We start from the raw sequence: 72,089 nt of genomic DNA on the forward strand, positions 1-72,089 counted from the left end.
TCAAACTTCACATCCCATCTGACAACAACTCTCCTCTGTGCAGGAATGTAAATCCGAAAGGCCTTTGAGGTCTCACTGTAGCCCACAAAGATACCGTTCTCTGCGGTGGGCTCTAGTTTGGTCCTCTTCTCCTTGGGTATATAGGAGTATGATATGCATGCAAAGATATGAAGATGACCAATATCAGGCTTCTTCCCAGAGAAAGCCTCCTTCGGAGTCATGTGCCCCAAGGCACGATGCGGACTCCTGTTCTGCAAGTAAACAGTTGTGTTGCAGGCCTCTGCCCACAAGAACAATGACAACCCCTGATCATGTAACATGGCTTTGGCAGCCCCTATGATGGATCTGTTCTTCCTCTCTGCAACCCCGTTCTGCTGGGGGTTGTAAGGAACAGTGAACTCCCTCCTAATGCCTGCCTCCACACAATAGTCAACAAACTCTCCAAGGGTGTACTCTCTTCCATTGTCCGACCTCAAGGACTTGATCTTTCGACCTGTCTGAGTCTCCACAAGAGCTCTGAACTCCTGAAACCGCTTGAAGACCTCACTCTTGGTCTTCAAAAAATAAATCCAGGTCCTCCTGGAGTGATCATCAATGAATAACACATAGTACTCATATCCACTCAAGGAAACATGAGACATCCGACCGCTCACATCGGAATGAATCAAATCAAGTATCCCCGTCGCTCTGCTGTCACTGCTGGGAAAAGGGGATTTGGCAAACTTGCCCATCGCACAACCTCTGCAAGTATCAAAGTGATCAGTACTGAAATCTGGCACACCTGTAGTGATCTCCCGCAATGTCCTCAAGGCTCCATGATACATATTTCCCATCCTGCGGTGCCAAATCTCACACAGCTCAGAACTGCTAGCTCTGCTGTCGATACTACTGCTCAATGCCAAAAGGGGTTGGAATGCAAACTTGTACACCTTTGCATGGCGTACACCTATCACTCTAGTTGAATCAGTTGGAGTGCCCCTGGGATACATCAACACCTGTCCTCCCCTGAACAGTACCTCATATCCTCTGTCCTCCAAAGCTGAGATAGATATGAGGTTCTTCCTCATCCCTGGCACATAAAGAACCTCTGACACCTTCAAGGGAGGTTTGGACTCCCTCTGAAATGTCACTGTCCCCACCCCGACTGCTCTAACAACTCTGTCATCACTGAGTACTACCTCAATATCAGTGCCACTCTCTGAAAGCTCTGAGAAGTACTCACAGACTCCTATCATATGACGTGAAGCCCCACTGTCCACATACCAGATACCTGAAGATGCTCCACTAATTGAGGGAAAAGCATGCTCCCTCTGAACCTCTGTGGCAGGTGATCCTGCACTAGAGGACTCACACGTAGTGAACGCAAACTCCCGGTCAAAACGACCTGCAAAGTCCTCAATCTCTGCTGAAGCTGCCACGTCCTGGTTCTTCCCCTTCTTCTTCTTCTTCTCTGGACACACAACTGCATAGTATCCCATCTTTTGACAATTCCAACACTTCACCTTGGAATAGTCCTTCTGTGTGTTCCCCTGTTTACCTTTACCTTTGCCTTTGCCCCCACCACTGCTTGTGGAAGCTTGATTCTTCCCTTTGCCTTTCTTGCCTCCTGCCACCAGTGCTACGTCCTCATCCTGATCAACTGGCTTAGCTGCCCCAAGCTGTCCTTTCGTGATCTCTGTCTGAATACAATCATCCCAAAACCTCTCCCATGTGGGAAGGGTCTCACGTGCACAAAGCCCATCAGCAAAGTTCAACCATGAACGGGGGAGGCCATTCACTGCAATACGCACCAACTCAGTGGATGGAATGGCCTCTCCAATCACTGCCAACTTATCTCTCACATTGGTAATCTTTGTGAGATATCCAGCTTCACTATCATTTCCCATCTTAATGTTCTTCAGCTTCTCCCTCAGGACCATCTTCCGGTTCTCATTAGTACTCTGGTAGAGATTGGACAATGTTGTCCACATCTCATGGGCATTGCTCCTTCCTCTCACATGAGGAATGCAATGGTCTTTGATTCCGTCTAGAATCAGCCTCTTACCCCTATTGTTCTTCTTCTTATACTCAGCCAACTGAGTAACATCAGTGGGCACAACAACAAGGTTCTGTGCGGTATGCACCATGATATCCCAGACTTCTGCCTCCTCAAAGATACTCTGCATTCTCTCCTTCCAAACACTGTAATTTATATGCCCATCCAGCCTATCCTCCACCCTCAATCCCAATGACATCATGCTATCCTAAAACTGAAAAATAGCACTGCTGTAGTAAAGATAAAACTGCTGTTTATGAAAAAAACAACAACTGTAATTTTCCCTTTTGCTGTCCCAAACTTCCCTTCAGCACTCAAGCTCTGATACCATGTAGAAATTTCTATTTTCCCACCCCGGTTTTCAATTTCTCCTTATTTCTCCCATGTAGTTAAATGCTCATTCCCATAACCATACATTTAATAGACTTAAAAAAATAAATATTGTTGAAAACACAAATTCTGGAAATTTTTCAAAATGCTGGAAATTGCAGAATTAAAAATCAGCAATCAAAAACAGCTATTAAAACACATTAAAACATTGATATTTTTGGTCAACTTGACCCTGGAAAACCCCCTACAACTCTTGGGGAAAACTAGTTTGAGAGCTCTTCTTTATTTCTGAAAATTGCCTTTTTACAGTGAGAATTATTCAGCAAAAAATCAGCAAGCAAATTTACAACCTATCTCCTTTCCCGTGTCTCACAGCAATCTGGAAATTACAGCAAACAGGACAGCAATAAATCCTGTACGGCCTCCATTTTGTGTGCAGAAAAATCAGCAAACTGCTCCTCGATTTTTGTACAAAAATCTGCCTTTCACTATGTGCTGAATCAGCTGTACAAATCTGCTCAACTGCTGCCTTGGAATGTGTGCCAAGCTGTTGTCTCCTTCTCCTCCCTGCTCAGAAATCTCTCTTGCTCTCTTGCTCTCCTTCTCCCAATCTGCTTATGAAAGAATGAATGACCTTTTCCTCCTTTTCCTCCTTTAATATAACTCCAAGTGACTTTTGGGTGATCCAAGTGACTTTTGGGTGATCTCTAAATCCAATGGCTGAAATAGATTTAAATCAATGGCTGAGATTAAATGCTCATTTAAATCTCACTTTCTATTTTTTAATTCACCCCACTTTAATAAAGACCCACTTAGTCATTTATTTCCAAAGTCACTTTTCCTTTCTAATTTTTCATTTACTTTATAAAAGTTACTTTAAAATTAGACTTAGTATCTTTATCACTTAAAGTCACTTTTAAATTAGATTTAACTTTATAAGATTATAAAGTCACTTTAGGAGAAAAAATTAAATTCTTTTGGACACTTTTCTCTAGGCCAAAGATCAAAGCCTAAGGGAACCACCTGTCCTCCGGTACCAAATTTCAACATCGGCTGTCCACATAAGTTGATTACAGATAATGCAGCAGCGTTTAAATCAAAGAAGATGGTTGATTTTTTCTACAAATATAATATCAGCTTGGGGCATTCGACCGCCTATCACCCGCAAGGAAATGGGCTGGCTGAATCTTCGAATAAATCTTTGGTAAACATCATAAAGAAATTGCTGGAAATCAATAAGAAGAGCCGGCACAAAAAGTTAGTAAATGCATTATGGGCTGATCGTGTCAGTCATAAAAAGTCAATTGGTATGTCACCTTTTGAATTGGTTTACGGGACAGATGCAGTGTTTCCTACTTCACTTAGTATTCCGGTAGCAAAGTTGCTTCAAGAAGCTAGTGGTGAGGAGGATCCTATGCAAAGGCGGATTAGTCAAATGATTCATTTACAGCAGACACGGGAGGAGGTTCTTCACAATACTCTCAAGTTGCAGGAGCGCATAAAGAAAATCTATGACAGGAAAGCAAAACCGGATGATTTCCAAATCGATGATGTTGTTTTGAGGTGGGATGCCCGCAATGAAGACAAAGGGAAAGATGGAAAGTTTGACAACTTGTGGAAAGGTCCTTACAAAATTACAGCATATCGTGGTCCAAATGCCTTTCTTCTCAAAGAAATAAACGGTGATGATTGTCTCGGAGGGTCGGTCAATGGTCGACTGCTCAAAAGGTACCATGTCTGAGCATTTTCTGCTCTAGTCATTATCATTGTAATTACCATTTTACTTTTATTCCACTGCAAGTGTGAACTGATCTTTCATCTTTAGTCTGGGGCCCGCGGTGAAGGCTATAATTCTAAAGATGAAGATTAGTTGGTGTGAGTTTGTCATGTTTTTTTTATCAGTCCATTTTCTGTCCAAAGTTGAGGTCAGTTTGAGTCAAAATTGGTCCAATTTTCAGTCACTTGTCAAGTCAATAAAGCTGTCCCAATTTGGGTCAAATATGTAAATAATGACTCCATTGCCCAATGGTTGAAAGGCACTGGTCTCCTCTCCCAGAGGTCTAAGGTTCTTGGCACCTCCAAGGAGCTACCATCCCCATTGGAGCCAATGTTAGAGTCGGTCTAGAAGCCCTCCATCAGCGATCAAAGCTCTTTGCATTTGCTTAAGTAGGTGTCTCATCAGTGTCATCTTATTGCATTCCATTAGGCATGCCATAACCCTGATGAAGGAGCTTGTGTCTTTTATTCCCCTCTTGGCACTGCTGGATTAAGTTTTTTTCAGTCAATAAATTCTTTACAGGGTCATTGGTCTTGTCTTGAAGTCAAAATACTAGGTCTAGGGTTTAGTCCAATTTTGTCTTTTAAGGTCATGTCTTTTAAGGTCAAAAAGTGCCAAACAGGCCAGAGGGATGTCCATCAAAGCATCACTTCAGATGATTTCATATTGTATAGCTAATTTTTACCTTGAGTTCAAAAACCCTGTTTTTGAAGGCAAGGTCATTTTCTCATTTGTGTAAAAATTTGTAAAAAATTCAAATTCTCCAGAAGTCGGCATGCGGCCTTGGTCTCCTTTGCCAAGACTCCTCAGAAGCTATCCCTGCAAAAATTTTCAAGAAAAAACATCATTTCAACCAATTTCATGAAAAAAAGGAAACCACAAGCCAACAGCAATTAGTTTTAAAAAGTGTCATTTTATAAACATTATAAAGTGGGTTTGAAGGGAAATTAATTTAAATCAAGCTTATAAAAGCCCCTCTCTCCTCATTTTGCAATTCATTTGCCTCCAAGACTCCAAGAGCAAGTGTGAAAGGCGACTTAGTGTGAAACTGGGCGAATTGAGTGACAGCACCTGCGTGCTACGCATCAGGGCCCGCGCGCTACGCGTTGGGCGCGCGCTACGCGTCAGGGCAGAAGTTCTAGTGTTAAAAAGCACGGGCGCTACGCGTAGAGCAGGCGCTACGCATCAGAACCCGCGCGCTACGCATCAGAAAATGAGCATGGAAAATGTGTCAAATACCAGCAAGTGTGAAGCATGATGAAATTTATATATATTATGTTTAAAAATTTCAAATTGCAAGTGAAGCTAGGGCTTTGAGTTTGCTTCCCAAGGTCATCTTTTTCACTCCCTCATTTCCTCACATTCCCATTATCACCTCCATTTTCATCTTCACCTAATTTCCCTAACAAAAAATCAAAAGCCCTAAAACCCTACCTATCCCTAAAATTCAATAAAATCTCCCTAAACCCTACGTCCTATCAAACCCCTGCAAACTGTGATTATGTGATGGTGTATGTGTCATAATTCCTTCCCTAAATTCCCTTTTATATATATTTTCCCTAAGTGCCCTTAAAAGTCCCCCTCCCTAACATCTCCCTTGTGTTTTTTTTCGCCTTGGAGCAGCATTCAAACAGTCAAAAAAACAGGTCATTTGAGCAGAAGCAGCAGTACATTTCAACCATTTTGCTCTTGAAATCATGTCAGAAACCAAAACAGACTATGAGCAAAGTGATGACCGTGAGTCAACACCGGAGGTTGAGGTGCCAAGGAGGCCTCACAGGGGTGGTAAGGGTGGTCAGCATGTGAGAGAGGAGCCCACCTCTTTGGCCTATTTGCAAGCTTGTCCACTTGCAGTCACATGTTTCCGTCATCAAGCATGCTATGAATATTGCGAAAGAATTTCTCAAATTCAGCACCACAGGGAATTGGTTTGCTTGTTTGTATTACATTTGCACAATGGGCATGTGAATCTTGCAGGGGTGGATTTTACATTATCACCTGAGATTGTTACTCAAGCAACAGGGCTACCCAATGTTGGAGAAGAGTGGAACAAGCGCCAGCTGTTGGACAGATTTCAGTATGAGCCCTACATTAAACTTGTATATATGAGGCACATGACTGGTGTATTTCCTTTCAGATTCTTGAGGGATGAGTATGCACCCTTGATGAGGGTCATCATTTGCTATTTCACATGTGAGGTCAAATTTTCACGTTTGTATTCGTACCATATCCGCTTGTTGATGCATTTCACATGGGTACGGATGATGAACATTCCTTTCTTCATGTGCCAGATTATTGAGAGGATGGTGCCCTTGGTGCAGAGAAAGAGCCCAACACAGCAACACAGGAGCATCTACCATTATGCTTTAATCAAGATTGTGGTCATGCATCAGTTGGCACAGCAGGGTATTCCGTGGGAGGATTTCATCTCTCGAGATTTCTTCACAGTGCCACAGCCACCCCCTGAGGTTGTTCATGAGGAAGGAGGACCTTCACAGCAGTATGACATTCCTGAACCCAGACATGTCAGCTCCCCTCCATTGGTCACATATCAGAGAGGCCACAGGGCCTTATTTGCATCAGCTCGGCGAGTATTTTCTCCACATCAGGTGGAAGGGGTCTCGCCTTCTTCATCAGCACCGCGAGTGTTATCTCCACACCAGGTGGAAGGGGCCTCGTTTCTGACAGTAGCACAGGTACAAGAGAGAGGCAAGCAGCCCAAGATTGATGAGGGGCCATCAGGTGATCCAGGCATAGATGTTGTTGATCTTGATATCATTTCTCCTAGCCTAGAGTCAAAGGAGATCATCCCGCAGCTGAGGGCTGAAAATGACTCGTTGCAGCAAAGGTTAGAAATGGCAAATTGGACAATCACCTACTTAGAATAGCGCAACAAGCAACTAGAAGATAAACACACTCTTGATGAGTTGCGGAGGATCCATGAAGACCGCAACTTGGCTCGTAAGAGACCCGGTGATTTGGTACCCATTGAGCGAGAGGCTATGCTTCTCCAGGTCAATGCTCATTTGGAGAGGTTGCTAGCTAAGGCTAAAAAAGATAAGGACATGCTCCGGAACATGAAAAATCATTATTGGGCTCGAATGCACGTATGTAAGGCAAAAATGAAGGTGCTCAAAGGACGGTTGGTCAAGGCACTAAAACGAAGAAAAAGTCCTGATCCCCTCCACATCCTGGCTGAGGCTTCCTTGAAGGTGCATGGTGCTAAATGAATTACCTACAGCACAAATTTCAAAAAAAATTGAGCGTTTTTGGTCATTTGTGAATTTTTGGGCAAAAAACAGGTTTTCCTCCCCAACGCGTAGCGCGCCGCGCGCTACCCTGAAGATGGGAAACTCCTTTTCATGAAAACTTAGCATTTTTGGATTTTTCATGCAAAAATACACTTGCTCAGCAATTTCCAAGAGATTCCATCAAGTTTTGAGCCTCCAGAAGGTCAAAAAACATGCAAAAAATGACTTTCTACCACTTTTTTGACACACAGGAAGCAGTCTTGGGAGATTGCAATTTTGGAGGGGAAAATTGTCACCAAATTCATAAATTCCACTTGGGTTGGAAATTAGACATCCAGACCTTTCCAGCAAGCCCACTTTTGCCTCATTTGGACACCGGGAAGTGCCTCAAACGTAGGCCCAAATGCGTGCTATGCGTTGAGATTTAGGGCGCTACGCATCAGGCTATTTTCACAGAAATGCACCTACAGCTCAGCAAAACGCAGTTTTGACTAGGTTTGACTTTTTGGAGTGGATTTTCATCCTCCTTGATGTAAATGATGTAATTTTATGATACTTTGACACTTATTTATCTCTTCTAGAATATTCATTCATGAAATAGGAAAAAATTTAATGAATGAATTGGTTTCCTAGCTTATAGAGGCAAGTTGTTTTGACTGCCTAGATTGTAGTGCTTAGTTTAGAATTGGTTGAAACAGCTCCTAGGATGATGAGCTCGACCCCTAGAGGCAAGGAAGTGTGTTAGCTTGCCTATATTATTTATTTTCTTAGTCATTTTCATGGTTGGACTCTTGAGGGAGAAAGCTTCTATTGTATTACTCATTGTATCTCTGCAATTTTGGCAAAGGAAGAAAGACCAAGGTTTTGCAGTCCTTTTTGGGATTCCTATGGTTACATGTATTGATGGTGTGTTTCTCTTTGTACTTGTAAGTTTTTTATGTGAATCATCTTCTTACTTTTCTTTCTGCAAATTAGGCAAATGAAGTGTTAAAGTAGAATTCATGATTGCCATGCTCTGCTTTCAAGTTTGCTTAATATCAATGTTTTCATCTGTTTAAGGAGAACTCAAGGTGTTTACTTACTCTCCTTAGCTCCTCACCAGTCATTCTTGCCCATCTGACTCTTTCAATGGCATCAATATAGTCTCCTACCTTGCCCCAAAGAACCCCATGCAAAAACTGTGTCCAATCCCCGCACCCAAAATTGTCTTTCCCCGATTTTCCACCAAAATCCCAAAAATATCAAAACAAACCTTTTATCAGTTTACTAGCCTAAAATCAGTGTTCTTTATTGGTTATCTCCGCCCTTTGAAGATCTTTGCTGAGATATATCGGAGAGAGCCCTCTCCCGCCCCGTAGGGCTAGCTACGAGGCTAAGTGGTTTGATGTTGCCTTGGAGTTTGCCTTTCTCAGCCTGAGGTGAAATTTCAAGCGCTAATAGATTACACTGTTACTCTTGTATTTGATTTGAATTAATAGTTTTTCAAGTGTCGAAAGCAAGTTTTCAATTCCAAATCACAAAGTGTCGTCATTGCCTTCGTTTTGTCTTGAAAAGAAACTTGTTGGTAATGTCGCTTTGAAAAATAATTCAGATTTGCGCTTAGCTTTCTTTTTATCATTCACACAGTAAGAAGGCTGAAAAAAAATACATGCATGTGCATTTGCATTTAGACTGTTTTTTGGTTTGATTTAGGACAGTGCATATAGTGTGTGCTCTCCGCTCTATGTTGAAAAAATATCATCTCTCTTTCCTTAGTAGCTAGGATTTTCATTGCAAAAAGAAGATTAAACGATTGTTTATCATCTTAGATTGCATTTTAGGAATTGTATATCTACATCACGCAGTGAACCTGAAGGGAAAATTTCTTAAGCAAGATCAACTGTAAAATAAATTTAATGAATCTAAAAACGCTTTGGAACCTAACTCACAACATTTAGAAGTCTAGGCTAGAGATGTATTCTGGCGTTGTAAAGCCTGGTAACTATTGTTTTCATTGCTGGTTGGGTGATTCCTCCACTTTGAGACGATAAGTGCCAGTACGGACTTGTGCTCCCACGTACCGTCGAGTATATATTGGGAGACCACAATAGGCTTTATCCTTTATCCATAAGAAGCTGTGTCTGATGCCCTATCGATTGCAATGCACTGAACACAGCATTCAGGAAGATTGACTGCCGTACCGTAAAAAGTATTCTGCAGTTTTGCGATTGGTTTGGTAATCCCTCTGTCTAGATTTCCATAGTAGTCTCTTTCGTTCCTTTTAAGACTCCTTAAAGGAAAAGGTCCATCTGAGCACTTGTCACTTCAAGCTCATTAAAAATCGAAGGCAACTAGAGTCATATTTTGTTTTTTCTTGACTCTTAAAAATTGAAAAAACAAGTTGTGTCAAAGCATCTAAAATTCATTTAATTCGGAAACATATTTCCCCTTGATTTTTAGTTGATCGAGTAATCTACAATAATGGAAGAAAGTCAATCGAAATAGCTAGAAAATCTTTTGGATAGACTAGATATGTTTGAACAACCGTCGACATCCAGGACTGTGTCATCCGACGTAGCAGTGGTAGAGCCTCCTGCTGCTACTCCAACGATGTTCGCCGGTATACCATCTATCCCGGAAAGTTATCAACAACAAGCCGGAGTCCAATCAGGGACTGTTTCGACGACATGGTTAGTTCCTATTTCTTCATCTGGATTATCATCTGGTATTTCTTATGTTGAAACTCAACAAATTCATCCAATGTGTCTTCAAAGGCCAATCTACCCTTTAAGTACTAGATTGCAACCATATGGAGGGCAGTATGCCTTTTCATTGTTCCCTCCCAGAGAACAACCATATGGGAGTTTACAACAAAGTTCAGGTCAAACTGGAATTACATCCAGTGGTTGGGTACCAATACTGCCTCAGCAACCAAGGGTTGTATATTCAATGCAACCAGTCCACCCTGTGTCGAATATTCTCACTATACCTGCTCTAGTGACTGCGTCGCAAGTACAAGTGCTACCTATTGTATGTCAACCCCAAGTTTCTCAGGTTGCAATACAACAGCCTCTTGTCTCAATGACTCAATCACAACCTCAGGTTAGTGCCTCCTTATCTGGAGTGACTCAGGCTCAAACAAGTACTATGACTCCTCATCTTGGTCAATCATCCAGTATTGGGCAACAAAAAATGGTCCAACAACCATGGCTAGTTCAATCTCAACAACCGCCATTCCAGCAATCATATCAAGGACCTGAGCAACAATTCTTTGTAAGTAATGGGCAACCGCATTTCCAAAGTGGTTATCAACAACCATATTATAATGGTTATGCCCATCAACCTTATCAAAGTTACCAGCATCAAATACATTATGCTGGTATGAAAAGACCCACTGATCAAGTGATTCCATCTTATCCTCGGTATGCTTCGCCTAACCTGAATCAACAGTTGCCCTTTGTAGCAACTCTAGTATTACCAGATCTAAACCAGCTGACGAATGATCCAATTGCTTATTCCCCTTGGTTGCCGGCGATTCCGCATAAACTTCCGTCAGATATTCCTAAATTTAATGGAAATTCGAGTGAAGACCCGTCGAAACATGTAATGACCTTTCATCTGTGGTGTTCATCTAACACTCTAAACGATGATTCGATTAGGCTTCACCTTTTTCAGCGAACGTTAACTCGTCTGACAGCAGAATGGTATATCGAATTGCCTAAAGCTTCATTCGATAACTTCAGCACCCTAGCCACAACCTTTTTAACCCATTTTCAGCTACCAATAAGGTACGAAACACGAAAAGAGCTTCTTACCAATTTAAAACAGACAACGACCACTCACATATCTGATCATATTCATGAGTGGCGACGTTGTCACAGAATGGTAAAAACATATGTTCCTGATCAGCTACTAGCTGAATGGTTTATTAAGTCATTATTACCTTCTATCACAGAAGATGTGGAAAAGGGAGGAGTCGTCACTGAAGATCAAGTTATTGCTCGTGCAAAATATCTAGACTTGATCTATACTCAGTCTGGCACGCTCTATGATAAAATACCTGATGCTCCTAGACCGGAATTTTCCGTTCCTCCTCCTCCTAAATCAAACAAAGACTCTCATGTCGGCAATGGCGTGATAGGTACGACAAACACGGAATCGACAAATGCTACATCTAAGAAAGCCCGTAAGATTTCTGATCAAAATGCAAATGAAGAACTTATCGCCTCAGAGGTAAATGCTATGTCGACCGACAAGGGAAAACAACTGAAGAAACCAGGGGGCAAGAAGAAAAAGAAAGGGAGAAAAAATAAGTAGGATGAGTCATCTCCTGAAAAACCTTTTGCAAACCCTTTTGGGCAAAGGAAACCCCCTGCGGGGTGTCAGATATGCAATGAGGATCATCGGACGAGAGATTGTCCACATAAAGCTGAAGTTAAGAAACTCTTTAAGAGTTCAAAAACCTCAGCAGTATTGACTGATCCATTTCCAAACTCGGGAACCAAACTGGTTGCTAATCTAAATGCTTCCCGATCCCAAGTGCTTATGTTGTCTATCTCAAAGCAACAAAATGATGCTTTGACAAGGAATAAAGATTACGGGAATCCACAGCTGTCGAATAACAAGGCTAATGAACAACCTAGTAGTTCGACAACAACTTTGATCGAAGTTGTGCCACCCATCATTCCTGAACCAATGATAAAGCCGCCAAAGGGAGTAGTACAAAATTCGACATTTAATCCTCGTGCCAAAGTAGCACAAAATTATAATATAGTAGAGGACCTGGCCCAATCGCCTTCCGCTATGTCGACACTTGAGGTACCACAAAATTGCCTCTCCCAAAAGCAGGATCTATTATCAGTAATAGGTGCGATTGACCCAACGGATTCCAATCTTGTATCCTTTAATCACAAAGGATATGACCCTCAGTTACCAGCTCAACTAGCTTTCCTTATTCAAGTGAAAGCCCTCAACAAAACTGTTCATCGAATAATTATTGATGAGGGGGCATCTATATGTATTATGTCGATGAGTTGCTAGAAAAATTTAGGCTCACTGCCCTTGTCGCAATCGTCAACAATGTTAAAAGCATTTGATGGATGATCATACACTCCATACGGGATTTTAAGTAACTTGCAAGTTGAACTAGGGGGAAAAACAGTAGAAATTGATGTTGAAATAATCGACGGAAACCTCGATTAGAACATCCTACTGGGAAGGCCCTGGATATATGCCATGGTTGTAGTTGTGTCAATCTACTTCAGGAAGATTGCATATCCCTTTCAAGGAGGAATTACAATCGTTGACCAACAAAAATTTCTCCCCAACAGTTCACAAGTTACGGGAAACATTCCAATGATCGATGGAAGCAATCATTCGCTTCAAAATATCGGAGTAGGTCTCCTAAAATACCCTGCCTTAATCGGTACTTTTTCCCTACAGCCTCCAAGTAATCTGGCGAAAGTGGCCACAGTGGAAACCTGCAATTTGAAATCTTCTATATCTAATGGATTCGGAAGATTCCTAAACATTTTGTCAGCATGGGTAATCGCCATTTTAGAAATATTGTATCAATCAATTTTCTTTGCCTGGGGGGCAAACCCAAATCAATGCTCATCGAGTGTTTGGATAGATAGGTCAAAGGAATATGGTACCTCTTCAGATCCTTGGTCGCATGTACATTCTACAGACAAAGGAATCATTTAGTCAATGATGTTAGGAGAGGCACCATGGGAAGATTACCACCATCGTTCCCATCTCCGGGATTACAACGAAGATTATTCCAATGACCTTAATCATCCTTCAGTTTTTTATTTTCTATCAAATACTGTAAATACGATGGATTTCGAGGATGGTTCTTATCTCGTGTCAACCTCGTTAAAAAATGAAACAAGGAGTCATGAGGACAGTTCTTTTACTATGTCAACCTCATTAGAAAATGAAACGACTCCCTTTCCAAATCGAGTCTTTGATTATGATCTCGTAAAATCAAAGTCGAGTATTTCGAAGATCTCGAAGGAAAACCTTCATTCCAACCACTGAGATGAATGCAATGAAGCTTGGGGGGCATGCACCTCGATTTTCATTATTATGCTAGAAGCATGCAAACTTATCACGAGCTGTGTTACCGCAGGGTTAAAGCGCGTTAAAAAATAAACCCGCCTCGAGCACTTTTAACGCGGAATTCAAGATCATTAAAAAATAAACATAAGCAATGAGAAAATGTTCCCCCAGAGTTTAAGCTCATTAAAAAATGAACCAATTTCTGGTAAATAACCATCATGAATGTATTATCATCAGCCTTTGAAGCCTTGGTCATGTTCTCATCATCACCTCCACTCTGTATTGGCCGATCATTCACCTCCATTTGATTGTTTACCTTTTTTGAGGAACAACTGTGAAGAGTGATCTTGTTAGCCATCCTTGTGACACTGTTGTGATTGGAAAATTCCAAACCTTACCTGGAATTAGTTGCTACCCGAATTTATCACTCGTTCCTCAAAAAACGAGTCTCCTTTAAGCTCTTTTCATCTGACTCGTAAAATATGAAAATATTGCCGAGAAATTGGCCTCTCCAGCTTGTTAAAGTGACCGGAAGTGCTATCCCTCCTTTAGATTTTAATCTTTTTGGACTTGAGGGATTATTACACAAAATGATCGAGCGCTTGTTTTGTTCGACTCGTTAAAACTACTGAAAATTCATCCCTTTTGTATTATTTTATACTTTTTCAGACTTAAGGGATTATATGACGAAAAAGGACTGTTGGAGTTTTCTTTACGTCTCTTTCAGACTCTCTAAAATTGAAAAGGACCGAGTTATCTTTGTCGTTAAACTCATTAAAACCGAATAGCGACAAACTTGTCCATACAGAGAAGAACGAGTTTCACTATCGCTAGGCTCGTTAAAACATAGCGATGGGTTTGCCCGAAGGGCAAATTATAGAATAAGCATATGTTATCCTCCTCAAGCTTGACAAAAATAAATAGGTACTGATCAACAATGACTGGGGAAAAATTGGGAAGAAAACTTGAAGAAACTTTATTGGTAGCAAGTCGCTCTTAAACATGACACTTTCACTCCGCATCTGAGTCGGGTTGGGTTGTTCCGTTCAGTAGTCATATCACCATTGGTCCATCACACCATCCACATTTGGGGTTAATGCTACCAATCCATCATATTAGTGTCGTTGATATGTTCAAGAGAAGTCCCTCAGAGAATTCATATGTGTCTCATCCACTGCAATACATTTACGCTCCATTCTTTCATGACTGCCACCCTGAACCTTATATCATCAGATCGTTTTCACCTCCATTAAAATCATTTTCTTCGTTCCGTGTCGTAGATGTGGGATTCATTAAGGCCCTCCTATGACGGATTACTTATTGTCGACATCAGCTCATTATCCAGGAAGTCGATCTAGGAACAACCCTTTCAGTGCTTTGAAGCTTGCATGCCTCAATGGCAAGTTTCTCACTTCCAGCGACAGGTTTACATCAATGGCCTTCGACCGAAAGATTTTGCATGGTGTTCGACACCAAGTCCCTTTTTCACACCATGAGAATTGTACTGTCATACCTTGAGGGTCATCATCATTATCGGTGATTCCTCTTGTGCCTGTTAACAGCTTACATCACTGGTTGGTAATCAAGCGATGTCTTTCCATGTTCGAGTCTAGAACATCTCTCACATGGATCAACTTGTACTTTGAGTAACGATCAAATGAGATTGAAGACCTCGGATCTAGTTTCATCCATCCGGGCTGCGATATATATTCAGGAAAATAAGGACATCTGCTGTACAGATAATCATCCAATCTAAGGGATGATGGCTCTACCGGAATCATTAGTCTGCACTCAGACGATTGTCTGTGTTATGTACATGAAAATGAATTTATAGAGCTGAGCATGGGAATGCCCGCCTCAGCTAGATCATGAAAATATTATGAAGATAATGTATTGTATTGCATCTTATTACAGGTTGCCTTCCAGCTCGAAAAAACTTCGGATCTTCATGATAAAGCATTTCATGTGACATCAAAAGATTAACAACCTCATGCTTTAGGGGGCAACTGTTATAGACATTTTTGGGCACTGCAATCCCAATCAAATATGTCCATAAACCAAGGGCTCCTAAGTCCCTAAAAGTGTTGTTCCAACCCTTAAAAGAACAAGGTCAACTGATTACATCATCTCCCAGAAGTTCTCCACGAAAAACTACTCAGAAATGGTCAAACCTGGACCATAATGATTGCTCAGTGCTCAGGGTGCGATGCATCCCACCTAAATGCACACAGGAGGTGTGATGCATACTGAAAATCCCCTCTATAGGGTGCGATGGACGAGAATAGACAAGTGGCAGAGACAGTTTGTGAGGTGGAATCTTCCAGAAACTTCTCCTGTGACACTTGCCTCTCAAAATCGCCCAAGGATGAGTAAGAGATGAATGAGATCTCCAAGTGGAAACAAGAACTATCAGAGAGAAGACACTAATAAAAAACCAAGAGTTGACTCACACCTCTGCAAATATCTATATATAGATCTCTCATCCCAGAGATCCAGGGGTGGGAGGCTGGAATTTTGTATCTTGTAAGGAAGTGCTGCTGGTTTCTTGGTGCAATATCATAGTGTTGGGTGATCTAAGCTTTTCATGAGGTGAAAAAGGGCTTTCTTGCTGAGAGGATGATGTTGGGTCAGAACAATTGGTTGTAATCCTCTTTGCTTCTCTTGATTATTAATAAAGCTATTCAAGTTTTCCTCGACATTCTTGTATGATTGATGATATATGCATTTGTGTGGTCAATATATATGTGGTCCTATATTGTTTATGATAATAGATCTATGTTCTTGGATAGTGCTATGCTGCTTTGATTCTATAGGTGCTCTTTGAAGCTGGGTAGATGAAGAAGCGAGTGGCAAAGATCTATCAGAAGGGAGAGGAATCAAGCAAGGAACCAAGCGCAAGATAGAGGTTGGTCTCCTTTATTCCCCTCTTATCTATTTCTCATAAAGGAAAAGAAAAGTAGTTTTAGTTTGTTTGTTTCTAAGGAAGCTACCAGCCTGAGTGGGACTAGCAGCTCTGCATAGACACTAGATTTCCCGATAACACCATCACTGATGAATGGACATCAATCCAGACTATTCATGACCAGATTGAGTTAATAGGGATAGCTCAATTTGAGACTCAAAAGGCTAGAGCATTATTGGCAAACAAGCCCGAAGAGGCCAACAAAATGATCCATTTTTTGAATAATCATACTAGAGAATAGTTAGCAGCTCTTGATATCAGGAACAGAATAGACACAATTTTGTTATTAGAAAAGGTGCTGACCATGAGGAATTTTGTGCAGACTTTGGAAAGAAAGTGCCAAGAGATGCAAGTAGAAATAAATACCTTCAAACAAAAGTTTGCAGTGTTACAGAGCAAGGGGTTACCTAGCTTACTGACCAGCAGTGGAAGACTGTTAACACATGAACAGTATGCTCGTAGGGTAAATACCTATATTACAAATCAAATCAAAGCATCATCAAGCAGCACAGAAGAGACAGTACCTCCCTCCGGACAGAGTTTATATGACAAATTGAAAAATTTGTTCTATATTGAACATGAAATAAATCATCTTTTTGAAATCCAACCAAATTACTACACATACACTGAAGCTGAAGAAACATTAATTAAACTACAGAGACACCAGCTGCCAACAGATCAATGGTGAGAGGGAATGCTTAAGGTTTTGCCAAGGTAATTTTATTTCTCTTTTTGGTCAGCTACACGTTAGCAAATTCAAATACAATAGCCACCTATCAGAAAATCAAATTGATAAGGAGAGAGTTCGCGCTAAAAAGCATTAAGGCAAAATCAGGCACAGGTGTCAAGTGACAGGACATCAAGAATGCAAATGAGAGAAGCAGCTATCAACTGACTAGTTGAGCCGAAAAGTCAACAATAGCGGAACACCAAAGGCAGCCAATAAAGCGTAGTTACTTCTGCATTCATTTCTACGTGGTTTTCCATATCAATTATTGCCTTTTCCAAAGTAGATGGATGAATTTATTACTTGATATTTTTCTTACGAGATATTTTGTAAACTCTTTTATAAATACTTCCCCAAGATATGTATTATTGTTGGCTGGTGAATATCATTATGGACCTGCGCTGTATGTTTTTGAGAACTCTTCTGAAAGAAAGATTGCTGGAATGTTTTCCTGGTGAATTTGCTTCTTATGGAATCAATGACAAAAGCATAAATTGCAGAATTCTCGTGTTAATACATGGATCAATAAGTCTTCTTTACTCTTGTGTTACTGTGTCTGTGTTCTATTTACCATCTAAATATCATGCTCTAAGTTACAAGAAAGAAGGATAACACAGAATTTACTTTGCTGTACTCTGTGTTCAATTCCTGTAATTTCTTATTTTTTCTACAGGACTAGCATAGGCAAGAACTCTTGAATGCTCTTGTCTCCCTGGTTCTTTCACTTTAAATATCATCAAGGAATTCTTAACTACTCCCTGATAATGTTTACACCATTTCCCTCTGTTAGCATAATGGAAGATTCTTAATTTGCTTTTATTCGCCGACTTCATTTCATCTTATTCCAGCTTGAAAATTGTCTCGTGTTTAATTATCTTGCTCTGTAGTTCTCCTATTACGAAAGACACCATACCCAGAGCTTTATTTCCATTAGACTCCATCAACCCAATGGTATGAACTTCTCTCGCATTACAGCCCTGCTCTACTGAATGTCATCTTCCAAACATCAAACAAAACTTATGCTTCATAACTAGCCTAACATATAACAAAACAAATCTAAATTATAAGGAGAGAGCCCTCTCTAGTTGTAGATTGGCTAGAATCTGCAGCTAAAAGACTGGTTAGTGGTTACCTCGGTCGTATTCCCTTCTAGAGGCAGGGAACAACTTGAGTGATAACACAACACTTACAAGAGAGAAATTCATTTTTTTGAAATGTGCTCTAACAATATACTCAATTCCAGCTTTAAACAAATGATATTTGTTCTCATGGCTATAAAATATGGCTTTCTGGTCATATAATTATGGGCTTCCCAAAACAATCCCGCATATGTCATGTGGTACTAAATCAAGTTCTACCTCATCAATAAATTTTGTAGTGATGGTGAATTTAAGTTAGCATTTTCTTGTCACTTGCAATTTGACATTGTCACACACCCAACCCAAACGATAAGGTTTAGGATGAGGAATGGTTTCCATTTTTTTTTTCTTGAAAATTGCTTCTAAAATAAGGTTGCCTTGGGATCCACTATCAAATAGAGTATCTACTATGTTATATTTTGTTATGAACCTAATATGGAAAATCTTAATTATTTCTTTTTCATTTTGAGTTCTAATGGACTTGCTATAAGAACTTGTACTTGCAATAGAATCCTTACCTTTCAATCCCATGGCTATGATATTGGTCTTATCACCTAAATCGGATCCTAGATATTTTTGAGTTTTTGTAGCAGTGTTTTGTTTCCCCTTTTTGTTAATTTTCTTTTGTCTCAACTCTGGATGAAGTTTCCAGTAGTGGTCTTCATCATGGCCTTCTTTTAAACAATGTTTACATGTTATTTTTATCCCTCTTTCATGACTGTAGCATTATTTTTACCCTTACCTTTGAACTTCCCCTTTCCTTTGTCTCCATATTTGAATGGGATTTTGGTAGTCTCTTTAGGAATATTTTTCCGTCTTGCTTCTAAATGAGTTTCCTGTACACAAACTTCATCTAGCTTTGTAGGGTAAAACATCACAATTGTTTGCCTCAAGTAACTATGTAAACCACCTATGGATTTAAGGAGAGTGTCTTGAGAGGATAAGTATACACCTAAAATGAGAGCTCTTATTCTAAACTCTTGGGTATCAATTTGAACATTCATACCTTTTCCTTGTCTAGATTTTAGTCAATCATTATTTCTTTCTGCATATAAGCTAATGGATATAATTGTCTCCTTAATGCAACTATGAAATCATTCCAAGAAGAAATCATCTTACCACCTTTCTTGAAGTCCTCTTGGGTTTTTTCCTCCCATCATATGAGAGCTGTACTTTCTAGATGAAGAGAATCAAGTTGGATTTTACTGAAATCATCATCAATTTGTTGAATTTTTCAATAGACTTCATGTTGATGAACCTAATTATCCAATTTATCAACATTTACTTCCTCATTATACATAGGAAATTCAATTTTGACATCAAGCTTTAACAAAGGTGTTTTAACATGTTCTTTGGAGTTCTTGGAGGAGTATGTGAAGGGGTTGAAGTGGAGGAGGATGAAGGTGAAGATGGAGATGGAGGAGGAGAAGATGGAGGTGGAGGTGGAGGATTACTCCCATCTCCTTCATTACCTTGTGGTATATTTGAGCTCTCTCCTTACAACATTGTGTTCCTTTATTTAAACAAAACTTTCACCATTTTAGACATTTCAAAGATTTCTTTTTTGAATGTTCTCTCATCCTCAGACATCATTTATTTTTCTTATTCATGTTCCATCCCTAGTGAAGCTTGAGGTTTGTGTGCCTTACTTGAACCCACTTCAATATTTGGCTATTCAAGAGCTCCTTCTCCTCCTTTCTGCTTCGACCTCATCAACATCAAAAAACACTTGCAAACAAAATCAAACCTTCAAAATAAACCTTAGCTCTAATACCAAACTGATCTATGCTACAAAGTTGAAGGTTTATGGAAAATTTGCAAGTAAAATTTTATGCCATTTAGGAAATAGATCGAGTTCCAAAAGCACATACATTAGTATTTTAAACTCAGTTTTTAGCAAATAAACAAAGACAAATAAACCATACATAGCAGTACAAGATATCGAATTGTTAAATAATTTCACCCCTCCTCAGCTACATCTCCTCGTCTAGCTTCCAAAGTTTGACCTCTTCAATTAAGTGCTCTAAGATATGCGTACATGGTTTTGTAGTACTAAAAAGGCAACAATAATGTCTCCAATGGCTCTAGAAGTCCCAAAAACCCCTCGATGGGCTCTTGTTGGGCTCAAAAAGGCCAAAAACATTTCAAGTTATGGCTCAAACTCGTAGAATTGGCTAATTGTCATAATTGTTTTTCCCTTTAGCTTCCCACTGAGCGACAATTTCACCTAGCCCCAATGTGATTCATGCCAATAATGATGGAATTTGTTGATGCATTAGTCTAACCAATAACTTTTTGCACCGGGATTCTCAGGCCCACCTTCGGTCACATTGTCCCATGTGGTTGGGGTCTGGGCTAACATCCCGCCCCACCACTCTGCACCTACTATCATTGGTTACAGTCACATTTCCACCATAAGGTAGGGGGTTAGGGCTAATAGCCCACCCCCATCACTATAACCCTTAACATTCTTGTCGATTATTGTAGGGATGTCAAATTATCGAGGCCCCGTCCTTTATTCTTCTCCCTCCACCTATTTCTCACCACTCTCTCATGCTACATGATATGACTTAGCCTAGGGTGTTAGGTTCCACCCCCCTCCGTCAGCTCGCAAAAACCTTGGAACTTGGTCTGATGTGCATGCATGTGGCTGTAGGTCGGGGCTAGGCCCTAGCCCTTCCGTCGTTTCTCCTGTTGAGGTCATGTGGGGTGCCAATGACCAAGGTACAGGGCTTAGTACCAACCCCTATCCCCTAACGCACATTTTCATAAACTTAAACATAAAATCATAGGAATATATGTTAAGAAACATGGAAACAGTGAGCCCTTCCATCATGGCTCCTACCGAGGTCATGTGGGGTGCTTATGACCAAGGGCCAAGGCTTAGTCCTATCCCCTCTCCCCTAATGCACATTTGTGTAAGCTTTAACATAAATGCATAGGCATATATGTTAAGAAATATGTGAACGGTATAGTGGTAGTTCTTAGTGGTGTTATTTGGCAGGTTAAAGGTTTGATCATGCCTAGCCTCTTGGTTGACCCCATAAAATTTTACATAACCCTGAGGTGCCATGTGCAGACCTCTGGTTGGGCCACTTGGCATCCTCTCACTGATCCACATAAAACCCCATCAACCAATGAAAATAAACCATCTAAATGAACCATGATGTGACACTTGGCAACACTTATTTTGCCAGATGGTACGCATAGTCAACCTGCTGACTTAGCTGTATGGACTACCCAGTTAGTAGTCCACTCAGCAACCTCCAAATTTTTTAGTTTTTAGAAAAATGATCAAAATGTGATATCTCGAGCATACGATGTCTTTTTTGAGTGATTCAAGTTACGTTGGATTTAGAATTGAGAGAGCTAAGTTATGGAACTAGTCTTGAGCACTTTTACCACTTCTATTTTTGAGCATTTTATTGATCCCCTGGATCAACTTTGCAAAGGGATAATGAAAAAGTTTTCAGCAATGTTGATTGATCTAGTTTTCAGACTTTTTTAGCATATGCAACGAAATGACTTATAATAGTGCTAATGGCTAGGCCAACCTATAAACCTTGGTTAGGCATGTGCCAACTTTTACTTTGGTTGGGACAAACATAAAAATATATTCTCCTCCTAACCTAGTTCAACATCCATATCAATCTCCCCCACCTTTGGGTTTTTAATCCTTTGAGTCAGGCCAACATAAGTCTCCCCTTCACTAAGTTCCATTATTCTTCTAATTCATGTTCACATCCATATTTGTCTCCCCTAACCTTGACATGTATCCATCGTGGTGTCCTAACATTGTCGTCAATGACAACCCAATATTCAACATGGATTCAAACAACTTATTTGTGATAATTAGCTCCATTACTCTTTATTTGCAAAATGATCTATAAAATGGTCAAATGTTTTATAAACAAGAATTAACTTCATTAATCATGAAATTGTTACATATGATTGAAGGGAAAGGGAAATAAAAAAATGTATATCACAAGGAAGAACCAAACAATTAAAATCCTACTCGAAAGAAAGAATTAAAACACTTTGTGAATTAACTGCCAAGTGTGATAATACCAAAACGAGGAAAAATGACTTGTTGTTGATATTAATTGAGGTAACAAAAGAATTTGTGGGGCTCAATATTATCATGGATGCAGTCCTATTAAATATGGAGAAAATGCAAAAACTTCTTGATTTACTAAGAGTCCCCTAGGGAAATGATTTTAACGAGCTTTTTTATTTCCCAAAGGAACAAATTGAGAGAGGGTTAATTCATTTCATTAGTAGGAATGGAGATGAATCTAACATAGTACACAAAATCATTTTTTATTGCAAGGATATTGATAATGAGTTTTTGAAAGTGCAAGAGAAACAAGAAGTTATTATGGCACCCTTGTGAGACATCGTTCAGCAATATCCCAAAGATACTTCGAAGTCTCTAATTATTTCAAGATAACTAATTGAAAGTTTTGATGATTTCTTTTCTAGCATAAATCCAATATTTAAAATGAGATTCAATACATAAGTAGTCCTATTTTTTAGCACTATAATTAAATTTTCTAGTTTTGGTTTTCCATCCTTCTTTTCATTCAAAAAAGATACAATTTTTTAACTATGGAATCTTCCAAGAATTAAGGTCAATTTTGGATTGTTGATCCTTTTCTCTTAAAAGTATTTACATTTTTAATATGGATGAGAGGGTTCCAATACCTTTCCTAAAATGGATGAATTCCTTTATATTTCTTAAATATTATAAACTTCTTTAAAAAAATTGTATATTCTTTTATGTTTCTTAGAGAACAATTAAATATATCATCTCTAGCATGATGTTTGGACTTTAGGTTGATGCTTAAGATTGCAAGGGTGTAGCTCTTTTCATCCGAATGAGTTTGAATGAAAATATTGTTTAAAATTCTCTAAAAATGTTTCCCATGATTTCTTTATTCATGCAAATTTAATGCTCAATTCTTTACTTACAATTGTGTTGGAAAATTTAAGAAACTATATGAGTCCTAAGTTTTATTCAATGTTGATGTTCATATTTTTAATTCTATGAATATTTGAGCTTGGTATTGTCTTAAACTTTTTTCCGTTTCCCTATTTTTTAAATGTATTATTATTTGTTAAAGAGGAGTACCACCTCTTTAAAAAAGAGGGGGGATATTGTTCCCTCAATGTTTCCATGATATTTGGCCAATCCTAAGAATCAACAAAAGTCAAAACATAAAAATTGAAACTAAAATTTCTTGATCCAAATAACATTGGCATGCAAATAGATATTTCAACCAAGATACTGCAGTAGCATTTGACCTCCATGGAGAAGAATGAGAGTGAGGAGCTTATACCTTTAATAACATTGATGCAGTTAGAAGTTGGGTTCTCTATTAGTAATGAGAATTAGCCCTTTAAATATAGAAACTACATTTCTATGAATGATATCTTATTTCTAAAATTCATGGCTCAAATTTAACTCTAAAGTGAATATTAAATTCAATTACGTTATTACTATAAAATAATTATTGACAAGTAAGAGAAAACACACTTTCTAGACGAGCTGGAAACAAAGGGTTATGAATGAAAATATAAATAAAATTCCTATTTCCAATAATGTTTGGATAGAATACGATCACATATCTGAATCCTCGCCAAGTAATACCTATTACCTATTTTTATATTAAAATTATAGTGAGTGCACCACCACAAAATTTATTCAACATTTGAAAGCTAGAAAAAAGTCACTCAAAGACTACTTAAAAGGGGGATTATTTTGGAAATAACTATATTGTGTCTTGAATAGTGAGACCGATTAGGCCATATCGTAACTTTCTCTATTAGAGAACAATCCATGGATTCATATCCATTTTTCAAGACCCTTGTTATTCTTTCGTTTTACGATTTTAAGCTTCTCACTTGTAATCCATATTATTCTCCATAAATTAATGTAATTAATGTAGCTTTTAGGTCGTGCCCTTACATGTTCAAATATTTGTAGAAATTATTTTTGTTGCAATTTTTTTATGTCATCCTTTGGATTGTATGAAGTATTTATACAATAAACAAAGCATTATTAAAAAAATTACATTTGCCCTTACTATTTCTGTTTCCTTTGAATATATATATTCAATACGATCGTTAATATCATCAAAGAATTATGTACCAATTGGATTCATGTTTAAATTCCCATCATATTCGTTTTCATCACAGGCCAGTGAAGGCTTACTTACTCATTATTGTGCTCGAGCTTTATGTATTCACTTTTATTCCACCTTCCATTATTAGCTATTACATTTTTTTATTTGATACTCCATTCCCAATGGGTAGGCATATACTATCTAAGGGGTTTTAATTATTTTATCCTAGTTTACTGCCTTTTATCCCAAACCTTATTTATCAACTCTTTAACTCTTCCAACCACCCAAAGTATTACATTGTGAGCTTAAAGTTATAAGTTGTTTCTTAGTGACATTAATAAATAAATTGGGTTGAATCACTAAGGCTTACACCCTCTAGCTAAATAGCTAGAATGAGGCATCACTGGGTTGCAGATGCCTTGGCATAGTTCGCAAGAAGCCACGAACATATTAAGGAACAACATCTAATCAACATTATTTATATGGATTAAAGTTGAAAGAAATATTTAGCTAAGAAATTTCATAGATTGGTTATAGAAGTAGAATGAGAGTTAGTTCAAGATGTTTAAATTTTCAAAGAATATTTCTCAAATAGGGTTTCACGTGGTAACTTCACAATATTTCAAGACTCCATTTGGAAGTGATTGTAGATTAATCAATATAATATAATCCTTATCCATTTAAACACTATAAATAATAAATCTCATAAATTGAACATATAACACAAGATATACATGGAAACTCTATTGAGAGAAAACCATAAAACTTATTTAAATAATAATTATTTTTAGGCACAAACCTACATGAAACACCATTCCTCTTTTGGTATATATTATACAAACTACTTTTGTAATGGTAAACCCTATAGTTTTTCCTATCTCTTATCTTCTCTATCACATGAGACATGGGCTTCCTTCAAACCACATATTCAAAACTACACTTCAAAAGTCTTTCATAATATTTTCATGTGCTTCCTTTAATCCAAATTCCTAAACATGTGTTCCTTCATAAAAGTGAAATATAGAATGGTGGTTCCTTCAACCCATCTTTCAAGACTTGGATTTTATGAGGCCGTGTAATTTTATGCCAACTATAATATTATTATGCTCTCAATGCTTCCAAATATACCTTTTAGTTTTTTTCGTGCATTTACAAAACTAGAACAAAAACTTTACAAATTTATTAAATTTTGGTTCTTATAAGCATTATTCTATTATAACCCATATTCCCTTCAATCTAGCCACATACAACCAAGCGACGTGCAAGTGTTTTGTATTCTTTGGAACCTCAAATCTCCCTTCAATCTGACCTTTCACATAGTAGTGCTACAGTTACACCATATGCTAATATAACACATGTAGGATCTTTTTTATCAAGATATTGAGAGAAAGCCCAAAATAATTTTAACTTTAAAACCACTCACATCTAAGATTTTCAGCTATGAACGATCAATAAATTCTATGTTAAGTGATGGCAAACTCTCTTTCAATTAATGAAACTAAGAACTCGGATATTTCAATATTTAAGGTTTCAACACTCATAACAGTTGAAAATCATCTTGTTTTTTTGATATACTCAGGGCTCTAAGCCATAGGTGCTACTTAGCACTTTATTAGGGGCGTTACTGGGAAAAAATATTACTAGAATATTGATATATCGTCAAATATTTTGATTTTTTATACGCTAAGCCTTAAGCACCAGAACACTAGGGGTATGACAAGGAGCTATCTGTATTAGAATATCGAAAGTTCCTGTGGACTTGAGAATTTTTAAATATGCCAATATGGTGATGTGTCGAGCCCTCAAGTGTTATACCTCAAGAACTTTATGAATAGGAGAAATTCTTAGGGGACAATATATCAAATTATCAATGATTTCATGGGAAATATGCCTTTTGGTAAAATGGTGATATGTCAATGTGATGAGGGGGCTTAATACTGGAGCACGAAATCTTAAGCCCCTCATGGCTAGGGCCTCTGATTTACAATCTGTATACGAGTATATAAATGTTTCTACAAGCGTATTCATTTGATAAAATCACTAATATGTTAAGGGTCTAGTAGCCATATCATCTATTGATAATAATTCTTTTAGATTTCATGTTTTTGTGATTATTATCTTTGTACAAATCTCTTTCTAGATCACATCTCTCTATATCATGAAGATTAACCGTAGTTGGGGTTTTGAAAAGTCTATCATCTAATATAACAAATGTGAAGGATAGAAAGAGAATAGTTATTTTGTTTGTTAATTAACAAAGGGTAATCAAAATAAATTGATTTGTAGGTAGGTCAACATTATAATAAAATTTGGTGTTTTCTCCAAAAAATTACTTACTATTTATTCATGCCTTTATCTACCTATTCAAACTTTCTCCTCTGCTCCTTTTCTCTAATATGGCTCTATCACAAAATAGCTTACACTTCTTCTTTTCTTTCTCACTTCACACTTCCATGCATCTTCCTCAAAATTCATTTCAATCCTTTGCTCTTCAAATCACCTAACCACACTAACTTCTCATCAACTTTATGATGCCCTATACACTATAGAACTCATCCATATTAGATATTTATAGGGATGCCAGAATTTTTCATTAATGAAGTCACATGGTTTTAGTGCTTTCTTTAAGGAGTTGAGTTGAATGTTCATCCTCCTTGAATGATATTCCTCTTAACTTGGGCCAAACCTAACTTGGGTCCAATTGTTCCTTTGATTGAAGTCCATTATACCTTGAGTACCACCTTTCTTTAGGTCTTCTCCTAACTTTAACATATATAAAAAGGGTCTCATGTACCGATCTTTGGCTCCCTATATATTTGACCTCAATGAAAACACATTATTCAAGAATACCCCCTATGTTATTGTTAGAAACACTTGCAACCAAATATGAATCCATATATCTTATTAATTTAAAGACTTTTCTTCTTGGGTACCATAATCCAAAGTCCATAAACCGCTTTAAATTCCTGAAAATGTAACATACCCAATGCCTTAATGCTTAATTAAGGATATGGGTGATAAAAAAAAATCTTCTTCGCAAGCTTAACAATCAACTATGATATGAATTTGTAAGACACAAAACCCCCTAACCCTTCATTATTGTTGCGGGACATCAAATTTTCTCTAAATAATTTTATCAAAAATTTCCCACACATTCTCTAATACCACCCCGAAGACCACATTTCATTGGTGCATTTCATTAAATAGTTTGTGTGCACTATATCTTTTTCTCAAATCCCAATCTTTGAGAGACTATATCTCATAAGTTATAGAGTAAAAAAATTTAAAATTTCTACCACAACTACCTTGATATATTTTCTCTATCTCCAATTTTCATAGTAAGGAACCTCTAAGAAATACAGTTATGGTAAAAATGCCAATCTGACCAAATTTGATGTCTTCTTTCAAGAGAATTCAAGAGACTATACATTTAATGTCTTCTTTCAAGAGAATTAAAGAGACTCGACTTCCTTAAGGAATATATCCTAAAATATTGTCAGAAAAGATCTAAAATATCTACCAAAATTTTCTTCATATTTCCCCTAAGTATTGTCCAAGTTTCAGCCTCTAAAGACACCAAGAAGAAAATTAATGAAAATACCAAGCTGACCTCACTTCGGGAGCATTCAAGGTGCTAGACTTTCATATATAATAACTCTAAAAATATAGCAATTCAAGATATAAAGTAAATACAAGAATTTCCTCGGGATTCACCCTAAGCATGGTCCAAGTTTTAGCCTCTAAAACCATAGATAAGAAAAGTTATAGAAAAAATGTCAAATATAACTTATTTCGGGAGCATCTAAGAAGCTTGAATTTCTTATATCATAACTTTGCAAATATAGTGAAAGAAGAATATTGAAATAGATGATGATTGGGAGTTACCCTTATTATGGTCTAAGTTTCATCGTATGGAACCACCTAGAATATAATTTATAGCAAAAAATCGAGGATGACATGTTTGAAGAAGCATTTAGGAAGCCAAACTTACGTAGACAATATATTTAATATATAGTGAACCAAGATTTGAGAGTTAAGCTAGATGAAAAACAAGATTTCCCCTCACAATGATCCAAGTTTCAATCTCTAGAACCTCACATAAAATTGAAAGGTGACTTGTTTATCCTATAAATCACGTTTTGGGCTTCCATAATTAAAATCAATGAAATCAATTATATCTTGTAGAGGAAATGCAAGAAAAATTCAGTGTCCAGTTAATAGGAAAAGCATGCAATTAATAGGGAATGCATGCAACTACACAAATTCATCATTTCCCATGCATCCCAATTCATTTAAATTTCACATCCAACTAAATTCAAACCCAATACTCTAGACTTTACTAATGTAACCAACACAATGTTCATAAATAAAATAATACAACAACAACAATAATTCTTGCATATGAATAAATCATTAATTCAAGATATATCAATAAGGCATACATAAACATATGTCTGTTGTAACCAAAAAATACTAAAACTGAAGTAGGGTGAGCCATATTCCACCCCACCTTAGGCTTGTTGAGAAATGTGTAACTAGGTTCAGTCTTCATAAGTATGAAATGTATTCTTGTCAATATGAAATGAAAATAAGTTATTACTATTATCAGAGCATGGGTTTCATTCTCAAGTTCTTTTATTTTATAGGTCAAGCACCCATTGGGTGCTTCTAGGGTTTGTCCTAGGCATAAAATTCATTTTCATATATTGAAGACCGTATTGGTACGTTGCAAATTGCAAAGAAAAAATTATTTTGTAAGTAAAGTGTCAAAATACCTTCAAGATCAGGTTGTCCTAATGAGTTGTAAAGTTAGTCTACATGAAGATACACGTCCACCATTGAATAAGACTATATCTGAAGGAACTCGTCCTCCATTTGGATCACTCACTCACTCATATCTTATGTGAAGAAGAAGAAGAATAATAAGTCAAAGAAGGAAGTGTCAACAAAAGGAAGTTGAAGAAGTCAAAGTGTTTCTCGGCCTTATCTATCTCTCGTGGGAAGATTGAAGTTAGGGTTTTTACGTTGGGATCTTCTGTGGTTCGATGTTGGAAGTTGAAGAAAGGGGAAAGCAAGCGAAGCTCTCTTAGTACATTTTATTATCCCTAAGACTCAAGACAAGGCAAGTGAAGTGAAGAGGAAGGCTATTAGAGGGAGATCGAAGTCTATAAGAGAAGTAGCAGCAGTTGTAGCAGTTGATGGGGAGAAAAATTTCGGATCATATTATGAGTCTCTAGGTCATGGTATTCGTCAATTGAAACATCTATAAAAGGAGAATATATTTACGGGTTTTCCCCTCAAGAGGGTGTGTTTTGTCCCTGGTTTGTAACCTATATGTTGTCTCACTATTCTTATTGTTTTGATCGTTGTTTGATGTATTTCACATTGGAATAATAACAAACAAAGCTAATAAGTAAAAAGTAACAAAATAGTTATCAAGTTAAGATGATTAACATAATCATTACCTTATTGAATTCTCAACATGGTTTCAAATCTCTAGTTATCTAAGGGAATCATGAATATCTCCTCTATAACGAAGAAGGTCATCAATAAAATTGCAAGCCAACTCAAAAAAGGTATCAAGGAAGAATGGGGTTTCTTATTCCATTCAAATAAGGCACGAATCAATGAAAGTGATGAATGTATCTTCTTAACTCTCTCTAGTACATTCTGGGATGAAGACATTTGGGTAATTGATAGTGATGCATCAAGGCACATGACTGGCCACTCCAACTGACTGAAGACCTTATCAAAAGGAAAATGCACTTACTATGTGGACCTTTGAGATAACAAGAGCTATCCTGTGAAGGGAATTGGATCAACTTCCATAAAGCATGAATATGGTAGCAACATCCACCTCAACAACATTTTATTTGTTTCAGGTTGCACAAAAATTTACTTTCTATTTCAAGTTTAGAAGACAAAGGAGGTAGAGTAGCCTTCATTGATAGAAAATTAGTTGTTTGGGGAAAAGGCCCAAACATATATCAAGTTAAATTTATTGGTATCCAAGAAGAACGGTTCTACAGATTAATATCTCATGTAAACCAAACCCTAGTTCACACTGAAATTAGTCCATGTGAACTTTGGCATTGAAGGTTTGGTCATCTACATTTCAAAATAATTCCAACTTTATGTTCCATATTAGATGGAATCACAAATCCGAATAAAGATCATGAAGGTGTTTGCAAGGGATGTGCATTCGGCGAGAATACCAAGAGACCATTTGGAAGAAGTGCTTCACAGTCAAAATAAATCATGGATCTCATTCACTCTGATGTGTGTGGCCCTATGACTCCAAAATCATTTTGAGGCCATCTATTCTATGTCCATTCATAGATGATGATTTAACAATGACCAGGGCTTACTTAATGAAAGCCAAGGATGAAATATTTACAAAATTTCAAGAATTGAAGGTTGAAGTGGAGAACCTTACAAAAAGAAGAATAAAGATACTAAGATATGATAATGGAGGAGAATTTACATCCAAAGAGATTATAAAATTCTGTAAGGAATCTGGGATTAAGAGGGAGCTAATAGTCCCATACAATCCCGAACAAAATGGAGCCATAGAAAGAAAAAATAGATATATTGAAGAAAGTGTAAAAGAGATGTTACACGATGAAGATCTACCCAAGTTTCTATTTGGAGAGGAAACAATGACAACAGTCTACATTCATAATCGATGTCCTCATAGATGCCTAGATAACAATACTCTAGAGGAATTCTTCAGTGGAGAGAGGCTATCTCTAGATCATCTCTCGATATTTGGGTGTCTTATGTATATTCATAAAATGAAGGACAAAAGAAATAAGTTGGATCCTTCTCGTATGAAACGTATATTTGTTGGGTATAGTAACTCGTAAAAAACTTATAGAATCTATATGAAAGATGGACATGACATTGAAGTTAGTTGCAATGTCATAGTTGATGAGAGTATAGAATTCAAGAAGTCAAAATAGTTTTGTATAGATTCTGACGATGAAGAAATTTCTATATTTGAGGAGGAACTTGACAAGGAAGGAGAATAATCACACCATCAAGAGGAAGGTTCTAGTGAATCTATTCAACCCATGGTTATTCCATAAACAAATAAAATACCTAATTGGTTAAAATCCACAGTACTTGATGCAGAAGGTCATGGGACAGTGCAAGGATCATTTAGAGGAAGTAAGAGACATAAGAAATATTTTGGGCATGCTGAATACATGACAAAATTAATAGAAGTAGAACCATCCACCTTTCAAGAGGTTGTAGAACATTGAGAATGGAAGGATGCCATGAAGGAAGAGTATCAATCTATAATGAACAATGGAGTTTGGGAGATCGTACCTATGCCTGAAGACAAATTTGTGGTTACATCCAAGTGGATGTATAAGATCGAGCATGCAGCTAATGGAAGTATAGATAAGAAAAAAGTAATATTTGTGGCCATAGGTTTATCTAAACTCCAAGACATCAACTATGAAGAGACATTTTCTCCAACAACAAGATATACAATGATTTGATCATTAGTCTCCCTGGTAGCATCGATGGGATGGAACATCCACCAAATGGATGTTAAGTTTGTGTTTATGAATGGCACCATAGATGAAGAATTCTATATAGAAAAACCCTTCGGACTTGAAGTCAAATATAGGATGGCATATCTTTGCAGATCCAAGAAGGCATTATATGGCCTCAAGGAAGCACCAAGGGAATGATATGTTAGAATGATGCATACATACAGAGAATGGGATTCACAAAAGTTATGCTGACTCAAACCTTATAGTAAGGTTGTAAATAATGAACCTATAATTATTCTCCTGTATGTAGATGATGTTTTCTTAATAGGTGTAGAAGGTCAAATTGAAGAACGTAAGAAGAAACTGGCAGCAGAATTTGACATGAAGGATGTTGGGTTGATGCGTTAGTATTTGGGACTAGAAGTCTAGAAAGGATCGAATAAAATCTATTTGGGTCAAGGAAAGTAAGTGATTGAGTTTCTAAATAAGTTTGACATGATGGAATGTAAACGTATGACCCCTTCGATGATTAAAAACTTGAAGAGACTAAGGAGTTTTGAATCAAGCCTTGTGGATCCTTCCAGATATAGGAAACTCATTGGCTCATTAATGTACTTGGTGAATACTTGACCATACATAAGTTTTACAGTAAATGTAATCAGTCAATTCCAGGTAGAGCTAAAGCATGATCATTGGATAGAAGCAAAGAATATTCTGAGATATCTATAAGGAACCATAAACTACTGTGTGAAATATGATAGAATGAATGATTTCCAATTGATTGGATATATAGATTCCAATTGGAGAGATGTTGGGCAATTTAGTTGCTTAAATTGCTTTCATTAAATTATCAACCAGGGAAACTCGTAAGCTTGTGATGGTGCCAGCAATATATATGCAGGAGTAGGCAACTAACTCTATGTCTAGCTAAATTATTTATGATTCAATATAATATGCAAGGGAAGAGGCTCCTAATTAAGGAGGTCCTAGTTGTCCTTCCCTATAGTATCATAGAGAAATCATTGATTACATAAAACCAGAAGCTTGAAATGAAGACAAGAGAATGAACTTTAATTGTTGTTCAGATTCAAAGAGAGAGAAAGACTAACTTAGTCTCTTGATTGTCCCCTCATACACTAATCCAAACTAAACTAAGATTCATTCATAAGCATAAGAAATGAAATGACTTGAAACATAAAAGCAAAAGAATGAATTTCAATTATCATATAAACCAAATGGAGAGAGAGCCTAACTTAGACCCTTGGTTATCCCCTCATATGATACTTGAAACATAAAAGCAAAAGAATGAATTTCAATTATCATGCAAATCAAATAGAGGAAGAGCCTAACTTAGACCCTTGGTTGTCCTCTCATATGCTGATAAGATTCTAATTTAAAACTCATTCATCAATCATAAACAAATCCTCAAACATCTAAGCAATTAAATGAAATAAGATCTAATATGAAATAAAATGTTTCTCTCATCCTTTTAGAGTGAGCTCAATTCTCTTAAGAACAAGTGACAAATTATTCCATATACTACATTAAGGCAACTTATATCTAAAACTATAAAATGGAAATTTATGTAAAATAAAGCTTTATTCTATTCCATCATAAGATGGATACATGCTCTAAGAGTCCTCTCTTTGGAATGGAGGAGGTACTCCTATTTATATAATGGGATGAGATAACAAACTCATAATGATGATCCACTAATCTCTCCTTTGACCCACATATTTCTCAACCATATAGACACATAACCCTATCCTCCATGATCTCCTCCATGAGGTCCATGATCTTCTCCATGAGATCATGATCTTTTCCATGAGGCTTATCTTATCAAATTCGAATTTGATCATTCAAGGCCACATAAAGATGCCCTGGAAGCTTCCTTTGTACCTACACATGTCAACAAACTCATTCTAATTGTTAGGTATAAGTATAAGCATATTATTTTCTAAAGTTTAGCCATAAATCCACTTAAAAATGTTAAGAATTAATAAACTTTGGAAAAGCATAGTTATAACCCAATAATGAGGTAAATGTAATGATGTGGAGGTGGAATGGAGGTGACATGAAGGTAAAATGTGAAGATATTGGTGAATAATGGAGTGAAAATAGGGACTATTTTGATGCCCATCATAGCCCCAAACTGAAGTTATTGCATGTCCTCATGCAATCTATTACATTACTTTTCGGTACTTGAGCTTTGGCTTAAACTCTGCATGATATCAGTTACATAACTTTTGCAAAGCGTTATGTTGATGAACTACAACTTGGTTGGTTCTTGTGTTTCAACCATATTTGGTTTGTTGCATTCAATGTATGATCTTTGCATATTGATAATGTGATTTTTATTGCAGAGTGTTTTTGTTGGAATGCATCATGGTTGGTTCTTGTGTAAAAACCATGATTGTGTTGGCATCCAATTAACTTTTAAATACTTTTGACAAGGCATTTGTATGCTCATGTAAGAGTGAATATATTTTGAAGGTAAGTGGGTTTTAGAATGTGATATATGAATGTGGATGTCATATGAATGTGACAAAGTATATATGTAAATGTATCCTTTCCCTTAAACGGATGGTTTGGGCAGTTATGTGAAATGGGGAAAGGAAGTGAAGTTTTTCCAAAAATTATTATTCTAACTTTTCAAGGAATTTAATGGTTAAAAGTTAGAAAATATCATACCTTAACTTACCCTTCCAAAAATAGATGAGAGCTCTGCATGTGTGGCTGCAAAAATTGTTGTTCATAGTCTTCTTTACTTGGTTGTGAAAATGGTGGATGAAAGATGGATCTGTATTGTTGGATCGGCTGCTGGATGCTCTGCTACTAGATGATGAATCTGCTAAATATGGCTGAAAATCTATAAGGCTTGGAAGGTATACAAAATATATAAGTTGCATTTTCCTCCCCCCAACCTTATTTATTGACTTGTCCTCAAGTGATGACAAACTGAAAAACAATGAAAGGAAATTGGCTTCATATGCTACAAAATATGGGTCTTCAAGTCTTCAACGCTCGTTGGCACAAATCTTACTATGTGATTAAATGTGTCGATGTCGAACATAGCAAGATGTATTTGACTTAGTGGCCATTAATGAATGCCCCTAGCCAACACAAGAGCTCCCACCATTGATTCCAATGGGAGTCAGGATGCCTAACACATCTTTGTAGGTACGAATAAATTTGTCGTGGTCGAGTCACCTACAAGATCCAACGAACAAGGGATATTAATGTACTCCCATTGTTCATTGGCAAGAGTACTTGCCATTAAGGCATGCAAGCCTCTAGGTGTTTGTTCAATGATACTTAGACTCTAGGACTTTGACTCAAGCAGGGTTTTATTGGCGGAAATGAAGGGGAATCGTGATGACAAGGAAAATGGCAATATGCTTGTAAAGAATGGATGTAAGGAAATGCATGGTGTATGAATAAGAACTCTTGCCGTGAAAAATGGATATGGAAATGTCATGCTTACAATTGGTAGAATTCAAAATCTTTTTCAGAAAGGGAGGTGGAAGGTAGTGGTTGTGGAGATGGATTTGTCTTCAGAATTTTTCATGAATTTAGTCTTTGGAAGACTAATTGTCGTCACAATGCAATCTCCTTAATGATCACTTTGTTATCCTGTAACCTGTAAAAAAAACTTGGCAGAAAGAAAACATAAGTTTGTTCAAGAAGAATTGTGCATTTCCTTCATGATTCTTACGCAAAAATTTCATACCAAATAAAACAGATTTAAGAAAAATCAAAGCGTTGAATGTAACTCAATTCATGATATCAATTTCAATCCATTCCTAAACACAACCATGAAAAATAATACTCCCTGTTTGTGTTAGATAACTCATGAAATGTGCTTGGCAATTCTGTTCTACATATTAGTGCATCATAAAGCATAGAACAGAAAGATGTGATGAGTTAATGCCAACTTGAAGCTATCGAAACAAGAATCCTCCAATGTTTAATAAATTGATGTGTGAAATTTGTTTCCAAGTATTCCATTTTTTTATTTTTTAAAAATCTATGTGAATTTTGTGAAAATTGTTTTGTTTACTTTCTTTGATTTTTTTTTTTTTGGTTTTGTTGTGTTTTTTTTTTTTTTTTTTTATTGTTATTGAAAATAAGAAAATCATGAGAAAATTGTTTTTTTCTTTTTTTTTTCTTTTTTTTTAAACAAAAAATTATAAAAGAAAATATCAAATGTAATAAATAAATGGAAAAAAACAATTTTTTTATTATTTTTTTTAGGTTGATTTTATTTATTTATTTAGATTTTTTTTTTTAAACAACAAATTAAAAAACAAATTTTTTTTTTTTAATTTTTATTTAAGTTGAGATTTTTTATTTAAATCAACAAAATTTTATTTAGTAAAAACTAAAAAGAAGAAAAAAAAAAAGATCTAAAAATAAACTAACACTAAATGAGGTTTTTTTTTTTTTTTTTTTTATGGCTTTTCTTCCAAGCTCATCAACGTTTTAGTTTGTAAAATAAAACAGTCAACGCCCAAAGAGAATAATTACCATGTCAGAGAGAGTTTGCGGTTGTAAAAAAAAATGAGTCAACTGCAACAAAATTGGATCAGAAATAACTCAGCAACTCGATTGGAAAAAAAAATGTGTGGATAGCTCTGACAAATTGCATCGTCGGAGCTAGCAGCTGCTGTGTTGAAAGATGTGGCAGATCTGAAGGCTGATGCAAACACTTTCACCCGAGCTTGAAGGAAAACAAATGAGATGCTAAAAAGTACAACAGATTTCAGCACCAATGTCTCAAATGGTGATACCAATTCCATGCAAAGCAAATGTTGGTCAATATATGTCAGGAATTCTTATGAGCCAACCTTTTGGTAAGACGAGGAATGTAGTATCACAATGAATTGAGCTACGATTCATACACAAGGGGATTTCACCGTATAACTTTACATGATAATGCAATTCGACCTAGAATTGTCCTGAAAAAGTTCGGAGAGCGCTCGAACTCCTTCACTTCCTAGATTAAGGCCAGGAGCAAGCTCTTGCACAATATCACTCGGAGGTTGACCACAGTCTTGCATTTTTTGCATAAGTTCAACTATTTTATCAAAATTGTGTGCCTCTGCCTCGTATACTTTGCAAAGTTGCTTGATAAGTTCATAACGAAATCTTCTAAAACCAAATCATTGCCTGAATACATCAAATCTTCTGCACAAGGTGGTAGTTTAAGGTAATCTTCAGAAAGTGTTTCAAAATCCAGAGTCCAGGGATTACTCCCCATTAACTTGGCCCAGTTACCCGTTGATGCAGGCACGAGAAACTTTCGCGACCGTCGTTCCCTGATTAGATACCCATCTTCAACAACCAGGGGAATATTCTTGCAAAGGCTGACAAGCTGTTTGTACGAGATTTTGTTATTTGTATAGGAATAGTGCAAAAAATGTGCAGTGGTGATAGCAAGCTGACTGTCTTTCGATTTTGATACAGCATCCAGTAGCTGCTCAGCAAACTTTAAGGTAGAAAGTTCTGTAATTTCAGGATGCTGTTTCAACCACTCACACAGTTTCTTACTTTCCTTGGGATCCAGATTTGTAATTGCTTTCTGAGTAGATTCGGGCATTAAGTAATATTCGACGGCACTTGCAAGTTCTCCAGACCATTTTGTAAGCCATGATATGTGCGATTCCTTCGACGAGAGATAAATTCTGGTTTGGCCTGCAGCATCTAATACACTAGCCAAATCTGTGGTTTTGGAGGAACTTATATACTTCAACAAAGGAGCGTCTTGCAGGTGACTTGAAAGTCCCTCCCAATTTTCAGCAATAAAACAAAGAAGTTCAACATACAAATCTTCGGGAAGGCCTTCTAATTCTTGAACGTGTTGCAAAACTAAAACGAGCTGAAATTTATGATTTCCTACGATTTCTCTAGGAACTCGGCTAGAATCAGAAGATTTGTTGAGCGGATCATCATCGCATCAGAGAAAAATCCTCGAAATTTATGATTTCCTATGATCTCTCCAGGATCTCAGTTAGAATCGGAAGATTTGCTGGGAGGATCATCATCGCCAGGATTTGATGTACTTTTGAATGATGGCGTTCTATATTTGTCTGCATTCACCCACGTGGATGTGTATGCTGGGTGTACATTTGTTGTTTTGTTATTCATTATACCAGAATCGCTTGCCCTTGTGCACCAGGTCAAGAGTTTCGGATCCTGACGGCATCTTGGTCTCCAGATTCGCTTGAGCGTGATGGCAATTTCTAGACATTGTCCACAAACTTGTTCTCCACGTATGGATTTGATGTTTGAGGACTTCCAGACGTGTTGTCCTTGCATAAAACATAGACCATTAAAGAGCACTACCCTTCCTTTCACCAAACTCCTGCAGTTGGACGCAATGGGTAGCCAGGGACTTAAGGCCAGAGGTAATATCGACGGAATAATTAGGCTCCAATGCTAATTTCAGAAGCCTCGGACAACTCTCTCCTATTTTCAACAAACCAGGCGAAGTGAATCAGAAAATACCCTTTAAAGTCAATTCTTGGATATTCTTGCAATATTTTAAGTTTTCCAGGGATTTGTGTGAAACGCGGTTTCCCTTGCCTTACCTGGCAGGCGCTACACCACGACAAGGTTTGGGCAATCTCACTTTCTTCAAATAATGATGCCTCGAAACTATCAATTTCCATTGACAGAAGAACACCACATGCAAGTCCAAGTCCAAATCGCACCTCTCACTTCATGGCATGAGTTAGTCCATTGAATAATTGCCATACGATTACTCCAAACACCTCAACTTGGTGTCATTTTGATCCATCTATATGCAATGGGGTGATGGTATTTCAACACTCAGGAAGCTCACCGCCATCTGAAGGACAAATTCCCACAATTCTCAATACTAAGGGACATCAGCTGCTCGCAAACCCTAGTCATGGCTTCAATGCTATAATCCAACAAATTGGACATGGAAGACAAGACAACCTGCTCAAGCAGAGTACAATTTTTACAACCCCTACAAACCCTAAATTCGAAATGCAGCCAAGATTGTAAATTCAGTTGAGTTTGGTTTTTTTTTTTTTTTTAGATATTTAAAAATCCAAATCATTAAATAAAAACAAAAAAAACAAAATAATTAAACCTCATTATTTACTTTGTTGAGATCAATCATATGCTCATCATTTTGTAGTAGTTTTTATTGTGGGAAGACTATGTGGGTTAAGATGTAACTTATATATTTTGTATACCTTCCAAGCCTTATAGATTTTCAGCCATATTCAACAGACTCATCATATTCATCATCTAGTAGTAGAGGATCCAGTAGCCGATCCAACAATACAGATCCATCTTTCATCCACCATTTTCACAACCAAGTAAAGAAGACTATGAACAACAATTTTTGCAGCCACACATGCACAACTCTCATCCATTTTTGGAAGGGTAAGTTAAGGTATGATATTTTCTAACTTTTAACATTAAATGCTTTGAAAAGTTAGAATAATAATTTATACTAATCCAAACTAAACTAAGATTCATTCATAAGCATAAGAAATGAAATGACTTGAAACATAAAAGCAAAATAATGAATTTCAATTATCGTATAAATTAAATGGAGAGAGAGCCTAACTTAGACCCTTGGTTATCCCCTCATATGATACTTGAAACATAAAAGCAAAAGAATGAATTTCAATTATCATGCAAAACAAATAGAGGAAGAGCCTAACTTAGACCCTTGGTTGTCCTCTCATATGCTGATAAGATTCTAATTTAAAACTCATTCATCAATCACAAACAAATCCTCAAACATCTAAGCAATTAAACGAAATAAGATCTAATATGAAATAAAATGTTTCTCTCATCCTCTTAGAGTGAGCTCAATTCTCTTAAGAACAAGTGACAAATTATTCCATATACTACATTAAGGCAACTTATATCTAAAACTATAAAATGGAAATTTATGTAAAATAAAGCTTTATTCTATTCCATCATAAGTTGGATACATGCTCTAAGAGTCCTCTCTTTGGAATGGAGGAGGTACTCCTATTTATACAATGGGATGAGATAACAAACTCATAATGATGATCCACTAATCTCTCCTTTGACCCACATATTTCTCAACCATCTAGACACATAACCCTATCCTCCATGATCTCCTCCATGAGGTCCATGATCTTCTCCATGAGATCATGATCTTTTCCATGAGGCTTGTCTTATCAAATTCGAATTTGATCATTCAAGGCCACATAAAGATGCCCTGGAAGCTTCCTTTGTACCTACACATGTCAACAAACTCATTCTAATTGTTAGGTATAAGTATAAGCATATTATTTTCTAAAGTTTAGCCATAAATCCACTTAAAAATGTTAAGAATTAATAAACTTTGGAAAAGCATAGTTATAACCCAATAATGAGGTAAATGTAATGATGTGGAGGTGAAATGGAGGTGACATGAAGGTAAAATGTGAAGATATTGATGAATAATGGAGTGAAAATAGGGACTATTTTGAGGCCCAACAGGAGATAGTGAACATGATGGTAGAAGCACTATGAGAGGATGTTTTAGCTTAGCATCCTCCATGGTCTCATGGATGAGAAGAAAGAAAGACATTGTTTCATTGAGTAGTGTTGACGATAAATATGTTGCACGATGTGACTTAATCAGAGAAGTAGTATGGTTAAGGAAGCCTCTATCCGACTTGTTTGAAGGAGCGATGAACAATACAATTATACTTTGTGATAATAGCAGTTGTACTCATTTATATGAGGATCGAGTGTTTCATGGAAAGACAAAGCACATTAAGAACAAGTATCACTATATTCAAGAGCTACTACAAGATGGTGTGTTGCAGCTATGGTATATCTCCTTTGATGAACAAGTAACTAACATATTGATGAAATCACTTCCGAACAAGAAGCTTATATAAGCAACAATATTGGTTTGGTTGATTTTTCCTCCCTAAATGAGAGGGAGAGATAAATAGTAGATTCTTTTCTTTAGTTTGGAAGAAAGAATGGAGGATTGGGTACACCATCTGGCATTCGATACTCTTTGAGAATGTGTTAGGGAATTCAACATAAGAGTAGTCACGGACTGCTATTCTTTGAGGATTAGCTACCCAAGATAAGAATATTCCAAGGGAAGGTCATACTCTGTGAACACCGAGGTGGAGTATGTACCTTGGGAGACAATGTTGATGGTGCCTATACATCATTGGTATCACCGGCATTGTGATATGATCTTGTGGAAAGATAGAATTGTAATTCAAGGCCTTTCTATGCAACAATGTTGGTTAATATGATGTTATACAAATGGGTTACCAATCCGACTCTTCTTATAAGATCTCGTAAGATTGATAATGATCATGTACCTCTTATGAATACGTTCCTATTTAAGAGGGAGTGTTCAAAAGTGTGTAACTAGGTTTGATCATCATAAGTATGAAATGTCTTCGTGTAAATATAATATGAAAAGAAGTTATTATTGTTACTGGAGCATGGGTTTCATGCTCAAGTTCTATTATTTTATGGGACAAGAACCCATTGAGTGCTTCTAGGGTTTGTCTGAGGTATAAAAGTCATTTTCATATATCTAAGACCTTATGGGCACATTTCAAATTTTAATGAAAAAAAATATTTTATCTTCAAAGTGTTAAAATACCTCCAAGATCAAGTCAGCCTAATGAGTTTTTAAGTTATCCTACATGAAGAGCCACATCCACCTTTGAAGAAGCCTTTATATAAAAGAAATCATCCTCCATTTAGATCAGTCACTCGCTCATATCTTATGTGGATAAGTAGAAGAAGAAGAAGTCAAAGAAGGAAGTGCGAAGAAGTCAATGTGTTTCTAGGTCTTATCTATCCCTCTTTGGAATATCAAAGCTAGGGTTTCTACGCTAGGATCTCCTTTGGTTCAATATTGGAAGCAGAAGAAAGGGGAAGGAAGGAAAAAGTCTCTTAGGGCATATTATTAGCCCTAAGAGTCAATACAAGGAAAGCAAAGTCAAGAGGAAGTCTATTAGAGGGAGGTCAAAGTCTCGAAGAGAAGTAGCAGTAGTTGTAGTAGTTGTTGGGGAGCAAAGTTTCAGATCTCGTGGGAGGTTGAAGATATTGCAACAAAAGGTTGTGGTAGACTTGATCTTTGAGGGTATTTGTCCTAGTCTCTAGGCCATGGTATTCGCCAATTGAAAGATATATAAGAAGAGAAGAGATTTACGAGTTTTCCCCTCAAGACGAGCGGTTTTCACCCTAGATTGCAGCGTGTATATTGTGTCACTGTTATTTTTTTTTATAGTTGTTTGATGTATTTCAAATTGTAATAATAAATAACAAAGCTAATAAGTAAAAAGCAACAAAAATAGTTATCAAGTTAAGAGAATTAACATATTCATTACCCTATTAAATTCTCAACAAGGCTCAATTGTGTTGAAATTTTTCTCATAGTTTTTCAACCTGATGTTAGATATTAATGCCTTGAGAGAAAACTAAAATTAGGGATTTAAGACCATATTTAACAAAAATGGTGAAGGCTACTCTCTTTCACGCATAGAAAAATTGAATCTCTATCACATAGGTTGTTACTTACAACTCTTTGCCAATCACAAGACCTTAACCACTCTAGATTTTTCCACCATTTCTCTTTCCAAATTGAACTTCTGAGTAAGGCAGTATGAGAGAAAAAATAAGGAGAAAATAAGAACCCAGAACCCTTTGATGGTTTCTCATTGATATTTTTATAATGACACCATGACCCCTCATCTTACTACTCTTTTGCTAGAAGCTTCTTTGGAATACCAAACATCACATCCAGGGAAAATAATATTTATTCAATAAATTCTAGGATTTATCCAAACCCTCCTTGCATGTTTTCCTCCCTAGTCAATTTTTCCTGCTCCCAAGGCAACATGATATATTGGTTGCTCCCTTCCTACAAATTTAGAATTTTTATTAATAATTTAGAATAGTACATCACATTATAAATTGTAGCACATATTAATATAAATGCTGGTAACCTAATTATATTACAAGTGTTTAATTACATCACAAATTTTCAGGGAAATGAAAAAGGGATGTAACAAAAATCCTTTTCACTAATTTTACATGAGTCTCCCTTGGTGTAGATTGAAAAATTTGAAACCAAACCCTACATTTTGCATGGTATTGTGTGTTGATGCCATCAAATGTAAAATGTTTCCAATCATTTATCATTGAAATCTTATTTTCATCATTTGATTAATTATCTTTTCTTAATCTACATTCGATGACCATGGGAGTGATAGGTGAAAATTTTCCCATTCCAAACATCTTCAATTTCCTTAAGATATTTAGCTTTAGGATGAATATTCATTTATTTTATTAAACAAGTTATAATCCTAGGAATAATGATAATTCTCCCAAGATGGAAATTTCAAAATCCTTCTACATTTCTGCTACAAACCTTTGGCTCGTTGTGTCAACATCACGTCCAAATATGATATCATCCACATAGACAACAATGATTAATAGGTTTTAGTTATCTATTTGATGTATAGGTTACTATATATTTCTCCCTTTTTGAATCATTTCAACTCTAAGTAATTATCAGATCTTGAGTACCAAGATATGTGAGCTTTCTTAAGACCATAAAGAGATTTACTCAACCTTCACACATAGTCTTTATTTTTAATAGTTGAAATCCCTCTAGTTTTTCAACACGAACTTCCTCTTCCAAGTTTCTATTGAGGATAACAAACTTGACATCCATTTGATAAGCCTTGGAATTTTAAAAACAATAAAATGCAAAGAACATTCTAATGCCTTCCAATCTCAAATCTAGGGAAAACTGTTAGGTCCCTATAATACTAGTGATTCCCACATTACTATTGTCATTGTATCCCTTATTGTTATTGTTGTGCCCCTATTGTCCCCATATTTTTATTATTGTGCCCCATAGAAGCCCACTATTGTTACTTTTGTGCCGTTATATTATTATTGTTATGCCAACTTTGATTATATTGTGATCCCTTAGACAACTATATATAGAAAGGAGGTTTTTCATTTGTATCATTTGGGAATTGTTCATTTTTATAATGTAAAGGAGGTTTCCCCCTCAAATATGCTGATTTCTAAGTCGTTGATCCAACTTTTCTATCTTTTTGTGAGCTCGTTTCATAACATTTAGTACTAGAGGTTTGGATTCTAGGGTTTCACTGCTCAAAAAATTGTCACTGTGGAATTTTCGCTATACCCTTTTTTTTGGGACGTATCAGAAGCTAAAAAAGGAACCCATTTGCATTTAAATTACAATGATCCTCAGGTCCAAATTTCATATCTTTTCTCCCTATATTTTGGGAGATATGATCCAAGGAATTTAGGGTTTTTGCACGCTCCTGAATTACGCCCCAAACAGGTGACCGTGGAAAAATCATCATAACTTTCTCTCTGAGTATCAGATTCAAATTTCGTATGAATTTAAAAAAATAGAATGGACTTTAGCATTCTGTGCATGATTTTTAGTTCCAAAGGTTGAACCAGTGAGACGTGGAACTCAACACAAGTTCGCTCTATGGAAAAAAGTGTATAATTAGGTCATCTTGGGAGATTGGGCATAATGCTTTCTTGGAGAATCCAATTTCAATCATACTTGTGGCATTAGAAAGAGGAATCAGAGAGCTACCATGTTTCACAATTTTAGACCTTGGAGATCTAAAATTTCAGTGATACGTCAAATACAATATCGAACTCCTACAAAGTGAAAAAATGTGTGTAGTCTTTTAAAAAAATTTCATAAGTTTGGTTTCAAAAATTAGTTTTAATGAATTCAAAGGGCATAGTGAAGAATAATTATCATTAATTGATGCCCCGAAGAAAGAAAATGAAAACACCTAGTAAGCAACCTGAAATATTTAGTATGGCTCATGAAGAAGAGGAAGAAATGCAACATGATATATCAAAATTATGAGACCAAGTGTAACAAAATTCACTCTCACAAAAAGTAATAGAAGCTAAGATGGATGGTTTAAAGAAACACATGGAAGCTAAGATGGATGGCATGGAAGCTAAGTTGTATGGTCTAAATAAAGGAGTGGAAGCTAATATGGATGGTTTACAAGAAAATCTTAAAGGAAACATGGAAGATTTGAAGACAAATTTGACAAAGTTTCTACAAGAAATGCTTACTAATGGTGAAAGTGTAGTAAAGGAAACTCATGATGAGAAAAAAATAAATGTTAATCATGATTTCATAGAATCTAAATTTGGATGAAAGACCCACCATGTTCCAAAGATCGATATGAGGAATTTTGATGGCAATGATCTCGTAACATGGATGCTACAGATGGAGCAATATTTCGATCTCCATAATGTGGAAAACACACAAAAGGTATGCATGGAAACTTTATATCTAGAACCCAATCAGTTTTTATGGTATCAATGGCCTTCCTCTCATAAACAAATTTTCACTTGGGCAATTTTTACTGATGAAATGATAACACATTATGAGGATACAAAAAGCAACACTTTTTTAGCCAATTCATAAATCTCAAAGAAAAGGGTTCAATGATGGAGCACATTGAGGAATTCTAAAAATTAAATATAAGGGTAAAAGATATTCCATAAAAGCATAGGATTGATGTGTTCATAGGGACTTTAAAGGATAACATCGAACATGAGGTTCACCTTTCGAAACCTCATTCATTGGACACAGCATTTAGGTTGGCAAGAAAAATGGAAAGCAAAATTATGTCAACAATGAAGCTTACCACTCACAATTATAAAGATGGAAGTGTTTTTGCCCCTAGCCTTCCACAACCTACAAGGTTGGCATCACAATAATTGGAAGAAAAAATAGCAAAAGCGATTTGTTACAGTTGTGATAGCAAATACACTAAAGGTCATAAGTGTGTTGAGAATAAATTATTTTACATAGATTGTGAAGAGGAGGAAGAAAAAGAACAAGAAACGTAGAAAGAAGAGGATATACACCGGGAATGAACCCTATCTTATAATTCATTGGCTAGAATTACGACCACTCCTCAAACTATCAAGATAGAAGGACATATCAAGAAGAAAAAGGTAATAGTGTTGATTGATTCGGGCAATACCCATAATTTTATTCATTGCAAGAGAGCCAAGGAATTGAATTTATTCCTATATCTAGTAGCAGAGTTTCAAGTGATAGTTGCAAGTGGAGGAACCATAAATTGCTCTCGAAAGTGCCATAATATCAAGCTATCCGTGGGAGAATATGTATTGAATAGCCCAATGCTTTCCATTCCAATGGGTGGTGTTGATGGTGTACTAGTGGTCCAATGGATACAATCCTTGGGTACAATAGATTTCAATTTTCAAGAACTTTTCATCAAATTTTCTCTAGAAGGAAAGGAAGTTCAATTAAAGGGTATTGTAGTGAAACTGGGAAAGATAATCAGCTATAACGGTATGAAAAATCTTCTAAAGAAAGAAAAACAAGGCATAATTCAACAATTATGTTCGCTAGAGATTCCCACATTGCAATCATCTATTTCTCTATTTCTCCATATCTCCAAAAGGTCTTGGACAATCTTTCAAAGGTATTTGAGACACCTAAAGGCCTCCCACCTATTCATGATCATGATGATGTTATTCATTTGATTCGAGGAAGTCTTCCTCCAAACATCATGCCTTATAGATATCCCTATGACCAAAAGAGTGAAATTGAACATATGGTTGTAGAAGTGCTAGAGGTTGGTATAATTCAACCTAGTCAAAGTTATTTCTCTACTACAGTAGTATTGGCTCACAAGAAGGACAGATCATGGCGCATGTGTCCTGATTATAGGGATCTCAACAAGCTCACTATTAAAGATAAATTTCCCATTCCTGTCATTGATGAATTATTGGATGAATTGCATGGATCAATTTACTTCACCAAGCTGGATCTTTGTTTAGGATATCATCAAATCAGAATGAAGATTGAATACATTCCGAAAATAGCATTTAGAACTCATGAGGGTCATTATGGATTTTTGGTCATGACTTTTGGCCTTACCAATTCACCTTCTACATTTCAAGGTTTGATGAATTCCATTTTCAAACCATTCCTTAGAAAATTTGTGTTAGTATTTTTTTATGATATACTAATCTAGATTAAGTCTTGGAAGGATCATGTTCAACATATTGACAAGGTGCTCAAACTATTGGAGGAGAAACAATTATATGCAGAAAGCTCCAAATTTTTCTTTAGAGTACAAGAGGTTGATAATATGGGTCATATTGTATCTCATGAAGGTGTTAAGGTAGACCTTAGGAAAATTAAAACCATTAAGGAATGCAAAATCACCACATCCATAAAGCATTTGCGAGGATTTCTTCAGTTGACAAGATATTATCACAAATTTGTTAGGAAATACGAGAGAATAACAGCACCTCTAATAACATTATTGAAGAAAGATGCATTTTCATGGGCTCTAGAAGAAACAAAGACCTTTTAACATCTTAAAGAGGCAATGTGCCAATCACTAGTCTTAGCTACATCAGACTTCAAAAAAACCTTTATTGTGGAATGTGATGCCTCAACAAATGGAATTGGTGTTGCTTTGAAGCAAGAAGAAAGACCCATTTCTTTCAATATTCATCCAGTCAAAGGTAATTATTTACACAAAGATATTTATGAGAAGGAAATGTTGGAAATACTACATGCACTTACGAAATGGCGACCCTACCTAATGGGAAGACACTTCAAGGTAAAAATGGATCATGATAGTCTTAAATACTTTTTAGAACAAATATTATCTTGACAAGAGTAGCAAAAATGGGTCACAAAGATGTTGGGTTATGACTTTGAAATCATCTACAAAAAAAGGAAGCACAATGTTGTGGCAGATGCATTGTCAAGAAAGGATGAGGATGTGGAAGCAATTCTTTGTGCCATTTCTATTATCCAACCAGATTGGATAAATGAAGCACATAATGAATGGAAGAATGATAAAGAAGTGTGGGCACTAATTCAAAAGTTACAACAAGATGCCAATACATTTGACACATTTAACTGGAAAAATGATCCGTTATGGTACAAAGATCACTTATACCTATGTAGGAATTCCCAACTCAAACAAAATATTATTATGGAATTGCACACCTCTTCCTTAGGATGGCACTCAGGATTTCTAAAAATTACCACAGGGTTAAGAAGAATTTTTTTTTGGGATGGCCTTAAATCAGATATTCAAAAGTTTGTGGCAGAATGTTTGGTGTGCTAGCAAAATAAATTTGAAACAATTAAGACCCTATTAAAACCTTTATCCATTCCAATCCAACGTTGGGAGGAGATTTAGATGGATTTTATCACATGTTTACCCAAGTGTGAAGGAAAGAGTGTTATCATGGTGGTAGTTGACAAACTTACCAAGTATGCACACTTTTGTGCATTATCTCATCCATTTAAAGTGAGTACAATTTCTACTGCATTTATGGAAACAATTCAAAAGCTACATGGAAACCCAAAGATTATTCTATGCATCAGAGATCCCATTTTCACTGGAATTTTTTGGACAAAATTATTTTCTTGTATTGGTACTCAGTTAGCTCATACCTCATCTTATCATCCTCAATTTGATGGGGAAGCTGAGATAGTAAACAATTTTTCTTAAGGATATATTCGTTGCTTTGTGTCTGAACAAACACAATGGGTCAAATGGTTGCCCCTGCTAAATGGTGGTATAACACTTCCTTCCATAATACAGAAAAAATGACCCCATTTATGGCACTTTATGGATATCACCACTGTCAATCACATCATACTTAAGAGAAAATTCTAAGGTTCAAGTAGTGGAAGATCACATCGACCATCAACAACAAATTCTCCAACTCTTAAAGGATAACCTCACTCTCGCGCAGAATAGAATGAAACAACACGCAAATCAACATCGCAACGAAAGAATTTTTTGATGTAGATGATTGGGTATTCCTATGGCTACAACCATATAAACAAATGTCTCTCAAACAAGATAAGAAGGATAATAAATTATCACCAAAGTATAATGGTCTGTACAAGGCGTTACAAAAGATAGGTACTATGGCAACAAATTGGATCTTCGTGCAGCTTCCCGAATGCACCTAGTTTTCTATGTTTCATTCTTAAAGAAGGTTATAGGTGACAAGCTCCCAGTTCAAACAATATTGCTAGAACTTGATGAGGAAGGAAAAATCATATTGGAACTTGAAGAAATCACATAAGAAAGAACTCGACAGCTACGAAATCGATCAATTTCATAGTATCTCATAAAGTGGAAGAACTTACCTGATGAAGATTCCACATGTGAGGATGAGAATTTTATACAGAAGCATCCAGAACTACTCAAGCACTGAGGACAACACTTTCTTTTGAAGGAGAGGGGCATGTTAGGTCCCTATAATAGTAGTGATTCCCCCATTACTATTTTCATTGTAACCCTTATTGTTATTGATGTGCCCCATAGAAGCCCATTATTGTTATTTTTGTGTCCTTATATTATTATTGTTACATTGGCTTTGATTATATTGTGACCCCTTAGACTCCTATATATAGGAAGGAGGTTTTGTTATTTTTATCATCGAGGAACTATTCATTTTTGTAATGTAAAGGAGGTTGTCCCCTCGAAGAGGATGATTTCTAAGTCATTGATCTATCTTTTCTATCTTTTTGTGTGCTCATTTCATAGCAAAAACGTTTCTTCAAAGTCAACATCTTCCACTTTTGCATAACTTGTGGAAACCAATGTAGCCTTATTTCTCATTACCTATCCACCCTTATTAAGTTTGTTCTTGAAGACCAGCTTAATGCCAATTACACTTTTATCCTTTCTTATAGGCACAATTTCACATGTTTCTCTTAATCTAGTTTAGCCCTTCCTTCATAGAATGACCCAATGCTCATATTTACTAGCTTGTGAAAAAATATTAGGTTCTATTTTTGATAACAAGGCAAACTTTGCATGTTGTGGTGAGATGATTTGTATCCTAGTCTAAAATTCTAAACCTTTGTCACCAAAGGTTTAATTTTTTGTATTCTTTTTATGAAATTACGTAGAGGGAGTTTTTGGATGTTGAAGTTTATCCACTCCTCCTCTTCTTCTTATTATTTTTTCTCATCATATTCCTCTCCTTCTTCTTCCTCACACTTTTGGTTGAATATGTGCTTTGGATCTCCATTTTCTTGTGGAATTTCCTTTTGAGGTATTCTTCATCTATTTTTCACCAATGCTATCTATTATCTTGCATTTTATTTTTTTGTAATATTTGTATCCCTTGGTCCTAGATGAATAACCAAGGAAGATTTTTTCATTTACTTCAGAATCAAATTTTAGTAAATTTTCTTCATTTATCTTGATGAAGAATTTGTTGGCAAATTATTTGAAATGTTTTAATGAAGCAGGTCTATATTTACATTAGTCATAGTGAATTTTATTGTTTTTTTACTTTGATTTGATCTCTATATAAGATGTAAATTGTTGTATTAAATTCTCTTCCAAAATGTTTTTGGAAGATTTGATTCATTAAGAATATTTCTTTCCATCTCCTTCATAGTCCTATTTTTTCTTTCAACAACACCATTCTATTATATTACGGAGTTATTCCATTGAAAAATGCCTTCTAATCTGATGTTTTCCATACAATTCAATGAATTCATTGGAAGTATGTTTTCCATACAATTCAATGAATTCATTGGAAGTAAATTGTCATCCTCTATATGTACTTTAGCTCATTTTCATTCTCACACATGGATTTGAAATCTTTGAACTTCTTAAAAGCTCCATATTTATCCTTAGAGAGTGTCACCCATGCTATTCTTCTATAGTCATAAATTAGGGGCGTAGAGTATCTCTCACCTCTTCATTGTTTTGTTCTAGACCATACAAAATTTTGTGAAAAATTTATAATGGCTGGATTAAAGAGTATTCCTTATGACTTACCTTGACTTTTCATTGCTTCCCACAATAACATGGCTTGAAAATGGTATTTCTAGGGTTTAATATTTTTGGCATTTCTTTTACTACTTGATCTTTTCTGATTTTTACTATATGCAAAATACTTATATTATCCGTTCTTCTATATAATAACAAACTTTCATATAATTTCCCATACAACATTTTCTTTAACTTCATCTAGGATATTTACATTACTTGAGGTCCTAGCTACATTTTCCACCAACCTTCTTGATCCTACTTTCCTTAATTCACATTTCTTAGCACAAAATGTGAGAGCATATCCTCGATCACATATTTGGATAACACTCAAAATATTGTATTTTAAAGCATCAACCTATAGAAATTGTGAGTTTTAGCCCTTTCATTATTAAGAATGGCTATTCCTTTTCCCAGTTTTTTGGTTGTTGCATTATCTCCAAAGGTAGAACTTCTCCCTTTTTTTTCCTTTACAGAGAAAAAAGTTATCTTATCTACTGTCATGCGCTTTGAAAAACCCTACTAGCCACCCACCTTTATTTTGATCATATAGAGAAAATCCACATTCTTCTTAATTTTTTTTCTTTCTCTTCCATACCCTTATAAATTATTTTTGCTTGTTTTGTTTATGATCCCTTATTATGATTATTTTACAATCACATTCCTTTTTCCCATAGTTATTTCACTTATAGCATTCAATATGATCCAATAATCGGGGAAATGAATAGTAATTTTTATCAACATTCTGATTGAAACTTATAGGATTGTTAATCACATAATCATTTCTCGAAGCCTTGAAGGGTCCTTCATATATATTTTTCATATGATCGTACCTTACATAGGCTTTAAAATTCATTTCCTCATAACCAAAATTATTATAAGGAATTAAAAAGCAAAAAAATAATTCTTCATACATAGAGGTGAAAGGCCTTCTTGAGGGAACTTTTTTCTAAGTCCATTCTTGTTAGATTTGTGATAAAAAACAACTACTAATTGTATTGATTATAGGGCCTTTGGAAACATTATGTTTTTGTTGGTCCTCAACTTCTTTATTGTTCAAATTAATTTTTATCACATCAGAATAGCTTTTAGGTTCTTTTCATTCCCCTTCTAATGGCTTTGAGCTTGGTTCTCCCTTGGAAATCTCATGATTTTCTTTGTAGCCAAGACCTACTTTGATCAAAGGAGACATATAGAAGACGAGAATGCATCTAGTATTTAGTTACATGTTCCAAACTTTAATCTTTGATTCAATTGCGCATTTTGTTTCTCTAATTCCTTTCTCATTGAAGCCAAGCTCTACCTCTAACTTCTCACCATTTCTTTCATTTTACTTCAACTGCCTTATCAGAATTTCTTCTACTCTCTTTCCTTCTTCTATTTGTTTATTTAGTAGGGTGATAAATGCTTCATTAGAATAATAACCTTTCTCTCATATTTTTGCTATAATTATTTTTGTGTTTTAATATTTTCTTGACTCTTTCTGTAATTTTCTTCTAAGGCAACAACTAATTCTACTTCAAGATTTACCTTTTTTTGAATTTCTTCCTCTAAATCTATATTTTCCTTTTGGTTTTATTTTAATGAACATTACTAACATTCATGGCTATAAATGTAATTAAAAATTTCACCATCTTAATGGAAACTTACAAGTTCTTATTTTTTGGAGGTGGCATCAAATCATGATTTTCATGTTGATTTTAAGAAGTTGTGATGAAACATCACCATTTTTTCATTTCACTCTTAAAATTCTAACAATTTTTAACCATGGAATTAAAAAACAAATATGGTGATTACAAAAGACATGAGAAGGCTTACTAAAATGCATAGGTGATGATGCAACATCACCTTTTTTTCCAAGGTTAAAATTCAATGTTTTTCAATAGTTGTATTAAAGATGAAATCTCATGACCACAAAAGGCACAAAAATCATGTTGAAATGAAAAAGTGGTGATGTAGCACCAACTTTTTTAGCATTAAATTTCACATTTTTCAATCATGGCATCCAAAATCAAATATAATTAATACAAAAAACCCTAAAACTTGGAGCTTAAAATTTGTGTTACATTCTATTTCTTTCTTTCTTAAATGGGTATTTCTTAAGTATTTTTCAAGGTTTATAACTTTTATTTTATTACTAAGGTTAAAATTACTAATTAATTAAGAGGACCATTGGTACCATAGAAAAAAACATAAACCATAGTGTGAATTACATAACTTTTTATTAGTATTAATTAATTACTGTTTTAATTATTTACATTAAAATTTTTGAGGAAAGAAGATATATATATATATATATATATATATATATATATATATATAACAAAAATAATAAAAAATTTCTATTAAAAAAATGAAAAACAAAACTTTGAAAATTCAAAAAAAAGCCCAAAAAAAGCACATCAAAATGAGAAACAATAACAAATAAATAAAAAAAATTAAAACTAAAATATTAATTAAAAAAATAAAAAATTAAAATTAAAATTTTAAAAATTATATTAATAAAAAAAACGAAACAAATATATTATTAAAAAAAATAATTAAATTGAATCTAAAAAATTAAAAAGAAAGATGAACAACAACAATTTATTAAAAAAGAACCCGGATGCGGGTGAAGGTACAGATAGTATGGCAAGGCCACATGGCCAGCGAGAGCTGCCACGAGCCAGCCCGTGGAGGGACGAGGCACATCACGCCGGTGGAATAAATGAGGGAGCTCCTGCTCCAGTTCGTAATTGAATTAATGTTGGCAGCCGGTGAGAGAAGAGCGCATTCATGGCGCTCAGGTTCCAAGAGAGAGCCATGGATATTAAGGCTGGAGCAAGGCTATTGCTGCGACATTCTTGGCAAGACCAGTTCGAGGTGCAGGAGTGCTGGAACATTCTCTGCCCTCCGGAGACTCTGGAGATTGGGAATTGGATCAGTGAAGTGGAAATTCTGGTCAGTTCCTCCGTCCATATGGCCAAAACAAGAGAAAGACAACCATGTCGAAGAGGGCCTGGTCGTGGGGCACCTTCTCGCCCTCCCGTAGCGACAGAAGCGCATCACCATTGTTGTTGTTGCTACTATTTTCGCAGAGTCTGAATTCCCCACCTGCAAGTATCTCAGTTCATGGACACCTCCGTCCCAAATGAGGGACCGCCAGGGCCGCCTGCGCTTCCAGCATTTGGCACAGCCGTTTTTAAGTTGGGAAATCTTAATGCCCATATTTCAATCCTCTTTGCCAGAGACGCAGAGAAGGACCATGATGGAGCAAGCAGCAGAGAATTACCCTCTGCGAATCAGTTGGACAAGGTCGAGGAACAAGCAATCGATGCAAAAGGAAAGGCGCCCATCCATATTCAGACGCAGGAGGCGTCGACGTCCAGAGCGGGAGCGGAAGAGGTCCAGGCAGACCCCCAGGAGGGCTTTGGGTACCCGGTCGTGGAGATGGAGCCGGAAGAATTGGAACCAGAAGAATAGCGCCACCATCCATCCTCCTTTCAGGTCCTGTTTTGTGGTCTTCTGTCTCGGTCGCTTGGTCCTGTTTTGTGGTCCTCTGTCTTGGTCGCTTATTATGAATGGGTCTGGTAATCTTTATGTAGGTCCTGTTCTGTTTTCAATTATGTCACTTAGTATATTATGGAAGTCTGCTAATATCCAAGGTCGCCCCTACGTGGGTAGTGTTTTTGAGTCTCAGCCCCTGCGTGGGCAATGTCAAAGCTAAACAATGACTTTTGATGAGGTTTTGGGGCATCCAAAGCATAATGCAAGCAAATGTCAGCTGCTATACCACAGTGCCATCGCTAGCCTTGGAAAACTTGTTTCACTGCATGTAATTTCTCTCTGTATATAATATAATTTCCTAGAGTAGTCTTACTGAGAAAAAAAAAAACAATTTATTAAAAAAGTTAATAATAATATGTTTTTTGTTTGCTAAGTTGTGTGAGTCTAGAGATGACTACATGTTAATGGTTTCCTTGAGAAATTTTGACTCACCCGCATCTAAGACATCAAATCATGGGAAGAAAGCATCCCACCTAGGCCATGCTAGCCCTTAACATAGCTATACTTTTTGCCACGGAGTTTCAGCCTCACCTTCACATCACAAAGTGCCTTAGTAATACAAAACAACACCATCTATTCTATGTCGTGTGGGTGTTAATAATACTAATTAAAAAGATAAATGAAACAAAAAAACGTGATGGGGTAAATTGTTTTTAATTAAATAATATTTTTTTCATTTTTAACATGTGTGTGTGTGTGTGTGTGTGTGTGTGTGTGTGATTTTATGATTTTTTTAATATATGCATATATTATTATTATTATTATTATTATTCATAGAGACGCACTCTACAACCCAACATATGAGGGAGATGCTGTCATGTAATGTTACATTAAAAAAAAAAAACTTATGCCAACTCCTCCCTCAATTAAATTTTTAATAACCAAAAAAACACATATATACAATGCCCACTGTTTGATTTGGTTTAGTAACAAAATGTTGATTTAATTATAAAGTATACTAGGTAGGAGATTTGAATATCAAAGTGCACAAATAACAAAGTGATGGTGATGATGGTGATGATGATTAATGTCCAATAAGACCAATATGGCCTATTAAACCTTAATAAAATTGAGATTATTTAGTATTGATTTCTATGATCCAAAAGAAGGGAGTGGAGAAACCTATATCACTATAGTTTTGTTGACTTAGCAAGTCAAGAAGGTTCCTAGTTTGGGAAATATTTTGAAAATTATAAGAGATGTAACTAAGAATCAAACAATCTAATAAAGAGTCATTTCAGCTCCAAACCTCTAAGTGTCAGTTTTAGAGATAGACAAATGCCCACTTTAACTACAAATCTCATGAGAATTAGTTCTTATTTTGGTATGTTAATTTTCTTCCTAGTAATGGTGAAGATAGAAGGATAATTTTGGTTTTCAAGTTTGGGTTTGATCATCTCATACTATATTATCTTCCTTTTTCCATCTAACTCCATATCGTCCTACATAAATTTGGAAGTGATAATATTTTTAATATTATCTTCTTTCTTCAGGATGATCTCCTCCTTTACCTCCAATGTTTTAGCCAAGATAGGGCATCCTTATGCCAACATAGTGTGAGCTAGAGGTGGGGATTTTAGCTTGATTTAGAAGCAATTTTAGGATACCTATTGGCTTCCATGTTGTGTAGCTTCTTCTTATACATGATATAGCCAATCATAGCCATGTTTTCAGTGACTTAAAGGCTAGAATCAATCAAGTGGTTAGGGTCCTGAGTTTGGAAATAACATTCTCATATAGCCTAATCATAACATTCTTTACCTCTGGAGGGAACATTATCTCTTCGAGCCTCTTCCATAGGTTATCCTAAGGATTGGTGTCAAAAGATTTTCTAAAGTCAACAAAACAACGAAAGCTAGTATTATTATTGTGTAATTCCTTTATAATGATCCTAAGCGTGAAAATATGGTATATAATTGTGTGACTTCTCCTAAATCCAGCATTCCCTTTAGACCTTTTACCATGACTTTCAAGCCAATGGCTAATCATTTTTTCAAAAATGAGTCCATACAACTTTGCGAAAATGTGGCTAGTCATAATATTCTTGTAGTTAGAGGGAATGTTTTTATCCCCACTATTATAGATCATGACAATGAGGATTTTCATCCAAGGATTAGCAAAGCCTTGTTTCATCACCATATTGAGGAGTTTATGTATATGAGGTATGAGGATATACCTTCCCATTTTGAGAATTTTTGCTTTGTAGCCTTCAATATCCCTAACTTTCCCATTAAATATTTTCTTAATATTGAACTCAACATCTTCTAAAGAGAATATATCCTCCTCTATATGACTACTCAAGATGGTTCCTATGGATTTAGGGGACTCATAAAGATTCTTAACATGAATATCCTAGTTCTTTAAGGGGATGGAATTATTTTCTTTGGTTTCACTAACAATAATTTTCCTCCAAAACATTCTAGGCTCAACTACAAAACGATGAAGAATATGCTCCTCCCTCATATTTATATAGGATCTTTTCTTTCTTTTAATGATTTATCTTTGTACATACTTAATTTTTCAAGCTTTACCATTTCATTAGGAGCATTTGTAATCACTTTCCTTCAACTTTTACAATCATTATCATACCAAGGATTGGAAGTTCTATTATTCTTCTTATAAAGTACCTCATTAGAAAAATTGCTAATGCTAAGTCATTTTTACCCAAGTAATACCGAGATAAACCATGTTTACATTTTAGATCAATAATAATTCATTTCAAATTTATTATTGCTTCGATTTATATGTTTCTAACTCTTTTTGTTAACTAGATGTTTATGTTTACATTTTATTTTTTTACTTTTATCTTATATTTAGCCCACAAGCTCAGTCCAACGTAATGAATAGTAATTACTCATAAAAGTAATGAGATGGTTGAAGTTCAACCCTCGTCCTCCTTCTCGGGTGAAACCAACGAAAATTATAAATATGCCTTAAACATATTAATGCATCTAGCACAAGTTGTTGCCCAAGAATACTCCTAACATAACTTTGATAATCTATCTAATATTGTTGAATTATTTTAAAAGAAAATAGAATAGTCATATATCTACTTAATAGACCAATTTTAACATTGAATAGTTTAGCATAGAGAAATATTAACTCTGAATATATTAATTAATAAATATAAAGTTAGATCTCTATTATTAAACTCGACTTTGATATGGAGTTAAGTTTAGCTTTGAATAGTTTTAATTATGATAGCCCACATAAACTTTGAAAACTAGGTAGGAAGAAAATTATCATTATCATTCATTCTTGGATTGTTTGAAAATATGATAACTAAAGGTGGAAGCCCAAAACTTTCACGCTTTTGGATAGTCTATACAATTTAATGATGGTGTGCAGTCGAGAAGCTGGCTATAAATGGTTCAATGTCACACTGAAATGAATTTTGATCTTAATGCTTTAATTATTTGAATAATTTGTTACGAGATATTAAAGACTTTGTTGAGGACATACGAATAAAAGTGTACCGCACAGCCTTAGATGGGTCTCGAAGTAAATTTCTAACATAGATTATTTAAAAGAATGGATCTTAATGTATTGATAAGATTGTGGATCCATAATTATTTAACACTAGAGTACATTAAAATAAAACATTATATATATGTGTTCGTTTCTTGGTCCATATCTATATATATAATTTTATAGATCACATATATAGATATAATGGAACTTCTCATATTTGTTTTCAATCTCTGTGTAATTTCCATATTCTATGTCATTTATTTCTGAACAAACATTTTGTGTCATTTTTTCATGAAAAAATGTTTTTTTTTGTGTTCTTTTTTATTTATTTCGGTGGTAGAAGGATGTCGATCGAGCTCTTGGTGATGTGAATGAATGAGTTCTTGGTGGAATTTAATGACTAGGAATTATTAATCCAGTTCCTAGCTCTGTAACAATCTCAATAAAGATCCATTCATATATTAATACTTGTGTTCTGTCTTTAGGAATTATTAATCCATTTATAATCCATTTATAGCGTGATCGAGTTCCTAGCTCTGTAACAATCTCAATAAAGATCAATTCATTTATTAATACAGTGTGATGTCTTTAGTAACAGTTAGTGATTAGAAGATCTCGTTCGAGCTCTTTAGTCCTGATAGCTTGGAGCTCGAAAAAACAACATCTCAATCGAGAATTTTCTCGATCGAGAATTCCCAATATCTCGATCTAGAGTTTGATAAAATCTAATTCAAAAGCACTTGATCAAGATTTCTAAGTGCTAGTTCTAGATGTTGAGGGCATAGGAAACAAATTTTTAGCTCTCTTTCTACAGATTTCTCTGCAACACCATCTTATAGGATCATAAATATTTGTCTGAAGGAATCCTTTAACCAATAGCATGTGACTTTGAAATTTTCAAATTGATATGATATTTTCATCTATTTTCTTTTAAAATTTATGATAGAAGTCTTTTTTGCTAGTTTCAAAGGGGCTGAATGAAAAATCAATAAAATAAAATACAGAAAATGAAAAAATTTCAAAATGTCCCATTATTTTCATTTACCAATCCTCTTGAAATGGCTACTCTTGGTTTTTGAATTTATTTTGATTGTAGAAAAAAGGCATGGGTGAATACAAGTGTTTGAAAAATGAAATTGAAATATTAATTCACCAACTTCTAAAATAATAAAAAATATGTTTTCATTAAAAAATAAAGTTTCAATATGCATAATTTAGTTCTCTTTGTATATCATGCTCATATATAATTAGATGTGTGTGTGTGTGTGAAATTATACATTTTAGACTAAGTTATTGCGTAGAAATACATGCATACTTGTTAAGATGTGGAAAAAACTGCAAGGAAAAGCATTTAATTTAATGGAAATTTGAGAAATTTTATGACAAAAATATTTTTTGGAAAAAAATTCATTAGGAAAAAAACATAATTCTCCACAATTTGTATTTTTATTCCAAATAAAAATTCACAAGGTTTATATGAATTTTGAGGCCTTTAATTGGACAAAGGACTAAAATTTTGAAATTTCATGCCACATTTGGCCCAAAAGTGTAAGCCGTCTTCATGGATTCACCCATATATCAAAATATTAAAAGTACATACCATAGATATTTCCACTATATCCTTTTGAGGCCCTAACAATTTGAAAAAAATTATATATAGTGCACTAGAGGGCATTATGTCTTACAATCTAAAAAAAAAATTCTTAATGCTAAAACATTTTTAGGTTGCACTAATGAAAGGTCTCTTAGACCCAAATAACACTAAGAGGGTGAGGGGTGAATCAATATTATTGAAATAGGTGAACCAATATTATTGAAATATTATAATTTTTTGACGCTATCAAATGATTGGTATTTCAATTTCAAATCCACATAAAAGCAACTATGCCGAAGAAAAACACAATCAATCGTAAAAACCCCCTTTGATGAAAAAAAACTACAGAACTATTTTCTATTTTTCATATTAGCTATTGCATCAAAATATTCTCATTTACATTACAACAACTAACGGCCACTAGCAATTGAGCACCCACTCATTGATAGAAATGAGAATATTGGTTACAACCATCTTAGAGCACCCACTCCTACAATATAAAAATATGCATGCACTTAGCTTGAAGCCACCAATTCATGAACAAATAGTTCTTGAGAAATCACGAAAATTTTGAGCTCACACACTACTACAAAATACAAAAGATAGCATCAACAAAACACACTCCAATAGTCACAAATCCACACTCCTTATGAGGGAACAAATGTCCAACACACACTCCCTTCAAACTAATCTTCAATATCTACAAACAATTACGAATCATTTTTGGTGATCAAAACATGAAAAGCTCTAGAAATTCTGAAGCTCTAAATGCTCTGCTACAACCACTAGTTTCTAAACATTCTCACCATGCGCACTTACTCACTAACACCTCAATAGAACCAACGAAATGAACTTATTTCCTTCACCTATTCATAATTTGTTGAGATGGTTAAAACAATAATTTCTACAAGTATGGAGCTTTCAAAATTATTTTCTTACCATCTAAAATTATCTCGATTAGCCTTCTTGACTTAATTGAGCCACTCAAACCACTAGTTCATTGATATGTTCAAGTCTAACCACCTTATAGAAGAACCTTGTCCTTTCTCGACCTTTTTCTAGAAAATTATGATCATGACCACTCCCAATTACCTAGAAACATCATATGTGCACGAAAAATCTAGAGAAAAACACGTGCTAGCCCTTGGTTGCACGAATATTGTAACACCCTCCTCCCACACTTACCCAAGCTAATTGTTTGACCGAGTGAAATATGTGATGAATAATTAATATGATATGATTCAACTCCCAAAGTATAGCTAAGGAAGTGGAATTAGCAAACCAAAGCCAAATTGACCTTTTGCATGAGTTATAGGACCCGAGGGCTAACCAACCGCTCCAAGTGCCCAACCCCTGAGTTAACTTTATTTTTAACTAAACTAGACCCCCATTCACTCCCACAACCAACCCTCCATGTGACTCTAACCCTACAGTCGCTCCCACAACAAGGCCTCCATGTGACTGCAATCCTTTTCAACGAGTTACGTGCTAGTGACTGCGAAATTTAAGCCACTTTTGAAGTTAGTCCCTATACCATTACCCAGAACTTCATCAAACTTTATAGGACAATGAATGACACCAGGAAAAATACTTTCACAAAAAACTTAGTTAATAACTTCACCTATCTAGGCCTATCCATTACAAAAATTTCATCAAACACATCATGAACATGTAATCTACATGTCATAATTACATATCTAATCATAAGGGTCTCATACTTATCTCAGAATTGTCAATAAGATTTTATTCGCTCTCACAATAGTTCTATTATCACATATTAGGCCATTCATTCCTTAACATTTCATCTAATAACCAAAGCACGATGAGAGCCATAATTCAAGACTGTCATAAAACCATGCTTGTAACTAGCATATAACGAGATAAACAACACTAATATGATAGCCCTTATAGCCACATAATAACAAGTACATTTACACTTAGAACACAAAAGGAAAATATCTCTTATTAACATATGCAAATCCAACCAAGTCGGAGACTTCCACATACCATTCGACCATAGATTAGCGTGAACCAAATATTTTTTCAATGAATCACCCCCTTGCCATATTCCTAGCATGAATGTGGGATCTCGTGGAATAAACCAAGGAAACCAAACCAGGGCTTCTAGAGGCCAAACCACCTCAACCCTTAACCAGTGATTCCACTTCATAGTCGGACATTACTAACCATCAACAGATCGATCTCTATTTAAGTTTTCCATGGCTCTAGAGTGTTTGTTCCAACCTGACTTCTAGTACTAGTAACTTAACCTACATTTTTCATTTGGTTCTAGAGCATTTGTCCAACCAAGGCTTCCAGGACTAGTAACTCAACCCATCAAGGACTCTAGAGCAATTTTCCAAGCAAGGCTTCGAGGACTAGTAACTCAACCCAAGTTGTTACAGGGCTTCCAGAGTATTTGTCTAACCAAGGATCCAAGAACTAATATGTCAACCCATAGCCATAAGGAACATGAGCACTCACCAAAAAACAAAAGGTAAAACCCACAACACCATGGCTATCCTAGAAATGGTAAGGCTAGGAAAAACCATTGTCAATCCACACAATCCTCCATGGCAATAATAGATCATAACCAAATAACCACATGCATATTCCATGCATATCAAAACTAGCAAGGAAATCATACATGGAACTGAGTACCTGTAAGTAAAACATGTTGTCCTATTATGCTTTCCTACTTTTTATTTTCCTTCCTACTTTAAATCACAAGTATGCCACAATGATCCAAGAATACTCTAAGTGTGTAAGAGTATGATAGACAGAATAGAGAGAAATCTCCAAGCTAAAAATGACAAAGTTCTATGAACTTATCCTTAAAAGCCTTTTTATTCATGAGGCCTCTACTTTCTTCAATTTCCATTATTTTCCTTCAATTTTGATCCAGATTTAAATACAAAATATAACCATACATACAAAGATGCAGCATAGATAACAGTTCATTTCATTACTATAAAACACTGAAATATGCTTACAAACAGAAATGGAAATAAACTAGCTAGGGCGATGGTAGCTTATCTCTGAGAAGAGATGTGGTGGCTACATGCCTCTGAACTACGTTACAATGAGGCTCAAGGGAATTTTTATTATTGAACAATAAGAGCAAACCCTAAACAACCAAAACCCTACCCCAAGGAGATGTAACACCAAGGGTTTATGGGCCCCGTTGGGGTGAGTTGAACAGCCAACTTCCCGAGGTCGCGACTTGGTCATATTATCTCCATTTGACGCGCATGATAACTCATTGGAAATATCTTTGTTGGGACTGCGAAGGAAAAGACGATTTTAAAAAACAAAATCGTTGGCAGTAGATTTCTAGAAAAACATCATTTAGGGCCTCAAAATGGCTCTGGAAGTTTAGGACCCGAAAAACTACTAAAAATAGTAAACTATGGTACACTTAAGGAAATTGAAAAACTGAAAGAAACAATGGTGGGGGTCCAAGTGGAATTGGCGGGTGGCCACCAATATCCACCTGGACCATTCCCCCCATCTTAGGAAGCAATGGTCTCTATTGCATTGAGTTCCTCCATGAGATGAGGAAACTTCTACTGAAATTGGTCCATGGTGAGCGACTTGCCCTGGTGAAGGAGTTGGCATGCTTTGACAACTTGATACAGTTGGATCTATTGCCGGTGAGTGTGCTTGATATATGTGTCCATGATACAATCAGTTGTAGCTTGTTCCATGCAATCTGGATTTAAATCTATTGGTGTGAGTTGTTCTACAATGTCAGATGTGTCTAGGAATGGTGGAAAGTATCGATGAAGGCAATCCACATTGAACACTGGGTGTAGGTGAAGGAATGGGGGAATGATGATCTCAAATGCATTGTCTCCCACAACCTTGTTAATGGTGTAAGGACCATATCTAAGTGGTTTGAGTTTTCGATAGGCTCCAGTAAGGCGTTCCTTTTGCAAATGGAACCAGACTTTGTTGCCCGCCTAAAACTTGTGTGGCACTCGATGTTCATCATGTCATTGCTTGTACTTGGCATTTGATTTCTCCAGAATGTCGTGGACCTGCTAGTGGATATGTTGGATGTGCTCAATGAATTTTTTTGCCTTATCTATTTCGGAGTAGCTGCAAATGGCATTGCCACATCAATGGGACATATTGGCTAGAATCCAAAGCACACCTGAAAAGGGTTGTGGCCAGTCGAGCTGTGGAGAGCTCGGCTATAGCTATGGTGCACATAAGGGAGGCTCTCATCCCATGTGTTTGGATGCTTTGAGTTGTACATGTGTAGAATTTGTATAATCATCCTGTTGACAACCTCTGTCTGGCCATCAGTTTGGGGATGGAAGGTTGTGGACATAGTGACTTTGGTGTCCAGCATCGACCAGAGACTGGACCAAAATGTGCCGAGGAACCTGTTGTCTCGATCTGAGATGATAGACTATGGGATCCCAAAGTGTACCCACACTCGTTCAAAGAAGAGTTTAGCAATGGCTTCTACTGTGATATTCTTCTTGCAGGCATCCATAATGGTCATCTTCAAGAACATGTTGAAAACCACAAAACCAAATTCATTTCGATGCTCAGTAGAAGGAAGGATCGACGTGTAATCCATGGAAATGGATTCCCAAGGGAGACTAGGGGTTGGCAATGGGGTATAGAGGCCTTGCTTCTTGATGGTCAGTTTGGCAATGGCACAAGTAGTGCAGGATCTCATGTACTTCCTGACATATTATCAAAGATTCAGCCAATAGAAATACTTTTTTATTACTACCACTATTTTCTTGTCCTCGAAATGCCCAGCAGCCCAACTGTAGTGTGCTTCCCAAATCATCTTGGCACGCTCACTTGAAGGAACACAAAGGTGACCCAGGTGGCATAATAGGGCATCCTAGAGGTGAAAATCTGGAACATGCTGACCCTCCAAGAGCGGTTGGTATGTGTGGCTGAATTCTCAGTGATTTTTGTAGGGAAATGGCCAATCTGAGCTCGTGTGCCCACAAGAGTTGAGCATGGTGGTTAATGTTATGATCGTTGGTTAATTGAGGCAATCTACAACATTTTTGGTGTTGCCCTTCTTATACTTGATATTCAAATGGAACTATTGTAGGTATGTGGACCACTTCTAATGCCAATCATTCTGCAATTTTGGGTCTATATGAACTCCAGGGGCTGATGGTCTATGTGGATGACCGTTTTCTTCCCCAAAATGTAATTCTTCCATTGTCGGAAGGCCTGCACAATGGAATACATCTATTTGTCACAAGTGGGATACTTTCAGACACGGTTAATTGAGGCAATCTACAACATTTTTGGTGCTGCCCTTCTTATACTTGATATTCAAATGGAACTATTGTAGGTATGTGGACCACTTCTAATGCCAATCATTCTGCAATTTCCCTTGGGTCTATATGAACTCCAGGGGCTGATGGTCTATGTGGATGACCGTTTTCTTCCCCAAAATGTAATTCTTCCATTGTCGGAAGGCCTGCACAATGGAATACATCTATTTGTCACAAGTGGGATACTTCCAGACCGTGTCTGAAAGTGTCTCACTGTGATAAGCAACTTGATGCCCGTGTTGAGTAAGGACTGCCCCAATAGCATAGTCAGAGGCATCTGTTTCGATCTCAAATGGTTGTTGTAAGTCCGGTAATGCGAGCATTGGTGCCGACAAAAGGTGATGTTTCAACTTTGTGAATGCCTTCTGTTGAGATTCATACCAAAATAATTTTGTTCTCATTCCTCACTTGACTCAAGCACCAAGTGATATGATAAAATCCCAACATGAACTTTCGGTAGAAGTTGGCAAGACCTAGAAAGCTGCAGAGCTCTGTCACAGTTGTTGGAGATGGCCAATCCTGAACGACTTGTATCTTGGTTGGATACACATTCACCCCTTGTTCATCAATAATGTATCCCAGATACTGAACCTAGGTCATGCCAAAAGTTCATTTCTCCAAATTGGCACATAACTTGTCTTGCCGCAGTGTCTGGAGAACCTGTCGGATGTGGTGGAGGTGCTCTTCCCAACTCTGGCTGAATATCAGGATGTCATCCAAGTATACCACTACAAATGAGTTGGTGAATGGCTGCAAGATGTCATCCATTAGCCTCATGAAGGTTTCAAGATCATTCGTCAACCTGAAAGGCATAACCAACCATTTGAAAAGGCCCTCCTTGGCTTTGAAGGCAGTCTTCCACACATTGAAGGGTTTGATTGGTACCTGATGATATCCTGACTTCAAATCAATCTTGCTGAAATATTTTCCCCCTTCAGTTGCTCCAAGAGGTCATCAATCCATGCGATTGGGTACCTATTCTGGACAGTGATCTTATTTAGCACCTGATAGTCAATACATAGTCTCAAAGTCTCATCCTTCTTTTGTACCAACATGATCGGGCTCCCACGGGGCGATGAACTCAAATGGATGTGACCTTTCTATAGTAACTCCTAAATATACCTCTTGATTTCATCGTTCTCTAGAACGGAGCGTCGATAGATTGGTCCATTGGGTGGCAGAGCACCTGGGGTTAGATCGATGGAGTGCTTGACCTGATAGTGCAGAGGAACCCCTATGGGGGAGGTGAAGATGTCCTCGTACTCCTCCATGACCTTGTCCATATGTAGTTGTTGTGCATAGGGCCCCTATCTAGAGGTCGTAGCCACCATCTCCTTCTTTCCTTGAGGGCGTATCGTGAGGAGAACAAATTTCCTGGTTTTGAAAATGAGCTTATTGCATTGTTTTGCAGTAACCAAAGAGATGGCAGTAGGCAATGCTGGATCCAGTATCCTGTACAACTTATTTCCCAAGGTAACAATAAAAACACGAGGCCTTGATTCATACATAGCATGTCGCTTCCACAAGTATGGATGGCCTAATAATACATCACAAACATCAAGGGGAGCAACATCACACAATACCTCATTCGTGAAGGGCTTGATGTTGTATGGAAGGTGACACTACTGGCTCACGCGAAGATCCCGTCCTTGGTGAAGGCACCCGATGGTGTACGGTTGTGGATGTGTTGTGGTCGGTAAGCCCAACTGCTTCACGACCTCTGCCGCAATGAGGTTCTTTTGGCTCCCACTATCAACAATAAATTGTAGCAGGGAGCCCTTTACCCACATCTGGGAGTGGAATAGGGACTCCTCCTCCTTTGGATCTTTGGGTTCCTCCTTCTGGATCTTCGTGGTGACAACAGTGGTGTTGGGCTCTGCATCGATAATCCGCTTCCCTTTTTCATCCCCCTTGTCAGGTTCTGACTCAGAGTTGGAACATGCATTTGATTATGAAACCTTTAGCTCAGCCACTAGTGACTGCTTGGCCCGACACTCACTCGTGTTGTGAGTGGAGCTCTTATGGAACTCACACCACTTTCCCGTGTCCTTTCTTGACTTCGTGACATTTTTCTTTGCTTGCAGCTTTGGCAGGTTGTCTTGGGTGTTGTTGGGAAAAGTATCTATTTAGAACGCCCCTATCCCACTCTAAGGTGTGATAGTGCCTTAGCAAAAAACAAGGAAAACTACTTGAGTATTCTTCTTTATGAAATGTAAATGAGGAGGAAGGATGTAACTAACCTGTGTCTTTCGCTAGTTTGTTGATCCAATCGCTCCTCTCTTCAATAGCTCCCAGCTCCCTGCTCCCTTACCGGCCCAGCTTCACCGAATTCCTGCAAGATCACAAGAGAGAGAAACTACACGAAGATATAGATATACATTCATAAAAAGCTCAGGATCAGATTAAGCTAAACATGCAAATATAACAAAACATCATTGATACACAGCATGTAGGAGAAACTCAAATAATTTTATTGATACGATAATAAAGTCCAATAGGAGATACAACCAAGTGAGTCCCGATCTAGCATCTACCTCCCAGCAAAGGAATCCCTTCCTCTCCTCCAACAAAGCATAAATCACCCAATGTACTAATCTCAATCTCAAACCAACAACAATTCTCTGCAAAGTACAAAATTCCAGCCTCTGGATCTCTGGGATGAGGGATCCATATATAGATGTAAGCAGAGAGGATGAGTCAGCTTATGTTTTGACTTGTGGCTTCTCTCTGCTAGTTCTTACTTCCACTTGGAGACTGAGAGCCTCTTACTCATCACTTGGTCGAATTCAGTGAGGCAAGTGTCATTGGAGAAGATTCTGGAAGCTTCCATGGTCTTTCCACCTCGTTGAATGACTCTGCCACTTGTCATTTCCTGCTCAACGCACCTGGGTAGTGCATTCAAGTGCGTTGCAATGCACCTAGCCAGTGTATTTGGGTGCTTTGCAACGCAGGCAGCTAGTGGCGCTTCTGAATTGATCCTGATTTGACTAGTTCTGAGTGGTTTTTGGTGGAGAACTTCTGGGAGAAGCTGTCATTGGTTGACCTTGTTCCTTTAGGAGCTGTAACAACATCTTTAGGGACTTTGGATCCCTTGGATTATGGACATTTCATGATTATAGCTGTAAGGCACAAAAATGTCTATAACAGTTGCCCCCTAAAGTATGAGGCTGTTTATCAGGTGAAATGCTTTATTAGGAGGATCCGAAGTTCATTCAATGCTTGGAGGAGACCTGTAATAAGATACAATACAATACATCATTTTTCATACTGTTTTCATGATCTAGCTGAGGCGGGCATTCCCATGCTCAGCTTTATAAATTCATTTTTTATGTACATAGGACAGACAATCATCTGATGGTAGACTGATGATTCTGATGAAATCATCATCCTTTTGGTAGGATGATTATCTGTTTTGCAGTGCTGTACATGTCAATGTCTTTATTTTTCCTGAATATATATCGCAACCCGGATGGATGAAACTAGATCCGGGGTCTTCAATCTCGTCCGATATTCACTCTAAGTACAAGTCGATCCATGTGAGAAATGTTTTGAAGTCGAACACGGAAAGAGATCGCTTGATTACCAGTCAATAATGTAAATTGTTAACAAGCACGAGAGGAATCACCGATAATGATAATGACCCTCAAGGTACTGCAGTACAATTCACATGGTGTGAATAAAGGACTTGGCGTCGAACACCACGCAAAATCTTTCGGTCGAAGGTCATTGATGTATACCTATCGCCGGAAGTGAGAAACTTGCCATTGAGGCTTGCAAGCTTCAAAGTACTGAAGGGGGTGTTCCTAGATCAACTTCTTGGATAATGAGCTGATGTCGACAAGAAGTGATCCGTCAAAGGAGGGCCTTAATGAATCCCACATCAATGACATGGAACGGAGCAAATGATTTTGATGGAGGTGAAAACGATTTGATGATATATGGTTCAGGGTGGCGGTCATGAAAGAATGAAGTATAATGAATGGTAGTGGATGGGACACGGTTGACTTCTCTGGATGACTTCTCTTGAACATATCGGCGACACTTATATGATGGATTGGTAGCATTTACCCCAAAGGTGGATGGTATGGCGAGACCATGGTGATGTGACCGGTGAATGAAACAACCCAACCCGACTCAGGCATGGAGTGGAAGTGTCATGTTCAAGAGCGACTTGCTACCAATAAAGGTTCTTTGAGTTTCTTCCCAATTTTCCCCAGTCACTGTTGACCAGTACCTCTTTATTTTTGTCAAGCTTGAGGAGGATAACATATGCTTGTTCTATAATTTTCCCTTCGGGCAAACCCATCGCTATGTTTTAACGAGCCTAGCGATAGTGAAACTCGTTCTCGTCTAAAGACAAGTTTGTCGCTATTAATGTTTTTAACGAGTCTAACAACAAAGATAACTCGGTCCTTTTCATTTTTAGAGAGTCTGAAAAGGTACGTAAAGTTAACTCTGAAAGTCCTTTTTCGTCATCTAATCCCTTAAGTCCGAAAAAGTATAAAACAATACAGAAGGGATGAATTTTCGATAGTTTTAACGAGCCGAACAAAACAAGCGCTCGATCTTTTTGTGCAATAATCCCTCAGGTCCAAAAAGATTAAAATCTAGAGGAGGGATAGCACTTCCGGTTGCTTTAACGAGCTGGAAGGCCAAAACTCGGCAATCTTTTCATATTTTACGAGTTAAATGAAAAGAGCTTAAAGAAGACTCGTCTTTTGAGGAACGAGTGATAAAATGGGTAGCAGCTGATTCCAGGTAAGGGTTGGAATTTTCCAAGCACGACAGTGTCACAAGGATGGCTAGTGAAATCACTCTTCGCAGCTGTTCCTCAAAATGGGTAAACAATCAAATGGAAGTGAATGATCGGCCAATGGAAAAGTGGAGGTGCAAACACGACCGAGGCTTTAATGGCTGATAATGTTACATTCACGGTGGTTATTTACCGGAGGATAGTTCATTTTTTAACGAGCTTAAACGCGGGTTGAAACACTTGCTCGATCTTATGTTTATTTTTTAACGAGCATGAACTATGTGCTAAAACTGCTCGATAACATGGTCTTGTTTTGATTTTTACCATAAATAGCTTTGCTTTTCAAAGATAGTACTGTATCTTCAATTGCTACATCAAACTAGTTAGAAATGGACAACATTTGCATGAGATTAAAACACTAATATTTTACTTTGAACTACGTAAAAAGCAATTTAAAAAGTGTTTTTACCTCTCATTTTACCATTTCATTTGAACTTGGTTTGTTGGAGCTTTGGAGGTGCCTCTTCCCCCTTGATTTTCATCAGCTGATTTCGGGAGATTCTGTGGACGATTCTCGGCGCCATCTGGACCAGGTAGGAGCTAAACCTGAGCTCTTTCATTTCATGGTTTCTTTTCTGCATTTTGTGCTCCAGTTCCTGCTTTTCTGAGCCCCTGGGGTTTGATGGGTGCGTTCTGCCATCAACGCACCCTAGGCCTATCGAAACCTGCGCTGATTGTGGGTCATCATCAAGGTGACTTGACATTCAACGCACCCATAACACATGTGTAGGTGTGTTGGGCGCAGAAAGGAAAGATGTAGCACAGTTTTTAATGAAATTTTTCCCTGTTTCTCATCAAAATTAGGATTTAATCTCCTCTCTTGTTTGTTTTTGCAGAGATATTGGAGCAAAATGACCCTTACATGGTGAGAATGAGAACATGAAGAAGAGGACATGATTGCCCTACATGATCCTGTTACAGTGAACGCGCTGCGGAACTGTGGTTTGCTGAAGTTCTTCCGCATCTCTAGCATGAGACAGCAGATCAACCTACTGCAGTATTTGCTCGATGCTTGGGATCCTATCAACCAAGTTTTCCAGATTAGGGGCAAATCCATCCCCTTGATTGTAGTAGACATTTACTTCTTGACTGGCTTGTCGCGGTGGGGTGCCCCCATTTCTTTGTCAGGTTCGGCCCGAGGGAGTGACTCTATGAGAGATTATGTCTGCCAGTATTGCAGGGAAGGATGTCAGCCGAGTAAAGACGGCAAGATCATCATCCGAGACGTCGCTGACAGGTCCCTCAGGTCTATCCTGTTCACTTTTGGTAGGATGGCTGGGAGTGCATCTCTTCATGTAGCCAACAGGTCCTATATGAAGCATGCCTTGGAATGCCTTCAACCGAAAATATTCAACTGGTGTGATGCAGTACTTCTTGTGATGAAGAGTCAGTTGACCAAGATAAAGGACGGGAGGTTGAAGAACTTTGGGTTTGGTTCTATTTTGACCGCCTTTGCCTTGGAGAAAATACCACTGATGCAACCGCAGTACATTGCACTCGACATACCTCCTCCTACCGAACCACGTATGCAGAGATGGGTTGACCATATGTCTAGGCATGCTGGTCAGTCTCAGATTTCCTTTTCCGATACCTTCTTCAGGTGGTTTGATCGGCAGGAGATGGCTTATGCCGAGTATCCATATGCTGGAATGCATTTCCGGGGTGATCCGGATTTAGTACTACCGGATGGCGAGCAGTGGGGCGCTATTGGTAAAATCTTTGACCATATCATTGTTTACTGTTTTTATTTATAATGTCCTTGTGCTTTATTCTATCAAGACTTTTAATCAAACTCATGTGTACATGCAGATGTTGGTCCTGTTCGTCCAGTAGTCCGTTTGAGAGTGCCAGCCGCTGCCCCAGCAGGAGAGGCTACCGGGAGGGTTATCCTTCATGACCTTGATGTGGCTGAGACTCTCACAGCTGTGCAGGAGCAGGTGAGAGCCTTACTCTCGGTATTCCCGATGTGAGGATCGACGAGCTACCTTTGCAGTTACAGCGACATACTACTGGTGTGCCTAGACGATGGACTCGCCTCTTACGCATGATCGCACAAGCTGTGACTTGCTATCACGAGCATCATTAGACTACGGTGCCCCCTAGCATTTTGAGTTTTTGGGTCATGTGACCGATTTTGTCTTGGTTACAGAAAATTATATGTAAACCATAAACAGCTATATATATTTTGATTTTCGGGTTTTATTCTAGTTGAGCTATATGATCCACATGTAAAACATTGATGATGTGTTTCTTTTTACAAATGTTGCAAATGTCTATCTAACACATAGTTTGCTAATGAGTCGGTTAATGTGTTTAAGTTTCTGGAAATATGTTGGTATTGAATAAAATCAAATTGTCTTTCCAAAATCTTGACCCTTAGGAACATGCGATAAATAGCTGGGTTTCGGACAAAATATATACCATTGAGTTGTAGTATTACGAGTTGTGAGTCTAGCCTGACGATTAGTCGGCGTATACCATGGGTGATGGCATCAGAGAGAAGTTCTATCAACGCGCTATACTCAGCGATGTTATTCGTTGATTGACCGATACATACACCTCTGAAACTTACTAACTCG

Source organism: Pinus tabuliformis, chromosome 7 (genome assembly GCF_031772625.1).
Source record: "Pinus tabuliformis cultivar Carrire ecotype Pingquan chromosome 7, CPIR1, whole genome shotgun sequence".
In the NCBI taxonomy this organism is placed as follows: domain Eukaryota; kingdom Viridiplantae; phylum Streptophyta; class Pinopsida; order Pinales; family Pinaceae; genus Pinus; species Pinus tabuliformis.